This window comes from Humulus lupulus, chromosome 6 (genome assembly GCF_963169125.1).
Source record: "Humulus lupulus chromosome 6, drHumLupu1.1, whole genome shotgun sequence".
Classification (NCBI taxonomy): domain Eukaryota; kingdom Viridiplantae; phylum Streptophyta; class Magnoliopsida; order Rosales; family Cannabaceae; genus Humulus; species Humulus lupulus.
This window is the reverse complement of record NC_084798.1, coordinates 24,646,704-24,718,792: the sequence shown is the minus strand read 5'-3', so window position 1 is coordinate 24,718,792 and position 72,089 is coordinate 24,646,704. Positions and strand designations below refer to the sequence as shown.

General features: G+C 36.2%; 2 protein-coding genes, 1 long non-coding RNA gene and 1 pseudogene across 3 annotated transcripts; all 4 read right to left on the bottom strand.

The window, feature by feature from the left end:
• Window positions 1-46,018: 46,018 nt before the first annotated feature.
• Window positions 46,019-47,913, bottom strand: LOC133784866 (uncharacterized). Its single transcript, XM_062224138.1, has 3 exons — window positions 47,629-47,913; window positions 46,821-46,918; window positions 46,019-46,094 (listed from the first exon to the last, which is right to left on the bottom strand). Exons 1-3 carry the CDS (start codon window positions 47,911-47,913, stop codon window positions 46,091-46,093), a joined length of 387 nt encoding a protein of 128 aa, XP_062080122.1. The 3' UTR covers window positions 46,019-46,090.
• Window positions 47,914-50,129: 2,216 nt separating this feature from the next.
• LOC133783903 (uncharacterized) lies at window positions 50,130-51,060 on the bottom strand. Its single transcript, XR_009871007.1, has 2 exons — window positions 50,834-51,060; window positions 50,130-50,568 (listed from the first exon to the last, which is right to left on the bottom strand). It is a non-coding gene; the product is annotated as an uncharacterized LOC133783903 (long non-coding RNA).
• Window positions 51,061-55,965: 4,905 nt separating this feature from the next.
• LOC133784865 (probable CoA ligase CCL11) lies at window positions 55,966-57,567 on the bottom strand. The gene has a single exon (XM_062224137.1). It carries the CDS (start codon window positions 57,565-57,567, stop codon window positions 55,966-55,968), a length of 1,602 nt encoding a protein of 533 aa, XP_062080121.1.
• Window positions 57,568-63,267: 5,700 nt separating this feature from the next.
• LOC133784864 (probable non-intrinsic ABC protein 5) lies at window positions 63,268-64,663 on the bottom strand (annotated as a pseudogene).
• Between the last annotated feature and the right edge of the window lie 7,426 nt (window positions 64,664-72,089).

Here is a 72,089-nt window from a genome sequence, read left to right as displayed (position 1 = left end):
CTTCATGGAGAGTCGAGGTCGATCGTGTCAGATTGTGACCCTACTTTTACCTCTAAGTTATGGGGAAGTTTACAGAAGGCCATGGGAACACAGTTGAAGTTCAATACTGCGTATCATCATCAAACAGATGGGCAATCTAAGAGGACGATCCAGATATTGGAAGACATGCTGCGAGCATGTGTGCTGGACTTTGGTGGATCTTGGAGTAAGTATCTACCTTTCATAGAATTTTCCTACAACAACAGTTATCAGTCTACCATTGGAGTTGCACCTTATGAGATGCTGTATGGTAAGAAGTGTAGATCTCCCATTCATTGGGATGAGACAGGTGAAAGGAGATACTTGGGTCCTGAGGCAGTTCAGAGGACCAGTGAGGCCATTGAGAAGATTAAAGCTCGGATGCTCGCTTCTTAGAGTAGGCAAAAGAGCTATGTAGATCCCAAACGCAGGAACGTGGAGTTCCAGGTGGGAGACTATGTCTTCCTTAGAGTCTCGCCATGGAAAGGGGTGAGAAGGTTTGGGAAGAAGGGCAAGTTGAGCCCTAGATTTGTAGGTCCATTTGAGGTCTTATAGAGGATTGGTCAGGTGGCTTACAAGTTGGCCTTACCTCTCGCATTTTCCGACGTGCATAACATGTTTCATGTTTCAACTCTTCGAAGGTATGTATCTAATGTGACTCAAGTTTTGAGCTATGAAGATCTAGAATTTGAGGCAGATCTCTCCTATGAGGAACAGCCAATCCAGATACTTGACAGAAAAGACAAGGTCCTCATGAATAAGATGATACCTTTGGTTGAGGTATTGTGGAGGAACAGCAAGGTCGAGGAAGCGACCTGGGAGCTGGAGTCAGATATGGAGAGTCAATATCCTGAGCTGTTCAGGTAAATTTCGAGGATGAAATTTTTGTAAGGGGGGGATAGTTGTAATGCCTTGAAATCCCTAATGCGATTTAATGGCTGGATTAATAGGCCAGGAGGGCCATAATTGTTTTATTATGCTATTAAATGATTATGTGCATGTTTATGTGAATTACATTATAATATGATGTTAAATGCATGCATATGGGTCCACATTTGATTATAAGGGCATTTTGGTAATTTGGCCCGTTGAGGGTATATTTGTATATTTTGTTGCATGTCGATGATCTATTGTTGAGGCCACATTTTAATGTGGAGTTCTTCGAGCCATTCGGCATGAGACGATCTTTGAGTGAAAATTAGCAGTTTAGTCATAACGGGATTAAGTTCGGGGCTTGGGGAGAGTCTCGGGGTAATTTGGTGATTAGACCGTTGCCGGGAATTAAAGGGTAACAGGATATGAATTATTGGTAATTGAGAATATCGAGAATAACGGGAATTGGAAAGTGTTAATTATGATTAACGAAACAGGCGCGAAAGGACGGTTTTGTCCTTGGGAGCCCTTAGAAACCTTTATTTGACCTAAGGGTATTTTAGTCTTTTCACCCCTAGGAATGGTTTAAGCCATCGAAGGCTGTAGAAACTTGAAGAAAACAGAGCATAGAAAACTTACTCCCGTACCAATTTTCTTCTATTTTTCTCTTTGGATTTTTGAGCTTAATTTGAGGGTTCAAGCTTGGGAAGTAAGTCTTGAGGGCTTGGGATTGTGTTCCTCCATTGAAGAGCATCATAATCTGAGCTTGAGGTAAGATTCTAGCCAATAAATCTCTGGTTTGCTCTGTTTTTGTTTTGGTTTTCAGCTGGGATTTCTATGTAGGTTAAATGGGTTTGATTGCTGATTTTTGCTAGGATTCTTGGGGTTGTGATGCCTAAGACATGTGGGGGAGGTTTTAGCTTCATTTGGCACTTGATTTTATGTTTGGAAGCATTGTAATCAAGTTGGGAATGGAGGAGTCGAAGGGGAGAAGTTCAGGGGCACTTCAGGCTGGGTGTAGCGCTATAGCGCCCACAAGGGGGCGCTGCAGTGCTACCCAGGAATTCTTGGGCGGTTTTGGTTCTGGAAAAAGCACTGGGGCGCTAGTGGGTAGCGCTGGGGCACTGCCCTGTTTCATCATAATCCCTTTTTGTGTGTTTTTAAGGATTTTTGGCTCGGGGTTTCAATCGTTATGGCTCGGGATCGAATCTACTCACCGTGTGGGTACACTTCGGGGTCCCGAGAGTGGGGTTTGGGTCAAGATCCTGTTATTGTTGATTTTCATTAATGGAGGTTATAGTTGGTTATGATTAGGTAACCACAAAGGAATCAAAAGGTCGATTGTTCTCAAGGGTCGTTCTTATACTAATTCTCGCTCGAACCAGAGGTAATGAGGCATGTTGATTGTTAAATGTGGACGTTGATTGCATATTAAATGCTTGGAAAATCTTCTTTACTTGTGCATGTCACTGACTATTCAGGATCGACACTGGCCGCGTGTTACTGACCTAAGAGTCAGAAACGACATAAGCGTCATGAAGGCAGAGCCGATAAAAGATTAGATCTAATCGATATCAGCATTGAATGACTCATATGGGGTATTAATGCTGGACCGACTATAAGGTCGAAGACAACTAAAGCACTTGACTAGTTACTGAGAGCCAGGGTCAAAGGCCTAGGTGCTGTTTTGTCACATAGCTGAGGGAACGGAATCCCACGTTGATGACTCCATGGTCACTCGGTAGGTTTATGCTGGTGACTATTTCACCAGATACCTATCTCGTTTAAACTAGCGAAATGATCACTTATCGGTAAAGGGAACAGATCCCACCTTAGTGACTTTTACAACTGTCACTCCTCTATTTTGGACTAAAAGTCCTGGTTGATTATTATGATCATCGTTTGATATTATATTCATGCAGTATTGAGTTTTCTTGCTGGGCTTTGGCTCATGGGTGCTATGTGGTGCAGGTAAAGGGAAAGAAAAGCTCACCCAGCCTTGAGTGGAGAGCTTAGGTGGTGATGTGTACATATGCGGCCGCTTGACCACCACGGCCAAGGAGTTATCAGGGGAACTAGGGGGTTTACCCTATTTTTCCCGCTTAGATCGGCAGGTTGTAAATTTTATACTGCAATGACCATTTTGTATCGTAAACAATTTGTAAACGTTTTTATGGGCCCATGATCAGTTTTATGTTTAAAATAAAATTTATCATTTCCTTTTGATTGGTTTTCCACCTTAACCTATTAATAACACCTAGAAGCATGTTTTTAACCAAAGAACTCGATTAGTGAGTTAAATTCACGGTTCAATGTTCACCGTAACTGTCTTGGGATAACCAAGGCGTTACAGTGACCGTTATGACATGTTGAATGCTTGGTTAACTGTTTTATGAATCATTTGATTGTTATTATTAATTATGCTTTGCTATATGCACTAGCGAGCCCTAAAAAAGGTTTTAGGACTCGCAGGGCGCGAGTCCTCTATTTGAGAGCCTTAAAACTGAGTGAGTTCTAAAAAAACCTCCGCGAGTCCTAAAAGATCCTGTTGAGTGCCTTTAAGTAAAGTTTTTAAGACTCTCATTGGGTCCCCTTAAAAGTTATATTTTTAATTTTTAAAAAATTTATTTATTGTTATTTTAAATTAAAAATTATGATTTAAATGAAACATTTATATACAAATTAATCTAAAAAATTATAGATTAAAATAACAAAACTTATACAATGTATTTACAAATCTAATCAAACAAATTTTGGAACAAATATAACACTACTACTTGACTCAAAAATCATATGGCCTTGTCTATAAACATAATCATCTTGACCTTAAAAAATATATAACTAGATTTACAAAGTAAATAATTAATCACTCAAACAAGAATCATTTACTCTAATAAAAATTACAAATAAAATAAAACACTAAATTCATTGTCAAAGAACATATCTTTCTTCTTCTTGTCATTGTACTCACCCTCGTCACTGTCTTTCCAAAGTAAGGATTGGCTACCATGAATTTCTTTCTAAAATCATCCCCGAAACATGAAAAACCACATTATCACCAAAAATGAAAAATTATAACTAGATTTTTATTATTGTGTAGATAAATAAGTTTACTCACAATTGTTACACAACTCTTTAGCTATCAATGTCTCAGTCCAAGTGTAACAACATATTCATTGCATTTTAGTATTCCTTATCCTTTCTAGTGAAAAAACAAAAACGGTGATCAAACCTACACACCTCCAAAGTTTTTATATAAAACCAGAACATTGATATGAAATTCTATATAAATCTAATATCAGATATTAGATACTAATATTAATACAAAAAACTAAATTAGTAATTAATAGAAGTTTGTGTAGATAGTCAAGTTAGCTTAACACATGTATTTATGGTAAAAATGCTATTATAATAATGCATAAATATAAAGAGGTGATACATAATGTTGCCATCCACATAGAACGTAGAAAAAACAAAAAGTATTAAGGCATTAATGCTTCTTAAATGGATAATCTTTCCGTATCAGTTTCTTTAAATAAAATTGTCTTTTTTATTTATCAGCAAAAAAAAAAATTTGTTAGATTGAAAAGCCATCTAAATTTACTTACCTTTTTTATGTCCACACACCATTATATTATATTAATTAAACCTAGTAAAAGAACATCCCATTGATTCAATACCTTGCATGCAATTGAGATAATCGAAATCACATGATTGGCCAGCTGAATATGTTTAAGCAACTAGTATCCAAATTAATGAATTTTAACAATTACAACCTACCTGTGGTAATCTATTTGAACTCAAGAAAGCTTTCTGAAGCAAAAAATTTGAGCTCAAGAGTTTTATCCTAAAGAGCCTTTTCAAAAACAAAAAAGACAAGAAATAAAAGAGTAATAAGTTTATTAATATGCAAACGTATATAAATAAAATAATAAAAAATTCTAAACACCCTGTGAGCTCTTAAAACCATGTCATCATCTACTCTGACCGAAACTTTTGAAATGATAATACTAGCAATAAAAGTAATTTGTAAGAATTTACAAACGAGACCCCAATATATATCTTACATATTATATAAATGGTTATGAAACATAAAACATAATTTCGTATGTTTAACAGAAATTACTATGTTTTAACAGAATTTGTTCAAAAAAAAGTAAACTCTAATAATATCTGTCAATTAGTCATCCAATTATAACAATTGCTTCTTCAACAATAATTGCATCTTTACATAACCAAACAATGCAACATTTCAAGAGTACACAACCTTTCACATTTACAAGAGAAAGTACAAATAAAGAAAAATTATCTCACCATTCTAAACAAGATTCGTTAGAATCTCATATTAATTTCAATTGAACAAATAATATTACAAATATTCCATTTAAATTCATCAATTCACAAAAACTAACCCACTCCTTCTGTAAAAAAAAATTCTTGTAAATTTGTTATAGAAATCGGGTCTCATCTGTAAGGAATTCAAGAAACAGTACAAAAGTTAGTTTAATTGCATTTACTATGATTATAGCATTTAAATTTCACTTTGGTATATAACAACATTTCAAATTAGTTTTCTTCGTGTAAACCAAACCCAAAAAAAAACCACATTAAAGATTAGTTATTCAAGAAAAAGCACACACCACCTTCACCATCTGCAAACACCCAAACAGAAAAAGTGACAAACAAAAACTTATAAACCAAAATAGCGAAACCCAGACAAAAAAAAAATACATAAAAACCTCGAAACAAAAAAACGGCAGTGCTACAACCACCATCATCATCTTCAAAACTAACCACAAAGAGACAAATACAAAAAAAGAAATACTCACAAATCCATGGAGAGAAGTGCATGTGGCCGTGACAACAGACCTGAGCCCCAACTCAAACCCTAAAAACAAAGAAATCTCAACAACCAAAAAAATGAAAACTACTCAACTAAAGAAAACACTAAAACATCAAAAATTAGGGGAAAAAAATTCAGAATAAGAATACACTGACAAAACCAAAACAAAAAGAAAGGAAAAGATAAACAAATGCCCAAATCATACAAAGCTTAATATTATTAGGAGATGGTATTAACATAAGTGTCAATTAATACAAATTTACCTTGAAGAGAATGGCAGCACCACCCACGCCAGAGAACTTCACCAGCTCAAGAGCCTTTGCCATCGCCTTCGCCATTGTCGTTGCCAGCAGGAGCCTTCATCGTCCACGGTGGAGGCCCGAAAAATCCTCCAAACTCATAGCGGCGACGGAACTCCGGGCATCCAGTCACGACAGAGGCCGGCGAGTGGGGAGGTGAGCTTCACGGGTTGTGGGTTTCGGGGGCCAAGGAAGCTCGTGGTGGGGTGCGTGTCATTGGGTGGTGGCCAGAGATGGCTCATCTGGTCTGGCCGACTGAGATGCGAGAGAAGAAAAGAAAGAGTGGTATCGGGCTCGGAAGAAGAAAGAGGAGAGAGAAGGGGATTCTAGAGATTCATTTAGGGATTTAGTATTTTTATCTCCCTTTTCTTATTTAATTAAATAAAATTTGATTTAATGTCAACTATTGCATATTTTTTTCAAATATTTTCAACATGGATTTTAAAAAATAAAAACATCAATATTAATAGTGAAATTTTAAAATTCTTTTACAATATTTAACCAATAAATAAATTAACTCTTTTTAATTAATTTTATCATAAATATGTTAAATAAATAAAATTTAAGTATATTATTCATTATATCATAATGAATTTAAATTTTGATATAGAAATTATTATGAATAAAAAGTTAATATAATATTAAAAATTTAGTAACAAAAGAAAATCTAAGAGGTGTATATTAAAAAAACAAAATAAAACTTTCAGGACACGCATCAATTTTTAGGGCTCGCGGAGAATTCTTTTAGGTCTCGCAACGCGAGCCCGAAAATATCCAAGAGGTGTTATTAAAAAAAAAAAGCAAACTTTTACGACACGCATTAGTTTTTAGGACTCGCTCCGCGAGCCCTAAAAATATTCTTTAAGGACTCGCACGACTCCTTAAAAGTCCAGGAGTTGTTTCTAGGACTCGCATCTAGGTGAGTGCTCTAAAAGAGTGTTTTTGTAGTAGTGATGGTTTTCTTGCTGGGCCTTGGCTCACGAGTGCTATGTGGTGTAGGTAAAGGCAAAGGTAAAGGTAAGATGGATCAACTAAGAGTTGGAAAGCTCTGGGGGCGGGGGTGTACATTGTCAGTAGCTCGTCCCCCACGGCCGAGGGATGTGTACAGGGAAAGAAAACCTAAAATGTGTATTTTGCAATTAGAGTGTCGTTTGCTTGAATTTGACTTTTGGAAGTTTGTAAATTTGTCCTTTAACCCTGATTTTGGGATCCCATGCACTAAATATTTATTTTAATGAAAATTATTCATTTATGACAAAAATCTTTTAACCCTAACTTATTTATGACTTTAGGATCACAATTTTTATTCAAATGACTTGATTAGCAAGTCTTGCACAACTTTAAACATACAGTGTAACGGTCTTGGTTATCCAGGGCGTTACAAGTATATATAGGCAATTAGCTAGGAAATAAAATATATTTTAGTTACCCATTTTATTTTAATTATTTAATAATTATAATTAATTAAATATTTTTCAAAATTAAACAATTATAATTTTTACATTTATTTAATTCATTTTATTAATATTAATACCAATTTATCAATATTAACAAAACTGCCCAAATTGGCTACAATACTCTCTTTTTGAGACTTTGCAATAAAAGCCTCAAATTTTCTTCTATTTCTTTCCTCACAAAATATCAATAAATAATTTAATATTATTTATTTCCATTGAACTAGTCAATATGATATTCTTATAATTAATAATTAAATTAATTATTCAAGACAACTAGGTTCATTTTGATAAGAGATGACATGGGGACCATGGATCCATGAACTCAAGCTCTAATAAGTTACCGTGAGTTTATTTATTACAAATAATCTCACTACCTTATTAATTTCTCATGACTCCTAATTGTACCCTTGAATTCATAGAATGCTTTACACCAAATGTAAATACGTTATCCATTGTTATAACCATAACTGTCATTCAATCCCCTATAGATGATCTACTAATGAGACAGGTGCAAATTACCATTTTACTCATTATTGGTATTTTATCCTTAACTCCCACTAGGTTCCTTGTAAATGATATTTCCATAAACTTAATTATAGAAGTGAGTACTCTATCATTTAACACTTGAACCAAGCTATAAGGAAATCATCATTTCACCAGTCTCGGCTAGTACCTCAGTAGTTGAGTTGACAGGAGCTCCAGCCCGGGTATTTCAACGTGGCCTTGAGGGAGCAGGTTGTTCTACTGGTGGCAGAGGTTGCTCCGTTCTTTGTGTGGCAGCATTTTTGCGAGGTCTCCCATGAGGCATGCGTGGTGGAACATGAACATCTCGCGGAGGTGGAGCTTGGGCCTCAGGCAGAGGCAGGGACTGAGCCGCCTACGCCTCAGTAGCCAATCTGGCCAGCTCCTCGTTATGTTTATTGGCCTAAGCCAACTGCTTTCACAGTTGACGATTTTCAAGCTCCACAATGGGGACGTATCACTCAGGGTTGTAGTACATGTCCTCGTCATCCCTGGGGCCGGTGGTCCTCGAGAGTCAGAGGATCCACTCCTCTCATCTGGGTCTGAATTCATCATCGGTTGTTTCCCAGGGCACCGGGGATAGTCAACTTCCTCTAGGATTTCCTCCTCATGAATATTGGGATCATTCGCGGCCATAGTTGATTCAGGGAGGCTTCTTCGACTGAATAGACTCACGTACGTACTGCTTAATACTCTCAATGAAAGCACCAGATTGTTGACGCCGTTTTTCTCAACTTAAATCATAGAGCAATTAAACAACGTATACTATGAAGCGAATGAATAATGAAGATATACAAGAGGGTTTTTATGTAGTTCAACAGTTAACTCTGCCTAGTCCACGAGTCTATGTTATTAAGGCTTAAAGATTTCTGGAAATTCTTCAGAGATGAATTACCCAGAAATTGTTCTCTAGCCAAAAGAAAATTGATCCTCTACAAGTGGTCATTCCTCCTCTATTTATAGGGGAGGTAATAGAGTTCATTCCCACATATTTCGGGAAGATATTCTGTATATCGATTTTAATAATGGCATTAAATGCAATATCTCCTACATATGTGGAAACGTCCCATAGGAATCGTGAATGGATAACAGACTAAATAATATCCCTTAAATGTTGGGATTATACAACAATAAATATGTTCATACACAACAGGCTGTCCTAGATGACTCATCGGGTCTTCGAGATCAACGATCGACCCTGTGGCTATCAAGACTTATGATACTGCTACGAGCTTGCCACCCTACTTCGGGACATGCTTGGAATAGATTTTCACTATCGAAGTTATCACACTCGAGCCTGCACTTCCCAAGCTCGGACTGTTTAATCCGAAGACAATCGATAACAGATGTATCCCGACGTCATGTCATTTCGAACTCAGAAAGAATCTCGAGGTTACACATCTTCGAGATCGTCATTTTGCTTCGGAGATCTTATAGCTAGGCCATACAATGCATTTCATACATTTCGAGCTCACACTTGACGAGTCCAATTTTCGAGGTCATAACCTCTGGTCTCGAAATCTGGGTGTAACAGTTTTCCCCCTCAAAAGTATCAGTTCGAATCCTATGAGAAGGAAACGTTTGAACTGCTCCTATTGGAAACTGTACCATTAAAAACACTCGAGTGTGGACATGTGTCGAACGAGTATTGATCACTCAAAGTACTTGAGTACCTTGGAAACTTGCCCACGTCTATCCGCCTGCCATTCTTTATGGTAATATCAACTCACAGGTCCCTGGTCGTTTGATCTGATACGGAATCTGGCCAATGGCCCAGATTAATCCGACCTTTTACACTTCCATGGGCTTATAAATAGGACTCTATTCATCGTCCCCATTTTATCTTCACGTTCAAGCCTTTGCAGAGAGAAAAGAAGAAAAAACCAGGGAATATTGCCCAGTTCTTGCATGTTCTCCAAGCCACAAAAACAGAGCAACGTTCACCTCTTTGACTCCGTGAGATCGTTCTTGCAGCCACTTATTCAATCATCGATCTCTCTTTTTCCGTCAATCGCATTGTGTAAGTTTTTGTTCATAACTTTGTATGCCCGTATATTTTTCATCCATGTGTTATATTGCTGCACTATTAGTTCCCTTGCTAGTTTTGCACATTAGAATGTTTCAGTACATACTAGTCTTAAGGTTTGATATCATGAGTTCCAAACTCTGTTCATGCGTAGAAGCCTCAGATATGGTTCCTTTATTGAATCTTTTGAATTTTGAATGGCATATCTTATACATAAAGATCTCGGGTATAAAATTAGGGTTTTGTAAAATGCACATTTCCCAAAAATTCCACTCTTTGGGTAACCACCAACCTTTTCCCTGAAATATCAAGATCTTCAAAAATAAATCCACCTTCCTTTCTTTCGGTGGAATACACGCTCCGAGACTGGCCTTGTCCTTTGGATTGAGTTTGCCTTATAGCCTTGATCATTCAAGCTTAGGTCATCCCATTTTTTCATTATTTCTTGTTCGCTTGGCCCTCTCCCTTTTGCTCTCTTGATAGATGCTGCAGAACTCGGGAAAGTGGTGGGGGTCAAAGCTCGCGATTCCTTATTCACCAGTAACTCCGAGCCCGAAGTCCCCTTTTACTCGAAACCAGTGCTTGATTCGAGAGAACCAACTGAGGTGTGAGCAAGACGACATTCGAGATTAGTTTCAACGTCAGATAGACGAGATTGAAGAAGGAAAAAGGAAAAGACTAAGGGTCTCCATCTACCCAGATCTAGATCCCGAGCCTAGACCAATTCCCCTCGACTCTATGCTCAAAGTGACAGTTGCCTCTAGGCCAGGTGATCCCCAATTCTTAATGATGGGGGAACCTTCTACCTCACAACCAGCCTCCATCCCCACTTTGAAGAGGGGATTTTTTGAGGGCGACCATTATTGGAGCTCAATCTCTTCATTAGGGCAAATCTCTGACATTCTGGCCCTCCACAATATCAGACTGTCGGGCTCGCTGAGGTGTCGAGCTTTGGGCTCCCATGAGCGAAGTTGCCACGCCCCGAGAGATGGGAATCCTGTTAGCAAGCTAAGATATGTAGCTTGGAGCCAAGAACATATGAAGGCAGGGGTTGTATTTCCCTTGTAGTCTTTTTTCAAAAAATTTACGGACTTCATTGGGCTCGCCCCTTTCTAGCTCAACACCAACTCGTACAAGGTTTTTTTCGCCCTGAGGTCACTTTACCATGAGCTAAAGTGGGAAGGACCTTCGCCAAAAGAGATCCTGTATCTCTTTTGTCTGAAAAGCAATCCCTCCCGAGCTCGGGGAGGGGATGGCTTCTATTACCTCTCGAGCTATCCCATGGAGAAGAAGATCTTCGAAGATCTTCCCAACCATCCTCCATATTTCAAGAAGGCTTTCTTATGGATAGATGGTCTAGCTCCCTCCAGATACTATTCGTTCAGATGAAGTCGTAAGTCCCCAACTAATTTCTTCTTTTTGCACTCGAGTATTGTTTGAGCTCGCGCTTAGTCACAATATGTTCAATTTTTCAGCTAACTATCGTCGTCCCACTCCCACTAAGGAGATGAAAGAGCACAAGGAGGCTCTGCTCCAACTCCCCTATGGCAGGAGGTCCCTCTTCTATCTCCTGCATGAAGAAAACCTCCAAGCCTGCGGCCTCCTGGAGAAGGATCAATCCACATTCGACTGGTCCAGCAAGAAATATGCCGAGTGGGAGCTTATGCCTCTTCCAACCGACAACCTCCCTCTAAGGCGAAATGTTAAGCCTCCATCTCCAGTTTGACGATGTAGGAGCCCACAATCGGGGAACAAGGCCAATGATGAAGCCTCGAGCTCGAGCTTGAGTGACAGAGGTACAGTCATCCTTAGCTCGGATATGTGGTCTCCTTCACTACTTAAGCATAAACCCGATAGGTTAGTATTGTGCAAGGACGATAGGGACCATTTTTATGTTTGGTCCTGGGTAGATGAGAGAGTACATAGGTTTGATAGCTAGCTTAGGAAGTATGACATCATGTATAGTCTGAACGAGGTATGGAACGGAATAGCTGTTCAATACGAGACAAAGGACTATAGAGACCTTTCGAGGTTGACTTCCACTTATAGGGAAGGTACTCTCCCCGCCTCCTCTGAAGATGGGGGAATTATGTGGTCACTGAGCACGAGCTCGGGGGAGAGTTCCAGTTAGGTTTCTCTCTACTTATCTTTTTATTCTTTGCCTATCTGCATCATGCTAACTTTTTGACTTGGAATATCTCATAATGCGATGTGAATGTACAGATGATATGGATTCCGACCTCGACTCTGTGCTCACTAGTGGCGAGGGAGCCCAAAGGAGTAAGCGCCCGAGGGGGTTGCGGAAATCAGATCGACCTGCCAAGGTCCTTAAGAGGACCAAGAAGATACCTCCCCCACCAGCTCTAGTTGTTCCGAGCCCAACTGTGGATCTTACTCCTCAGGTCAAGGCATCCTCTACGGTCGTTCCTCCTATGCCTCCTTCGACTTTGGTACACTCCGTGCTTGGTTCACCTCTGAAAAAGCCTTCGGCCTCCAAAACGCATATGTTGTCGATTTCTACTCACGTCGATGAGTATGTAATCGACAATGCAGCCGGATCCCATGGGGCTACACATGGCTCAGACATTCTGTCTCGAATGGGTCAGAGTTTTGGTAGCTTCGACGCCCCTCAATGGCAGTTCTAGAACAATGCTCAAGACTGCAACACTCTTTATGAGAAGAATATCGAGCTCACTGTTGCGGTAACCTTCCTCATGTCGTTGCTAGTTGTATTTATATTTAGTTCATCTTCTAATTTAATTTATTTGTGTGTCAGACTCTTGTTGTATCTGCTCAACTTAATTATAAGTTGAACAATGAGGTCCATTCGAGCATGTCTTATGCTTAGGAGTCGAAGGATATCCAACTCAAGCTTAGTGATGAGCTCAAGGCCACAAAGGCAAAGATGGAGGCTGAAGCTGAACAACTAAAGGCCAAGACAGCCGAGCTCGAGAAGTTGAATGCCTGGCTCGCGGAGCTTGAGAAGGTGAATGGCCGGGTTGCGAAGCTTGAGAAGATCAATGCCAAGCTTGAGGAGGAGAAGGCTTCCACTTTTGAGATTATGAAGGGCGAAAAGGCTCGCCTCCTTGTAGATTTTAAGGAGAAGAAGGATTGGGCGGTCAACCTGGCCATGTATAGGATCTGGGCCAGTAATGCCGATGTCAATACCAACTTCTTAAACTCTTTCGAGGCAGAATTAGTGGCCAAGTGGCAATCTCGGCTTGATGAGGAGGAGGCTTCTCGGGAGGAGGCAGAGAGAGCCAAGGAGGATGCCGAGAAGGCTAAGGAGGATGCTCGTCCCTCCTAAGTCTGTTCCTGGGGCTACGTCCCTTCAAATATTTTGTAATAGTTTTTTATTTTCTGCTTTTCATGCCCCTGGGGCTAAGACAATTTATAGCTCGTGAAAGAGCTATTTTCTTATGATATTTATGATACCGTATTTGACTTTACTTTAATATATTTTCTTTACGTTTCATAGGTCGAAATATTTCACGCAATTTATATTAAAGTGTCCTTATGTCTTTTTATCCATACAAACACATGGTGGACTTTTAGGTTCGAGCTTCAACGCATTCATGCATAGTTTGCACGATATATCCGTATCCGATCTCGTTATTTTTCAAGGTCGAAATTTACTTTTACCATGCACCCGAAAGTACTTCTATGGCGTGTAACGTAAGTGGTTTAGTTATATCTTGCTTTTTTAGTTACTTTTCCTCGTCCTTGGGTAGCTCCCCAAGGTTATGAGGTCGAAACTACCCTTTCGCAGGATATTCCAGCCTCGATCTCGACTTAGTTTGAAGTCGATCGTGTTCCAACTTACTATCGATTAGTTTTAGCTGGTTCTTTCCAAACCTATTCAGGTCGTGTTTGGTTTGTAATCCATACACTTATATTCCCGTATTTGGTTACATCCAAACATTTTATTTTTAATAATTTGGTTATATCCAACACATTTTAGCTCGCGTATTTGGTTGTATCCAAACACTTGTATTTTTAATAATTTGGTTGTCTCCAAACTATCTTATCTCGCACATTTGGTTATATCCAAATACTTTATTTTTAATAATTTGGTTGTCTCCAAATTATCTTATCTCGCGTATTTGGTTAAATCCAAACACTTGTATGCTTTTGATATATGCTATTTCATTTTTTCAAGCTGATGGTATATGTACCACTAATGCCCCCTTAATATCCTATGAGTGTGACCGTAGGTTATTAAATTAAAAGAGTTTGCAAAAAATACAGCATATTGAAACGAAATCAAACTTTATTTGAATAATTTATTGATAGGAACATAGTACAGATAAACAAGTATGGTTACAGGTGACATCATTCCTACACTACTGATAGTAAGGTCATATATGTTCGTCATTCCATGCTCATGGTACCAAACTCCCATTCAATCTAGCCAACTTGTAGACGCCAGGTCAGATGATTGATTCGATCTGAAAAGGTCCTTCCCAGTTAGGCCCGAGCACGCCAGCAGTTGGATCTCGTGTTGCCAAGAACACATGCCTCATAACCAAATCTCCCACATTGAATTTTCTATCTTGAACTCTTTTATTGAAATACCAGGTAGCTCGCTGTTGGTATGCAGCATTTTTTAGCTGTGCCTCATCCCTTCTTTCTTCAATCAGGTCCAGACTTACTTCGAGATGGGATTGGTTTGAGGCTTGGTAATAATAGTGGGCACGAACTATGGGTATTTTGACCTCAATTGGGAGCATATCCTTGCAAAGAGAAAAAGGGGTATGCCCCGTTGAAGTACGAGTTGTGGTTCGATATGCCCACAAAACTTGGGGCAATTCTTCGAGCCATTTCTCTTTTGCTTCTTCCAACTTTTTCTTCAGAGAACTCTTTAGGGTTTTATTTACAGCTTCGACCTGGCCATTCGATTGGGGATGGGCCACAGAGGGGAAGCTCTTTATTATCCCATTTTTCTTGCAAAAGTCAGTAAACAGGTCGCTATCGAATTGAGTGTCGTTATCGGACACAATCTTCCTTGGCATCCCATATTGGCATATGATGTTCTTTACCACAAAGTCCAAGACTTTTTTCGAGGTAATTGTCGCTAGAGGCTCGGCCTTGGTCCACTTCGTAAAGTAATCTACTGCGACTACTATGTATTTGACTCCGCCTTTGCCAGTTGGCAGCGAGCCTATAAGGTCTATTCCCCAAACTGCAAATGGCCATGGGAGGTTATCATAGTTAGCTCGGAAGGTGGAGCTCAAGGGATTGTGGCGAATCGTTGACACTTGTCGCATTTCTTGACGTAATCAAACGAATCTGCTTTGATGGTAGGCCAGAAGTATCCTTGGCGTATAATTTTCTTGGATAGGCTATGCCCCCCCAGTGTGGTCTCCACAGAATCCTTCATGAATTTCTTCCATGATCTTCTTAGCCTCGGGTGGAGTCACACATCTGAGTAATGGCATAGAGTATCCTCTTCTATATAGCCTTCCCTCCATAACGGTATACCTAGGGATCTGATACATAAACTTTCAAGCCTTGGTCCGCTCTTATGGGAGAATGTCAGTCTCAAGGTACTCAATTATCGGGGTCATCTGGATCGGCTCAGAGTTTATCATGCATACATCTTCCTATTCAGGCTTGGTTGTATTGGGTGTCGATAAATGTTCGATTGATACGAAATTCAGTTCATCAACCTCGGTGGACGTGGCGAGCCTAGCTGAAGCGTCTGCTTTCGAATTTTGCTCTCGGGGAGCCTGTTCTATCGTATAAAGTTCGAATTGCTCGCGGCTTCTTTCGCTTGTTCTAAATATGAGGCCATTCTCATCCCGCAAGCCTGGTATTCTCCTAAGATTTGTTTGACCACCAACTGGGAGTCACTATAGCAATGTACCTCCTTAGCCTTGAGTTCCTTGCCTATTCGAAGTCCTGCCAGTAGAGCTTCGTATTCAGCCTCGTTGTTTGACGCTTCAAAGTCAAATCTCAAAGCGAAGTGAAATCGACTCTCTGCTGGGGTGATCAGTATTATTCCTTCCCCCAACCCATTTTCATTGGAAGACCCGTCGACATAAAGTTTCCACAGGTCGCGGGCTGGGGTTATAACTTCATCGTTGGCCACTCCAGTGCATTCCACTATGAAGTCTGCCAGGGCCTGTCCTCTTATTATTTGTCCTCGGATGGTAGGTAATCTCGAATTTTTCGAGTTCGACGGCCCAAGGCTTCTGGCTTGGACAAGATCTGTCTTAATGGTTGATCAGTCAACACATGAATGGGATGCGCCTGGAAATAGGGTCGGAGCTTTCGAGATGAGTGAATTAGGCTGAGTGTCAGCTTCTATATTAAGGGGTATCTCAATTCTGCCCCCAGTAACCTTATGCTGACATAGTATATAGGCTTTTGCACCTTCTGTTCTTCTCGGACGAGCACGACGCTAATGGCGTGCGCGGTCGTACCAAGATATAGGTACAAAACTCCCCCCATGATGGGTTTCGACAAGATGGGGGTTTCCGCGAGGTGCTTCTTGAGCTCCTGAAAAGAAAACTTGCATTCTTCTGTCCACTCGAATTTTTTGCCTCCCCTCAAAAGGTTGAAAAATGGAAGACAACGATCTGTAGATTTCGAGATAAACCTACTTAGTGCCACCATCCGCCCAGTCAAACTTTAGACATCCTTATGCTTTCGAGGTGAGGGCATATCAATTAAAGCCTGGATCTTGTCCGGATTAGCTTCTATTCCCCGGGCGTTTACAATGAAGCCTAGGAATTTTCCTGACGATACTCCAAAAGAGCACTTCAGGGAGTTGAGTTTCATGTCATATCTCCGTAACATGGCAAAGCATTCTTCAAGGTCGTCCACATGGTTACTGTTCTGTTTAGATTTAACCAACATATCATCAACATAAACTTCCATTTTATTACCTATCTGCTCGGAGAACATCATGTTTACGAGTCGTTGGTAAGTGGCTCCAGCATTCTTCAGTCCGAATGGAAAGAAATTGTAGCAGTACAGTCCTTTGTCTGTCACAAAACTCGTATGCTCTTGGTCTGGGGCATGTATGGCAATCTGGTTATATCCAGAATAAGCATCCATGAATGGCATAAGTCCATGCACAGCTGTGGCATCTACGAGCTGTTCGATTCGAGATAGGGGAAGCAATCCTTTGGACAGGCCTTATTGAGGTTGGAGTAATCAATACAGGTCTGCCATGTCCTATTAGGTTTCGGGACTAGTACCGGGTTGGAAACCCAATTAGGGTAGAAGGAATCTCAAATGAATCGGTTTGCCTTCAACCTGTCAACGTCTTCTTTTAGGGCCTTCTTCCTATCGTCATCCAGGAGTCTTCATTTTTGCTGCTTTGGGGGAAAACTTTTGTCTATATTTAGAGCGTGGCTTACCACATTCGAATTTACTCCTACCATATCCAAGTGTGACCATGCAAAAACATCCCTGTTCTTTTTCAAAAAGCAAATTAATTGTTATTTTGTTTCTTCTTGAAGGTTTTTCCCTACCTTCACTGTCTTCGGGGGGTTTACTTCTTCGAGCCTGACCTCTTCGAGCTCTTCTAATAGCTCGATGTCAATTCTTTCCTCTATTCTCGGATCAATTTCTTCGTCTATCTCGAAGACTATTCTGTCCTTATTCTGAATTATGACAAGTGTTTGTGCGCTTATCTGTTTCTTTCCTCTAATGGAAATGATATAGCATTCCCTCCCTGCTAGCTGGTCTCCCTTCAGTGTCCCGATGCCACTAGAAGTCGGGAACTTGATGGCCAAATGCCTCACAGACGAAACTGCCCCCAACCCTACTAGGGCGGGTCTCCTGAGCAGCACGTTGTAGGCCGATGGTAGATCCACTACTACGAATTCCATCATCTTGGTTGTTTAGACTGGGAAGTCTCCCAAGGTCACAGGGAGTTCAATGGATCCCATACAGGCAATCCCTTCTCCTGAAAATCCATACAATGTCGTTGCATAAGCCTTTAGGTCACGAAGCGTGAGTCCCATATTTTCTAAGGTGGCCTTATAGAGGATATTCACTGAGTTCCCGTTATCAACCAGGACTCGGTGAACCTCTTATTCACTAGCTGAAGAGTGATGATCAGCGGGTCGTTGTGAGGAAACTACACATGAGATGCGTCCTCCTCAGTAAAAGTTATAGGTTGAGATTCAACCCTCTGGTATTTTGGAGCCCTGGGTTCTGTTTCGTAAGGGGATCTGTCACTAGTTTTCAGCTCATTCACGTATCTTTTTTGGGCGTTCCTGCCCGATCCTACATGATGAGGTCCCCCCCCCCCCCCCAGATGGTTACAGCATCTTCTCCATCAATCGGAGGGGGTCTCTCATCTTCCCTGGCTCGGGAGTTATTGTTTTGGGCAGGTGGTGGTGCAGCTGCCCTCTGACTAGTAGAAGCCTGATTGGGATTTTGGTTTCTTACATATTGTCTGAAATATCCTCTCGAGATCAGGCCTTCTATCTCGTCTTTTAGTTGCCTGGATTCATCGGTTATATGACCAATATCCCTATGGAATCTACAGTATTTACTAGAATCTCTCTTTGCTTTCTGGTTCCTCATGGGGTCTGGACACCTGAAAGGGTCTTGGTTTTCATTTGTCAGGTAGATATTTTCCCGAGACTCATCCAGCTCGGTATACACCTTGTGCACGGAGAAACATCTTTCCCATTTCTTCTTCTTTCCCCCTTCCGCCTCGGGGTTACTCCCTTCAGTCTTCTTTCTTTTGGAAGGATTGTCTGCAGAGGGCTTTGAGGCCTATGGGTCCGCCGAGGTCGAGGCAGAGTTTATGTTTGTCATTGTAGTTATGGGATGGGAGGCCATATTCAGTGCTGACCTTGCCTCCTCTACATTGACAAACCTCTGAGCTCGTCGATTGAACTCGGTTAAGGACCTCACAGGCTTTCTCTGCATGTCTTCCCAGAGAGGGCTTCTAGGAATTACCCCAGCTCGGACAGGCATCAGATGACCGCTGTCATCTACGTCCCGAGCTCGGGCGACTTCCAAATTGAACCTTGTGAGGTAACTTTTCAATGTTTCGTTCGGCTGTTGTCGGACATTGGTCAAGGCAGACGCCTCGGGCCTTATTCCGATCATGGCTCTGAATTGCCTCTTGAAATCTCTAGATAATTGATCCCAAGAAGTAATTGAATGCCTCTTATATTTTTCGAACCAGTTTTTTGCTCGTCTTGTGAGTGAAGCTGGAAACAGCATGCATATGAGCTCGTAGCCCACATTACTCGCTCTCATAATGGTATTAAACGTACTTAAGTGATTGTATGGATCGGAATTCCCATCAAATGGTGGGACATGAGGAATCTAAAATCCTTGAGGAAATGGGGTGCTGGAAATATGGGGGGCGAAGGGTTCGAGTTCCTCGTCAAACTCTTCGTCCTGATCCCGACCTCGTTCATTTTGTAAGAGCCTGAATGTTCTTTCCAATTGATCACCACTCCCGAGGTTACACATCTTTGAGGTCGTCATTTTAACACTTCGAGGTCGTCGCCCATTTAGGTGATTCATTTTTACTCTTCGCGCCTACACATCCCGAGGTTACACATCTTCGAGGTCGTCATTTTTCTTTAGAAATCTTATAGGTGGGCCATACAATGCATTTCATACATTTCGAGCTCATACTTGACAAGTCCAGTTTTCGAGGTCATAACCTCTGGTCTCGAAATCTGAGTGTAACAAAATAATATTAAAGTATGATTAAAAAATCAAAATTTAAACTTAAATCTATGCTTAATAAAAACAAAACACAAAATTAAATCCAAATTAAACTAAAACTTCATTTTTTTTCTTCATGTTCTTCATCATTTATCTAACCCTGATTTCATGAACAACACAAATTCTTCACATTTCCCGCTAAAATTTTCCAAGATTTTATTCATCCATCATCATAAATCATAAAAAACCCAAACTTACCATTGTTCTTCGCAAATAAACTCATCATAAACAAAAATCAACTCAAATTATTCAAAATAATATCACAACTCAGATTTTCCCTTTGCAGCAAAGCACAACAGCTTGTGAAGCCAGCCCATCCCTGTCACAAAGCCCCTTCGTTGACCTCTTGCATCGTTGAAGCCATCGTTAATGTTGTCGAAGCTCGGATTTGTTGAAGCATCTCTAATCTTGCAGCCGCCTCCTTTTAGCCAAGCATCCTACATCGTCCTCAATGACGACGAAGATCAAAGCTCGCCAAAGATCAGTTCTGAGCCAACCTAGGTGGAAGCCACTCCCGAATACTCAAGCTCGTCATCAACAACGTTCTAGTCTCGCCTCAAAGCTCAGATCTAGCACATTCGTTCATGTGTTTCTACTGTCGTTCTCCTGGCATTGCGTCTGGTTGTGAAGCTTCAGATCTCAGATCCACGATCTTCTTCCTCCTGTCAAAGGCCTCCATCTGCAAGCCCCAAACTGTAGTAGATCGGTGTCATAAGCTTTGATCTGATGTCTCCTCTCCCCCTCTGAACCAAATCTGAAGATAAGAAGATTAAGAAGGAGAAGAAGAACATGAGGATGACCGATATAGAAACATTTTTATTTTATTTTATTTTTCTAATTTTGTTTTAGGAAAAGTTTTTAATAATATTAAGTTTGTTAGTTTAACTTAAGTATTTAATTTTTACTTTTATGCTTAATGATTTTTCAATTAAATGTTAATTTTTAGAAAACTATTTATGTTAATTTTTTCTTATTTAAAATAGTATTTATTTTTATTTTAAAATATATATTTCATTATTTATTTATTTCATTAATTAATAAAATATGAGGGCATTTTGGTCATATTTAAAAAAAGTTTGACCAAAATCTGATCGCTGGTACTCTTTTATTCCATTTTGTACAATGTAAGGTTTGAATTATCATTCAACAAAATAAAGGCTCTAATCGGTAATTTTTGCACAATATAGGGTCCAAAATAGTATTTACCAATTTTATTAATATAAATTCAAATATTATAAAATATCACTATCATAGTAATATTTAATACAAGATTACTTATTTTATAATTATATTAATATAAATTCAAATTCAAATGATTATTCTTATAATAATAATAATATATAATTCCAGATTAGATTATTAATAATTATAGTAATATAAATTCAAATATTATTATAATAATATATTGTGTGTAATCCTAATTTTTATAAAATTTCAGTAGAATAAATATTTAGTAATTATATTAATACAAATTTAAATATTATAAAATATCATTATAATAATAATCTTAATTTTTATTAAATTTTTTATCATTTATATTTAAAAAAAAACATAATTTTCTTATTACTTGATTTAACTTATATAAATATATATATTCATACTAAATAATAATAAAAGATTATAAATATATTATATATAGGTGTCATGTGTACAAATTGGATGATTGTATAATTAACTACATAAGAAATTAGATTAATATATATCTTTTATCAAGAATAAACAAAAACTTCACCAATCATTAAGGTATAATTTGATTGATATAATAATGTTTTGGTTTAATTTTTTATAAAATATTTATGTCATTTTTTATCTTAAGACCCAAGTCCCCAACCACCCATGTAAGGGTTGTATAATATAGCCTGCCTATCTTCACTCCCCGCATGCATGCATATCAAATGAAAAAAATTAGTAGCAGAATAAGTGTTAGCATTTTCTTTTCTTAATTTTTTTTGAAAAATTCAACGTTAGTTGCTTAGTACATCCAATTGTTGCATAATCCTTTCCTCCCAATAGTTGGCTACCACGAAAGAAAAAACTAATGAAATACAATTAACAATATGATAATAGACATTAACTAATAACTATATGAATTTATCCCATATTATATATTGTATATTATTATAGTAGATTGTATTGTATAATATTTTTTTATATAATTTTATATTTAATATATATAAATATAATAGATACAAGTAACGTGCTTAGTTTTATTTATAAAATATATTAATTATTTTTATTAAATTTGTATTATTGTCATATAAATTTCATATAAATAAACAATATTATAAATAAAAAAAATGACATAAGCGTATTAAATGAAAAATTAAGCTAAAACACAGTTTATGATTTTAAATATATATATATATATGTAATATGATAATTCTTGTAAGCATAAATTATAATTTTTTTAATAAAAATTAAGATTATGTATTATATATTATTATAATGATATTTTATAATATTTAAATTTATATTAATATAAGTATTAAATATTTATTCTTGTATTAAACATTATTATAATTATAATTTATAATATTTGTGTTGACGCCGCTTTTCGTCAACAGATAAAAGAAGAGAGCACGCAAACAATTAAAGACAATGGCTAAAATAAACAAACGAATCAGACACGCGGTTTTTACGTGGTTCAGCAGTTAAATCTGCCTAGTCCACGAGTCTCTGTTATTAATCTCAAGATTATCTCTGAACAATTCTTTAGCATGAATTCTCCAGAGTTTTCTCTCAAGAATCAGAAATTCGATCCTTTACAATGGTACATGCCTTCTCTATTTATAGAGAAGGATGCAGAATACTATCCCACATATTTTGGGTAGTTACTCTTTTGTGAATAAAATAAATGGCTTTAAATGCCTATAATCATATATAAAAGGAAACGTCCCTGAAGACCAGGAAACGCATAACTGACCAAATAATATCCCACGATTCTTGGGGATTTACATTAATAAATGAGGATCATATCCCATATCTACAACACTTGTAGATATTCAAGGTAGTCATTGCGTATCTCCAAGGCTTCACGTCAATGTGCGAGCCGCTGACACTTCCCGAGCTTACATTTCTTTCGAGATGGCATATCGAGCTCGAGATCCCTGCTCCGAAGTTGCTTCTGAAGATGAGGGGCTCACAGAGCTATCCTTCGAGATCGAGATCATTTCGAGGTCACCATATTCGAGATCTGTACCATACTTTGCAGGCTCCGATTTACAATCGTAGAGCATACCCTTAACCCTCACGAGACCATTTAATGCGAACTCAGCTTTCGAGGTCATATTTGCTACGGCTCGAAATCTGGGTATAACATTTTGCCCCCTCAAAAGTATTTGTTCGAATCCTAAGAGAAGGAGACTTTTGAACTACTCTTTTCGGGAACCATACTGTCACTCTCTTAAAAACGGACACGTGCCAGATGGGTATTGCTCACTTTAGGTACTTGAGTACCTTGGGAACATGCCCACGATCGTTCGTCTGACAGCTTTTCGGCGCTATCTCATCGTCGACTCCCCTCCATTCGATCTGATGAGGATTTCAATCAACGTTCCTGATTAATTCAGTTTTCCCACCTATTTATGCAAGACTCCCTCTTCGTCTTCTTCACATTTTCTCATTACAGACCAGAAAAAAGAAACACTCCCTAAACCTCTTACCACAGTTCATGCTCATTGCATGTTTTCCAGGCCGAAGAAACAAAAGAATCCTGGTTTGTACGACTCAGTGAGTTCTTTCCTGCAACCTCTTCTCCACTCGACGATTTCGCTGCACTCCCCATTACTGTGTAAGTACGCCATTTTTGTTGTTCCTTTTATATTGTGCTGGCTGTGTATGTTAGTTCACGTTATTAGCATGATGCGATAGGAGGGTTTGAACCGATAGGTTTTTAGGCTTTCTGGATTTTCACTCTGGAAGTTCGTCTCTGGTTTATATTCGGATTCAATCGTTTGAATGTGGTTTCAACTTTCTGGGTTTTGAAGATTTTAGGCTATGATTCTTGTACACCAAGTTTTCGGGTAAAAACCCTTATTCTTGACAATTACACGAAACCCGAAAAAGCCCTTTCCTGGCTAACCGCCATCTTTCTTTCCCTTGAACTTCGGGATTTTCAAAAAATCATCCACGTTCTTTTTCTTCCCTGTGGAACACGCGCTCGGGTCTTAATATTTAGTTTCTTGCCCTTAGTTATCCGAGCTTATCTTATCGAGTTCGTGATCCTTGCATGCATGGCCCTCACCATTTTTTCTTTCTCGTTAGATGTCACAGAATCTGGAAAGACGGTGGGGGTCATTACGAGCAATCCCTTACGAGCCCAAATCTCCGAGCCCGGAATCGGTCTTTGTCCGGAACCAGCGTCGGATTAAAGAGTACGAGATCGCACGCGAGCAAGAAGACATCCGAGCCCATTATCGCCGCCAGATTGACGAGGTCATCGAAAAGAAGAGAAGGGTCCTTCGGGAAGCCATCTATCCGGAGCCGAACCCCGGACCTAGGCCAGTTCCCCTTGACCCCGCGTTAAAAGTCACGGTAGCATACTATCCGGGGGAACTTCAGTTTTCCTTAATGGCGGAGCCATCGTCTTCGCAGCCTAGGAGGGAGATGTTTGAAGCCGAGTTCTACCAGAGCTCGGTTACCACCTCCGACCAGATAACTGACATCCTCGCCCTTCATGGTCTTAGCTCATTGGACACACTGAACTGCCGAGCTCCGACAAGACATGAACGGAGCTGCTTCGCTCCTGGGGGCCGTGATTCCAGTGTGAAGTACGCGGCCTGGAGCCAGGAACACCTAAAGGCAGGAGCTTTGCTGCCTCTGAAGTCCTTTTTCAGAGATTTCACCGATTTCGTTGGGTTGGCTCCATTCCAACTCAACACCAACTCATACAGGGTGCTGTCTGCCCTGAGGTCCTTATTCCACGAGCTGGGGTGGATAGGACCTTCACCCCAAGAGATTTTATACCTCTTTTGTTTGAAGAGTAATCCCTCCCGAGCTCGGGGAGGAGATGGTTTTTACTACCTTTCGAGCTATCCCAAAGAGACAAAAATCTTTGAAGACCTTCCGAACCATCCCCCTGACTTCAAAAGGGCTTTCTTCTGGACAGACGGTCTGTTCCCGTCTCGACATCGTTCGTTTAGGCGAATTCGTAAGTATTCTCGTTATTTTCTATTTTTGAGCTCGAATCTTTAGTCCTTGTATCCATGTTTAGTTGAAGTGTATCTCGCCTTTCAGCTAACTTTCAGCGTCCCACCCCCGACGAGACAATGAAGGAGCACAGAGGGAGCCTGCTCCGACTCCCTTATGGCAGGAGGTCTCTTTCATTTCTGTTACATGAGGACAAGCTTCGAGCTTGTGGCTTGTTGGGACAGGGCCAGTCAACCTCTAACTGGTCCAGTAAAAAATACGAACGCTGGGAGGAAGTGCCTCTGCCTACAGGCATCCTTCCTCCGAGGAGGAAAAGGAAAGCACCTCTCCCAATTCGCTCGAGAAGTCCGCGGTCAGGGAACGAGGCAAATGATGAAGCCTCGGGTTCGGACTCCGATGGAGGTAAAACCCTTCCTATTTCGCGAATGTGGTCTCCCACTTTATTAAAACACAGGCCCAATAGACTAGTCTCGTGCCCACAGGATAGATATCACTTCTATATATGGAGTTGGATAGATGACTGTGTCCATAGGTTTGATAGTGGGCTCGGGAAATACGACACTATGTATACCACAGACGAGATGTGGAATGGGATAGCTGTGCAGTATGGGACCAATGACTATAGGGACCTTTCGAGGTTATCACCAACTTATAGGGAAGGCCCTCCCCCCGCCTCTTCTGAAGACGGGGGAATTTCATGGTCCCCAAGCTCGATCTCGGGGGAAAGTTCCAGTTAGGTTTCTTCTTTCACCACTCTATATAGTGTTGGAGTAACTTGTATTTCTTTCACTGACTCACTGTGATGACTTGTGCAGGCAACATGGACTCCGACCTCGACGCCCTCATCGACAATGCGGGTGCCAAGAGGAGCAAGCGCCCCAGGGCAAGGGGACTGACAACCAGTCAGCCTGGGAAAAGCTCCAAGAGATCCAGGAAAACGCCTCCTCCTCCCCCGCCGGCTTCGAGCTCTGCTGCTGCGTCGACTGGTCAGACTAACGTCCCCACGACGATACCACCCTCGCAGGCCGTCGTCCCTGGGGTGGCGCCGGCCTCGCAGACTGATATCGCTGCCGTGGTTGAATCCCAACCTCCTGTGGCGGGTCAAATGCCTTCTACCCAGCTCGTCAAAAGACCTTCTGCTTCCCGAGCCCGGAAGCTAACTATTTCCACCCATATGGATTCGTATGTGGTGGATAATGCTACCGGTCCTCACGGGTCTACGCTGATCTCAGATGTAATGTCCCGGATTGGCCAGAGCTACGGCAATTTTGAGGCTCCTCAATGGCAGTGTCTAACTGGCACTCGGGACCGCACTGTCCTGTACGAGAAGAGTATCGAGCACACTGCCGCGGTAAGTATCCTATATATTCCTTTAGCTTACATTCATGCTGTCTCGAGGTTAATGATGGTTTCTTCCTTTTTTCAGGCTCTTGCTTTCACTGCCCAGCTTAATTACGAGCTGAACAACGAGGTCCATACGAGCAGGACCCTCGCCCAAGAGGAGAGGGACCTCCACCTTAAAGCGAATGACGACCTGAAGGCAGTGAATACTAAGCTCGAGGCAGTGGTTAAGGAGCGTGAGGAAATGGCCAAGGAGCTCGGAAAGCTGAAAAACGAACTCGAGGAGCAGAAGAAAGACAACATCCAGCTTCGGGAGACCAATAAGAAGCTCGAGGAAGACAAGGCCGTCACCCTCGACCTCATGGAGGATATCAAAACCCGCCTTACTGCTGAGTTCAAAGAAAAGAAGGAAACGGCGGTCGATTCAGCCATGTACCGGATGTGGGCCTATAACGAAGAACTGGACACCAGTTTTTTGGGTCCCCTCGAGGCGTCCTTCCTCGAACGATGGAATGCCCGGCTCGAGAAGGAAGAGGCTGACCAGCTCGAGAAGGATAAAGCTACTCCGAGTACTATTTCGGAGGGAGCTCAGGAGGATAGTCATGCTATTCGTCCTGAGGGGTCCGGTGCCACTGATGCTGAGAAGGCCAAGGAGACTCCTCTTCTTTGAATCTGACCTCGGGGAGATCGGTTTTCGGGGCTGCGTCCCATTATTTCTGTAATTATTTCAACTTGTGCCCACGGGGGTGATACAATTTCCTTTATTATTCTTTTATATACTTACATTTCTTGGTTCGAAATATTTTGCATATTTTTATAATTGATGGACCGGTTATGTTTATTTATGCATACAAACATAGTTTGGATTTAGGCTCGAAATTCGATGCATTCATGCATAGTTTATTCGATTTATCCGTTTCCAACCTCGTTATTTATCAAGGTCGGACATTACTGTAACCATGAACTGAAAAGTACTTATATGGCATGTAATATGAATGATTTGGTTAATCTTTTTAGTCACTTTTCCTCATCCTTAGTATCTTAGCTCCGAGGTTATGAGTTCGAAACTATTTTAAGATGTTCCAGCCTCGATCTCGACATATTTTGTGACGGGTTTAGGCTCCCATTCATCATTGATCGATAATTTGGCTGGTTTGTTCCAAACCTGTTATGCTTGCACATCTGGTTAATTCCAAACGTTTTTTGTTTTTGGTAGCTCGGTAACGTCCGAACTATCTAAGCCCGCGTACTTGGTTATTTCCAAATACTTAATGTTTTTTATAATTCGGTTAAGTCCGAACTATCTAAGCTCGCTCGGTTAAGTCCGAACTATCTAAACTCGCGTATTTGGTTATATCCAAATACTTTTTTGTTTTTGATAACTCGGTTAAGTCCGAACTATCTTAGCTCGCGTATTTGGTTGTATCCAAATACTTTTTGTATTGTATTTTTTTTTTTAAAGCTAGAGGTATGTATACCAATATTGCCCCCTTAATATCCTATGAGTGTGACCATAGGTTATTAAATTAAGAGAGATTGCAAAAATAAAAATAAGTTACATGTGAAACAAAGTAGACCCTTTATTTGAAATTCAAAAACAAACTAAGTACAGAAAATCATGGTTACGGGCGACACTTCCTACACTATTGATAATATGGTCTAAGGTGTTCGCCATTCCATGCTCGTGGTATGAGGTTCCCATCTAATCTCGCAAGTTTGTATACGCCAGGGCGGATGACTGATTCTATCTAGTATGGTCCTTCCCAGTTTGGCCCGAGTACTCCTGCTGCTGGATCTCGGGTTGCTAAGAATACTCGTCTCAAAATCAGGTCTCCTACTCCGAACTTTCGACTTCGGACCCTTTTATTGAAATATCTTGTTGTTCGTTGCTGGTAAGCAGCATTTCTCAGCTGAGCCTCCTCCCTTTTTTCTTCGATCAAGTTTAGGGTTTCTTCGAGCTGAGTATGATTGGAACTTTGGTCGTAAATCTGAGTTCGAATTGTCGGAATTTCGACCTCAATGGGCAACATTGCCTCGCAGCCGTATGCTAGAGAAAACGGGGTATGCCCAGTTGATGTCCGAGCTGTAGTTCTATATCCCCAAAGGACTTGGGGTAATTCCTCAGGCCATCGTCCCTTTGCTTCTTCCAACTTTTTCTTCAAGGAACTCTTGAGAGTTTTATTAACGGCTTCGACCTGACCGTTCGCCTGAGGGTGAGCCACTGACGAAAAGCTCTTTATTATACCGTTCTTATTACAAAAGTTGGAAAATAAGTCGCAATCAAACTGGGTTCCGTTGTCAGACACAATCTTTCTTGGCACTCCATATCGGCATACGATGTTTTTTACCACGAAATCCAGGATCTTCTTCGAAGTTATGGTCGCCAATGGTTCAGCCTCCGTCCATTTTGTGAAGTAATCAACCGCGACCACAGCATACTTTACTCCTCCTTTGCCAGTTGGGAGTGAGCCTATGAGGTCGATGCCCCATACCGCAAAAGGCCATGGGGACGTCAACATGGTTAGTTCGGACGGTGGAGCTCGGGGTATCGTGGCGAATCTCTGGCACTTGTCGCATTTTTTCATGAACTCGAAAGAATCCGTCTTAATGGTTGGCCAGAAATATCCTTGGCGTATAATTTTCTTGGATAGGCTGTGCCCCCCGGTATGATCTCCGCAAAACCCTTCATGAACTTCTCTAATAATCTTCTTTGCCTCGGGGGGAGTCACGCATCTGAGCAATGGCATGGAATACCCTCTTCTGTATAGCCTTCCATCCAGGATGGTGTAACGAGGAAGTTGATACATTAGTTTCCGAGCCTGACTTCGATCTTTGGGAAGAATTCCATTTTCGAGGTATTCAACGATCGGGCTCATCCAGGTCGGTTCTGTCTCGATCATGCACACATCTTCCTTGTCTGACTCAGTAATGATGGGTGCTGACAGATGTTCTATGGGTACAACATTCAGCTCCTCATTTTCAGTGGAAGTGGCGAGCCGAGCTAAGGCATCTGCATTTGAGTTTTGTTCTCGGGGAACTTGTTCGATTGCATAAAACTCAAAAAACTCCAATGCGTACTTTGCCTTCTCCAGATAAGCTGCCATTTTTGTGCCACGAGCCTGATATTCTCCCAAAATTTGATTAACTACGAGCTGGGAGTCGCTGTAGCAATGTATAGCTCTGGCCTTGAGTTCCTTTGCTATTCGTAGTCCCGCCAGTAAAGCCTCGTACTCAGCTTCATTATTAGATGCTTTAAAGCCGAATCTTAATGCAGAGTGAAATTTGCTCCCTGCAGGGGTGATCAGAATAACTCCTGCCCCCGCTCCATTCTCATTTGACGACCCGTCGACGTAAAGTTTCCACAGCTCGTGGGCCGTGGTTGTTACTTCGTCGTCGGCTGTACCGGTGCACTCTACTATAAAATCTGCCAACGCTTGTGCCTTAATGGTTGTTCTCGGATGGTAGGTGATCTCGAATTGTCCGAGCTCAACAGCCCACTTAAGGAGTCGACCAGATGCCTCTGGTTTGGACAAGACTTGCCTTAATGGTTGATCTGTTAGTACATGGATAGGATGTGCCTGAAAGTAAGGGCGGAGCTTTCGAGATGAGTGGATCAGACTGAGGGCGAGTTTCTCCATCAGTGGATACCTTGACTCTGCCCCCAGTAATCTTTTACTGATGTAGTAGACGGGTTTCTGTATTCTCTCTTCCTCTCGGACGAGCACCGCGCTTATCGCGTGTTCAGTTGTTGAGAGATATAAGAACAGTACTTCTCCCGTCTCAGGTTTCGATAGAATAGGTGGTTCGGCTAAGTGCCTTTTTAGCTCTTGAAAGGCTAGCTCGCACTCGTCTGTCCATTCGAACTTTTTACTTCCTTTCAATAAGTTAAAGAACGGGAGACCGCGGTCCGTTGACTTTGAAATGAACCTGCCCAGAGCTGCCATCCTGCCAGTCAAGCTTTGAACATCTTTATGCTTCCGAGGTGACGGCATATCAATCAGGGCCTTTATTTTATCGGGATTAGCCTCGATTCCACGAGAGTTGACAATGAAACCCAGAAATTTCCGTGAAGACACCCCAAAAGTGCACTTCTGAGGATTCAACTTCATGTTGTACTTTCTGAGCACGCTAAAGCACTCTTCGAGGTCATCAACATGGTTCTTGTTAAGTTGAGACTTTACGAGCATGTCGTCAACATAAACTTCCATGTTGTTCCCTATTTGTTCTGAGAACATCTTGTTTACGAGCCGCTGGTACGTTGCTCCGGCATTCTTGAGTCCGAATGGCATGACATTGTAGCAGTAGAGCCCTTTATCCGTAATGAAGCTTGTATGCTCTTGGTCGGGGGCATGCATGGGAATCTGATTATATCCAGAATAGGCATCCATGAATGACATCAGACCATGCCCCGCCGTGGCATCCACGAGCTGATCAATTCTCGGTAGGGGAAAACAGTCTTTCGGGCAGGCCTTGTTGAGGTCTGAGTAGTCAATGCACGTCCTCCATGTCCCATTGGGTTTCGGGACCAACACTGGATTGGCCACCCAATCAGGGTAAAAAGCGTCCCTTATAAAATTATTTGCTTTCAGCCTGTCCACCTCCTCCTTTAGTGCTTTCTTTCTGTCTTCATCCAGCTGCCTTCGCTTTTGCTGCTTCGGGGGAAAGCTTTTGTCTATATTCAATGCGTGGCTCGCTACATTAGGGCTTATTCCCACCATGTCAGAGTGGGACCACGCGAAGACATCCTGGTTTTTCTTCAGAAAGAAAATTAATTGCTATTTTGATTCGTCTAGGAGGTGTTTCCCGACCTTCACCTTTTTCGAGGGATCAGATTCATCGAGCTGAACCTCTTCGAGCTCCTCCAAAGGTTGGAGGTCAACCTTCTCTTCAATCCTTGGATCGATCTCCTCATCAATTTCTAAAACTGTCCCATCTTTATACTGTATGACAACAAGTGCTTGCGCGCTTGTTTGTTTCTTTCCCCTTAAGGAAATGCTGTAGCATTCCCTTCCTGCCAATTGATCTCCTTTCAATGTTCCGACCCCGCTTGGAGTTGGGAACTTAAGGGCTAGATGCCTTACAGATGAAACTGCCCCCAGCCCGACCAGGGCGGGTCTCCCGAGCAATACATTGTAGGCAGATGGTAACTCTACTACCACGAACTCCATCATCTTGGTCACCGAGACTGGATAATCTCCCAAGGTCACAGGGAGTTCAATGGACCCCATACAGGCGGTTCCTTCTCCAGAAAAGCCGTACAAAGTGGTTGCACAAGCCCTCAGGTCGCGAAGGGAGAGTCCCATTTTTTCTAGGGTTGCTTTATAAAGAATGTTAACTGAGCTCCCATTGTCTATGAGAACTCGGCGCACTCTTTTGTTGGCAAGCTGTAGGGTGATGACGAGTGGATCATGATGAGGGAACTGGACGTGAGAGGCATCCTCCTCGGTGAAGGTTATAGGCTGAGTCTCAACCCTTTGGCTTTTTGGTGCCCTTGGTTCGGGTTCATATGGAGACCCGTCCCCTATTTTCAGCTCATTCACATATCGTTTTTGAGCATTTCTGCCCCCTCCTGCGAGATGAGGACCTCCTGAGATGGTTATTACATCCTCTCCATCTATCGGTGGAGGCCTATCCTCATCCCGAGATCGGGAGTTATTATTCTGTGTCGCCGGAAGTGCGGCTACTCTCTGGCTGGCAGTAGTCTGTCCAGTATTCTGGTTTTTGACATACTGCCGGAAATAACCTCTCGAGATCAATCCTTCGATCTCGTCCTTCAGCTGTCGGCACTCATCAGTTGTGTGGCCGGTGTCTCTATGAAATCGACAATACTTGCTGGAGTCCCTCTTGGACTTTTGATTCCTCATAGGATCCGGTCGCCTGAAGGGGACCTGGTTTTCGTTAGCCAGGTATATGCTTTCCCGGGACTCGTTGAGCTCGGTATGCACTTTATATACGGAGAAATATCTTTCTCCTTTTTTCTTCTTTCCTCCATCAGCCTCGGGATTATTTCCCTCGCTTTTTTTTCTCTTGGAAGGATTCTCCGAAGCAGGCTGTGTAACTAGAGGGTCAACCGAGGTTGAGGCGGAGTTAATGTTTATCGTTGTAGTTTCGGTCTGCGAGGTCGCTTTGAGTGTTGACCTCGCTTCCTCTACATTAACAAATTTCTGCGCCCGTCTGTTAAACTCGGTTATCGACCTCACCGGTTTCCCTTGTATGTCATCCCAAAGTGCACTCCCGGGTAAAACACCAGCTCGGATGGCCATCAAGTGCCCGCTGTCATCCACGTCACGAGCTCGGGCGACCTCTAGATTAAATCTTGTCAGGTAGCTCTTTAGTGTTTCGCCTGGTTGTTGTCGGACGTTAGTCAAAGTGGATGCTTCGGGTCTGACTCCCACCATAGCCCGGAACTGTTTCTTGAAGTCTCTAGACAATTGATCCCACGAAGTTATAGAATGTCTCTTGTACTTCTCGAACCAACTCTTGGCAGGCCCGGCCAATGATGTTGGAAACAACATACATCTGAGCTCGTAACCTACGTTACTAGCTCTCATAATAGTGTTGAATGTACTCAGATGGCTGCATGGGTCGGTTTTTCCCTCAAACGCTGGGACATGAGGAATCCGGAACCCTTGGGGGAACTGAGTGCTAGAAATATTGGGAGCAAACGGCTCGAGCTCCTCATCAGAGTCCTCATATCGACCGTTTCCTCGCTCATTCTTCAAAAGCCTAAAGGCTTTTTCGAGCTGATCGATCCTTTCTTGTACTGGGTCCTTAGGCGGTGTTTGGAATTGATAGTCATTAATCACGATCCCAGGCTCGCGTCTCCGTGAGGGATCTCTACGCCCATTCAGATGATTCCTAAGATCCGGGTTTGTCTGATCTCCCTTTCCCCTGCTCTGATTCAGGTGATTGCGCAGGTCGGGATGGCTCTTGTGATTCCCAGTATTTTTACGACCCCGGTCGTGTTTATTGACAGACCTTGTTTCTCCGGACTCATCGCTAGTGAAACTCATCGATCGGTCATTTCGTGGTGGATCCTTTCTACGTCGCCTCGTCACCGCAGTACGAGATCGGGACGTCTGACTTCTCTCGGATGGCGCGCCTTTCCGCCCCTGGAACTTCTCCCCGTTTCCTTGTCTCTCCCCTGTACGCCCTTGATCCTGATCTCGACCAGGTTGAGCGTTCCTGCGGGGAGGTGAAGGATATCTTACGGGAGACGGAGGAAACCGTATAGGTGACGGTGGTTGCCGTCCTTGCCTCGGCCTGGAAGGTCCAGAATTTGCCCGAGATGGGCCGGTTGCGTTTGGTGCGCTACCAGGAACCTGAGTCCGAGCCTCGACAGGAGCTTGGTTGTTCTCAGTTCCTGTAGGCACTTCCACGGGTGGATTAGGCGGGACCCGAGCTCGGGTACTCCTCTGAGGCCTAGAAGGAGCAGATGGCTCTGTTGGTGCTGGAGGCTGAGCTGGCCTCCTTGTGTTAGCATTTTTTCGTGGACGTCCACGGGGCTTCCGGGGAGGAACGTGCACGTCCCTTGGAGGAGGGGCTCGGTCTTCGCGCGGAGGTGGGGGCTGAGCCACCTGCGCCTCCGCGGCTATCCTAGTCAACTCCTCGTTACGTTTGTTGGCATCTGCCAGCAGTTGTTTCAGCTGCCGATTCTCCAATTCTACAATAGGGACATAACGCTCAGGGTTATAGTACATGTCCTCATCCCTTGGTTGTGGAGGTGGTCCCCGGGAATCAGAGGACCCACTCCTTTCATCAGCGTCCGGGTTCTCCATTGGCTGTTTTCCAGGACGCCTTGGGTAAGTTTCTTCAGGAGTGTTCTGATTGTTTGTAGCCATGAATCTCTCAGGGATGGATGCTTGAGGCTCTCAATGAAAGCACCAAACTGTTGACGCCGCTTTTCGTCAACAGATAAAAGAAGAGAGCACGCAAACAATTAAAGACAATGGCTAAAATAAACAAACGAATCAGACACGCGGTTTTTACGTGGTTCAGCAGTTAAATCTGCCTAGTCCACGAGTCTCTGTTATTAATCTCAAGATTATCTCTGAACAATTCTTTAGCATGAATTCTCCAGAGTTTTCTCTCAAGAATCAGAAATTCGATCCTTTACAATGGTGCATGCCTTCTCTATTTATAGAGAAGGATGCAGAATACTATCCCACATATTTTGGGTAGTTACTCTTTTGTGAATAAAATAAATGGCTTTAAATGCCTATAATCAGATATAAAAGGAAACGTCCCTGAAGACCAGGAAACGCATAACTGACCAAATAATATCCCACGATTCTTGGGGATTTACATTAATAAATGAGGATCATATCCCATATCTACAACACTTGTAGATATTCAAGGTAGTCATTGCGTATCTCCAAGGCTTCACGTCAATGTGCGAGCCGCTGACACTTCCCGAGCGTACATTTCTTTCGAGATGGCATATCGAGCTCGAGATCCCTGCTCCGAAGTTGCTTCTGAAGATGAGGGGCTCACAGAGCTATCCTTCGAGATCGAGATCGAGATCATTTCGAGGTCACCATATTCGAGATCTGTACCATACTTTGCAGGCTCCGATTTACAATCGTAGAGCATACCCTTAACCCTCACGAGACCATTTAATGCGAACTCAGCTTTCGAGGTCATATTTGCTACGGCTCGAAATCTGGGTATAACAATTTGAATTCATATATTAATATAATTAGTAAAAAAAATTAGGACTATATATTATTATCATAATAATATTTTATAACATTTAATTTAAATTTATATTAATATAATTATTTAATATCTAGTCTTGTAATATATATTATTATAATAATGGTATTTTATAATATTTGAGTTTGAATTTAAATTTATGTTAATATAATTAATAAATATCTATTTTTAATCAGTTTTAAAGATATATTTCGTTAAATATTTAGAATATTTCGTTAAAGTTAACAAAACAAACCATTAAAACTAAGAATTTCATTTATCTACACATTTTTTATATATACTAGATACAAATAATGTATAATGCACGTTTGCTTAGTATTATTTATAGAATTTATTAATTATTTTTATTAAATTTATATCATTGTTTTATAAATTTCAAATAAATAAACAATATTATGAAAGAATGACATAAACACATTAAATGAAAAATTAAACTAAAACATGGTTTATGATTTTTTTTTAAAATATATATATGCTACACTCAAATTTCAATAATAGAAATTATGGTGTCAAAATGTAGGCTCATAAAATGTGAGCTCGAAATAAGCGAGTATGCCACGTCATCAGCATATGTGCGAACTGAGTTTGAAAGTTTCGCTTGGTAACAAGGTGACGACGATGGAATTGGTGAGCTCGAAGCTACATGCAGTCTCGAAGGTGTTTTGAGGTTACAAGTCTCTCGAAGCCACAACTGATCAACTGCAAGAGTTTCAACACTTGTATAAATTTCCTAATTTGTTCTTATTGGCAACTGAGCACCAGTTGATAACTCTATAAAATAGAGTTATTTTACCACTTTTTATGTGCTAATTGTTGCTTAATCCTTGAGTTTTTAATTGATTTATCAACTTTTTAAGTGATTTTGAATTTATTAGGTTAATTTTGATTTTTATATATTTTTGTGTGTTTTTATAGTATATTATTGAAAAAATGTTATAGTTTAATTATTTAAAAATAATATTGTTAAGTTAGGAGTAAAAAGATGTAATTTTGAGTTTAAATGTTTAAGTAAATTAAATTTTAATTAATATTTTCATTGAACTTTTATTGTATAATTTATTATTGAAAATATTTGATTTTAATTTAATTTATGTTTGTTTTATAGGGAAGTGGTTGTATTTTATTTGCTCTTGAGGAGAAAGAAAAATAAAGAAGAAATGTGGCATTTTCAAGAGTTAAAGCTGAAAGAAATGAGGACATTTTGGTATTTCTGAAAAGCTTTAGGCCCAAGCTCCAATTCGGCCCAGCATGCCCCTCCAACTCCTTCAGCCACGCCAGCTGCCTCCACGTCACGTCTCCCATTTGCCTCTCCCTGAAGCAAGCATATATGCATCAGCCGAATCACTCCAAAGCTCACCAACGCTTGGCACTCACCTGAAGCAATTAATCCCAGGCCCAAATTCCTCCACAGCCAAGGCCCAATGCCAATTTTCTCCCAATCCATTCGGGCCCAATCACACAGCCCACAACAGCTGCCAATTTGCACTCCATGCCAGCCTAGACCAAGCTGCCAATAGCTACCAAAAGGCCAAAAACCACATTTTTATTCCCAATATTTTTCACTCAAATATCAATTCACTTTTCCCTATTTTTCTCATCTAAATAAACATTCCTAATTCATTTTTTTTACCCTAGCTTTTCACTAATATTTTACCCAACCAAACATTTCATCTTTCCAATACTCTTACACTTACTCTATTTATCCTATCGCTTCCCAACACAATTAAATTAATCAATTTATTTATTTTAATTTGATTAATTTAATCTCCATATTTTGCCTATAAATAGAGTCTTGTAAGACCATTTGGGGAGCTCTTCTTCTTCATCTTTTTTTCAACATCTTCTACACATTTTCTCTCTTCTTTTCACTAGTTTCTCTCTACAATTTTCATCTTTTGAAGAGCATGTCAAGTATGTTATTTTGTAATTTTTATCTAGTTATGAGCTTCTAATCTTTTTCAAAGGTTATTAAGATGATGATGAAGCAAAATGTAACAAGATAGTATTTTTTATTGTATGTTGATTTCCCATTTGTGTAACATTGTTTATGGATTTTTCTATCAAAGATATGCATTTTTCATCTATTATTGAGTGTTAAAGCATATTACACTTAGTTCTTCATTATGCAAAAATATGATATTCTTTTATTAAATATTTTTCATTAAATTGTTCACGTCTAATTCTTAGAGCATAAGTATCATATTTTGCCTAAACATAATCTCTTTGATTTTTTGTAGTTTCATTAGGTTGTAACACAACTAATGCTTAGAAATTATATCTTTTATAAGTGAAGAAAAATCCTACCTTTTTGAAAGTAACTTGTGCTTGAATAGAAAATGTATCTTGAAAAACATATAGTGTGATTTATTTCAACTATATCTAAACTTGGGAATCAATATACTTATAAATACTATTGAACTTGCATTTTGTGGATTCTAACATCTTAATAATCTTATTTTACATATATCATTTGAAAACCAATTTTCTATTTGATCTTAAATCTTTTTATTACTTGTCTTTTATTTTTCTAAAAAATCTCATCAAATATTTGGAACTAGGTTAGAATATTATTGCTTTGTTTGAAATAGTTTCTTTTGATGTTAGTCAACTCCCATGGGTTCGACCTCGTACTTACATGAACATTATATTCCGAAACGATTCGTGCACTTGCGAGTTTAAATATTAAAACACCCTCTTTTGGGATCAACAGCAGTCGGGAAGGTTCAAGCTTGTGCATTGCAAGCTCGAAGGGGATGATCTCGATAAAGTTACTGGCTAAGGAGGATATCCAGAATGAAGAGCTTGTGATGTTGGTCGATCTCGAAGGCGTGTAACTTATGCGTTCGAGGTTGGTAATTTAGTTTGAACATGATTACTGTTTGAAAATCCCTATTACTTGGAGATTTGTTGTAATTTGATAATTAATCTCGATTATTATGGGATATTTTTATAATTAATGCATTTATTTTTATTTATTTCAAATTTAAATTGTAACATCCCAAAATAAAATGGAAAATATTTAGTAAACCATACTATAAATAGACTGAAGAATTTCATTTGTAAAGAGAGAGACAATTGGATATTGACAATACTACAAAAAAATTGCTTTCAAAAAGCTTTGAGAGAATTCTACCACTCAATAATATTGAATCATGGACTAGGCAGATTTTAACTACTAAACCACGTAAAATCTCGTGTGTTTTTTTATTAATTTTCTTAAATCAGTGTTTAGTGCTCTTCTCATCTAAGTTGATGGAAAATGATGTCAACATTATATTTATATAATATGGTAATCTTTTTAAACATAAATAATAACTTTTTTAATAAAAATTAAGATTATGTATTATATATTATTATTATAGTGATATTTTATAATATTTAAATTTATATTACACAACAACAAAAATCACTATTACCGGCGGAGGATCCCGCCGGTAATACATGGTGTATCCGCCGGTATTTGTTATTACCGGCGGAGATCCGCCGGTAAAATCCCGCCATTAATAATCGGTCGGTATTATCACCATTACCGACCGAGTGACACCACCCGCCGGTATTGCATTATTACCGGCGGATTAATAGAGGCGGGAGTCCGCCGGTAATGTGCAACGCTGACCCCGTTTTGACCAGTTTATTACCAGCGGGTTCCGCCGGTATTAATCCGCCGGTATTAAAATACTAATATTAAAATAAAACAATTAATTTTATTTTATTTCTTAATAAATATACATATAATACTTATTTAAAAATAATAATATTTAACATATATTATAATTAATAACACAATTAATATTCATCAAACAAAACTAACATTGTAATTAATCATAAAATTAACATAAGAAAATACAAATTGTCTCATTTTAATTACATATAAAGTAATTATAACATAAACATAATAAAATTTCAATTGTCTTAATATAATTAAAAAACATAATCTAATTATTATTGTTTTGATCAGGCCAACTTGGTGTAAAATATTCATTAAGATCAATATCTTGATCACTAGTACTAGGGCGCGACAACGGTGGTGAAGCAAACTGTGGTGCTTGTGTAGAGTGATGCTGCGAAGATGATCTGAATTGTCGAGCATGTGGTCGCGGCGAGGGAGACTGATGCAAAAAACTCTCAAACTGACCATACTTCTGCTGCTGCGACGGACTCACAAATTGACCATACATCTGCTGTGGATGCTGCTGCTGCGATGAATCCCCGAAGTCATGACGCCTAGGATGTGACGTCTGAGATCCGGTAGCGACGTCAGGGTAATATAAAGGAGGGGACTGGGAGGAACGTCCGTACGTGTTTGGATAATTCTGTTGAGGTGGATACACATGTTGTTGTTGTTGTTGTTGTTGTTGTTGTGGCATCGACCAAGGAGGTGGACTTTGAGAAGATATACCACCTTCAGGTTGTGATGGTAAATATCGTTGGAGAAGGCTTTCAAACCGCGACTCAGTTTCTGTACTGGTATGCTGAGGATTACCAGATGGACCTTGTTGAGATTTCAACATCCGGATCTCTTCACGCATTGACTTAATTATTTCTGCCATATTAGCAATGTCTTCCCGAGGTTGGGCCTGTGACTGACTTTGACTTGTGGAGCTAGAAGCTGATTTTTTCCCTTTTCCTTTGCTGTAACCTACTCCTCTTTGAAAGTCAGACCTCTCCCCAAGTACTTTACTCATAATCTCGTACTAATCGATCGACGAGGATTCAGCAGCACATCCAGTTTCAGATCCCTCCGTCGGTCCTTGAGACTGGCTTTGAAGTCGTGCCCTCTCAAGCTCTTCCGTCATTTTTTCCTATTCATAAAAAGTGTTAGAAACACATCAGTAACATAGTTTAATGAAAATAATAACACAAAAGTATAAACTTACAAAAGTTTCTCGAGCTGTGTCGTTGACAAAAACTTTTGTCGATTTTCTCAAATGGCTATCTTTCCAAGTATCAATAACATGTTCATCAGGGTTCGCCTATACAAATTTAGAGATAGGAAGTTAGAATGTAAAATTTTGTTAAATTAAATTAATATTTTTACTTACAAATTGGTGACGCTTAGCCACCATCGATTTTGTGCCTTGCGTCGATGTATACTTCATTTCTTTTCTGTTTTTCTTGTTTTGGTTGGATCACGCGATAAATTTTGGGCTAAAAAACAACTGAACAATATCTTTCCAACTCTCCTTGGAGCAATGGTCAGGTGGGGCAACTAAAACACTCTGCAAATCTTCCGGATTAGAGTAATATTTTTTGAAGTGAGTATGTCTGATGTTCTTTCTCTCAGAATATCTTTTGCGTATCTCTGTGTAGATAGTTTTCATAACTCTCTCGGGTTCTGGATGACCATCAACATTATAAAAATACTACATTAAAAATAACAAGTTAGTCTAGTTTGTAAATGATTTTAATAAAAAAATTATACCACAAGACTTGTTCTAAATTTGTACCTTCATCCTTTGTACGACTTGTTCCTTAAATTGTTGAGGTACATCAGCGAAATCCAAGTAATGTCCTGGCAACAACAAAGTGACTTAGAGGCCTATCTCGCGGACAAAAGCTTGGTCCTCCAAGCCAATAGGATCAAGCTGAAGATCTAGTGGTTTCCCGGCATTTCGCCGTCGAATTTCAAGTGGCTTCGAATTAGCCAGGCCACGACCCTTTCTTCTCGGCACTTCAGCTATCCACATTTTCAAGAATAACCAAAATGTGAAATATTAATATTATCTTTAAACATTCGTTGAGCTTGAATTTCAAGCTATGAGCAAAATTTGAAAATTATTATTAACCTGACTCGCAAGAAGACAGTACTCTACTAGGATCTGGCGGGTCTAGACCTCCACCATCTCCGCCATGAGAGGTGGCTATATCTGCTGACATTGTACTTAGGAACAAAAATGATTAGTTAGTATTAAATTGTTAGTTAGTATCAAATATCACCAATGGAAATGAACATCATGATTACAAGTCTCATATATTATATTTTAAACAATTGTCATTATTACAAAAATATCAAAACTAAGTAGAATAATCACTATCACTTTCATCATTAATTAAATTAACATCAATCGAAGACACATGATTAACATCATCTTCACAAATATCAATTAGCAATTCATCTTCTTCATCGACTTCTTCTTCGCCTAAGTCGTCATTTATGAAATTTTCATCTAATTGATCAGCAGGTGAATTTTGTATAGTGCCAATATATGTTGCAGGTTCATGAGATTCCATAACCAACTGACCGAGATCCGCGGTCAACACAAAATTTGATGAGTTTATGTCATGTACAACATCAACATCTGCATCAGCTTCATCGTCTTGATGTCCCAAATTTGACGGTGATTGACATCCTCAACAATTTTCCAGTGTTGGCCTCTAAGTAGACCAAGTGAATCATTATATCAAAAAAAGCCGGAGGAAAGATCAACTCCATCTTGCACAATATCAGAACAAGGTCTTTTTGTGCTTCCTCCATATCTGTAACATTTATAGTCCTCGATCATAGTTGCCTGAAAAAACTACATAGTTCAGAAATGGTGGTCGATATATCTTTTGGGAGAAACTTGCGAACACCCACAGACAATAATCGTTGCATTATAACATGAAAATCGTGGGATTTCAACCCAATGATATTTGTTTCATTCTCTATTACTTTTTTCTTCAAATTTGAACAAAAGCCATCTGGAAATTTCACTTCTTTAATAAATTGACAAAATTGTTGTCTCTGAGCAGGAGTTAACACGTAAGAAGCATGCGGCTTCATCAACTTTCCACTCTCATCTTCATAAATCCACAATGATTCCCTTACTCCCATCTTCTTCAAATCATATCTTGCATTAGTGGTGTCCTTAGACTTATCATTGTCCAAGATTGTGCCGAGGAGACTATCACACACATTTTTTTCGACATGCATGACATCAATGTTATGTTTTAAAATGTTTGTACTCCAATAATCAAGCTCGTAGAAGATGCTTTTTTTCCTCCAATTTCTATCTTCCGCAACTCTTCTACGTTTGACACCTCCAAACTGCAAGTGTTTTCCAGGAACTTGGGGTGGAAGGTTGTTCACTTGTTCTAATATTTCCTCACAAGTAAATCGTTTCGGAGGACGTCTTCTCTCAATTTGTCCATCGAACTCAGTGTTCCTTCTCATTCGATGTGTACTGGGCAAGAATCTTCTGTGACCAACATACGATGTCTTACCGATCACTCAAATGGAAGATGTGTCTTCATTACATGTAGGACAAGCTTTGTATCCCTGACCACTCCATCCAGACAAACTACTTCGAGCTGGAAAATCATTGACTGTCCATAAAAGGGCTGCGCGCAGCTTGAACATAGTGTTGGTCGTACTATCTCTCGTAACAACTTCGTTAGCCCACAACTCCTTCAACTCATCCACCAATGGTCTTAGAAATACATCTATGTCCTTACCCGGTGATTTTGGACCAGGAATAAGGATGGTCAGCATCAAATTGTTGTCTTTCATACATAACCAAGGTGGAAGATTATAGTTCGCCAACACCACAGGCCACATGCTGTATACCAGGTTCATGTTGCCAAATGGATTAAATCCATCAGCAGCTAAGCCTAAACGAACATTCCTAGGATCACTTGCAAATCCAGGATGATTGACGTCAAAGTTCTTCCACGCCGTCCCATCCACCGGGTGTCGCATCACTCCATCATCTTTCAATTTCCCAGTGTGGTGCCATAGCATGTCCTTCGCTATAAGCCTTGAGCTGTATAGTCTTTTCAACCGGGGTGTCAATGGAAAGTAACGCATCACCTTGTGCGGCACCTTTTTTCCTTTAGTTTTTTCAAAAGTCACCCATCGACTAGTTCCACAAACTGGACATTCCTCTTTGTTTGCATGCTCTTTGTAAAATAAACAGCAATCATATTGGCACACATGAATCGACTTGTTTCCCAACCCTAATTTGTTCAATCTCTTTTTAGCCTCGTAGTACGTTGATGGAATTTTATTTTCCTTCGAAAAGGAAATCTTTAACAACTTCAATAATTCATCCAATATGTTGTTAGGAATCTTCCCTCTAACTTTCAAATGTAATAGCTTAGCTAAGAAGTTAAGGGAAGAAATCCAATCACAACCAGGATACAACTCAGCTTCAATCTCCTCAAATAACTCGTCGTAATATTGACTTGCGCCACTATTGTCTACTTGCTCAGTTGTCGGTAAGAGGAAGTCCTCCACTATGGGAATCATCTCGTCAACTTCATCATCATCAACTACTTCATCAACAACATCTAGTTCCGCTTCCCCATGATAAATCCACCTCTCATAACCTTGATAAAACCCCCAATCGAATACATGTGCTTCGACAACAGGTAAAATTTCAAGCCTATTATTTATGCATCTGACACACGGACACCTAATTCTTCCATCAGAATCCTTATATTCCGAGGCCATCCTCAAAAAAGATTGTAGACCATTCCAATATTCTTGACAAGCACGATTTCTCAATGTTGTCCAAGTCTTGTCAATCGCCATCTAGAGTGTTACAAGAGTCTGTGAGTTTTAGTAATGTGAAAAGGAATGGATAACAAAAAAATTGTTATCATTTTTTAAATCTTATGCAATATTATAATATTTTATGTTATTTTATGATGTTTTATTAGAAAATGTTATTCAAATTAAAAAAAACAATTCATTCATTATTTTATTGTTAATACTTTAAACTTATCATTTCTGTGTCGATATCCCTATAATCGATGGTTGTGGTCAACAACCATCAATCACAAGCATACCGGGACAGAAAAAATAAATTATTATAAGATAGTAATTTTTAATAATTTTTTTTTCTGTAACATTAATTATTAAATTAATAATATTAACTATTTAATTAATCATTATTAATTTTTAAGATTTGTATTAAATTAGATTAAATTATTCAATTAGATAATGTTATTTAATAAAAAATAAATTATTATAAGATATGTAGTAATTTTTAATTAATCATTATTAATTGTAAAAACTTTTATTAAATAAAATTTTCAATTTCTATATTCAAATAATTTAATAATAGTTAATATTATTAATTATGTAACATTAGTTATTAAATTAAATAATTAATAATATTAACTATTTAATTAATCATTATTAATTTTTAAGATTTGTATTAAATTAGATTAAATTATTCAATTAGATAATGTTATTTAATAAAAAATAAATTATTATAAGATATGTAGTAATTTTTAATTAATCATTATTAATTGTAAAAACTTTTATTAAATAAAATTTTCAATTTCTATATTCAAATAATTTAATAATAGTTAATATTATTAATTATGTAACATTAATTATTAAATTAAATAATTAATAATATTAACTATTTAATTAATCATTATTAATTTTTAAGATTTGTATTAAATTAGATTAAATTATTCAATTAGATAATGTTATTTAATAAAAAATAAATTATTATAAGATATGTAGTAATTTTTAATTAATCATTATTAATTGTAATAACTTTTATTAAATAAAATTTTCAATTTCTATATTCAAATAATTTAATAATAGTTAATATTATGAATTATGTAACATTAATTATTAAATTAAATAATTAATAATATTAACTATTTAATTAATCATTATTAATTTTTAAGATTTGTATTAAATTAGATTAAATTATTCAATTAGATAATGTTATTTAATAAAAAATAAATTATTATAAGATATGTAGTAATTTTTAATTAATCATTATTAATTGTAAAAGCTTTTATTAAATAAAATTTTCAATTTCTATATTCAAATAATTTAATAATAGTTAATATTATTAATTATGTAACATTAATTATTAAATTAAATAATTAATAATATTAACTATTTAATTAATCATTATTAACTTTTAAGATTTGTATTAAATTAAATTAAATTATTCAATTAGATAATGTTATTTAATAAAAAATAAATTATTATAAGATATGTAGTAATTTTTAATTAATCATTATTAATTGTAAAAACTTTTATTAAATAAAATTTTCAATTTCTATATTCAAATAATTTAATAATAGTTAATATTAGATAATAATATTTAATAAATAAATTAAAATAATTTCTTATAATAATTTATTATTTATTTAATTAATCATTATTAATTTTAAAGACTTATTAAATTAAATTATTTAATTAAATAATATTGAATCAAAATTTTATTATTTAATTAATTAAAAAATTAAAAAATAAATTTTTATAAGATATGTAGTAATTTTTAATTAATCATTATTAATTGTAAAAAAATTTATTACTATAACATTTTCAATTTCTATATTAAAATAATTTAATAATATTTAATATTATTAATTAGATAACATTAACTATTAAATTAAATAATTAATAATATTAACTATTTAATTAACATCAATAATTTATTATTTAAAGAAAATTTTATATACCACCTTTCTCAAAATTGTGTGTTGTTAACTTCGAGAATTTTAGTTTTATTTTTTGTTCATATCAATTTTGAGTTATTTCCTACAAAATTTTAAATTATTTGTACATTATTAAAAAAGAGTTTTATTATATAAGTTAGGCTATCTCAAATGGTTGAGTGTCTTAGAATATTATCAAGCTTATATATGTAGATCTAAAAGACTAAAACATCATTATCAAGTTTCTCTTTCATTCATAATAATTAACCATTAATATATTCATGTCATAATCAAGCTTAGCAGAATAAACAGCGGCAAAGCAGGAACTGTAAATTGTATAAAAAACATATTATCAATGCTTTTTTTTTTATAAAAATCTCAGTCAAATACTATAAAATAATTTATTTTATAAAAAACAGAGTAAATAAACAAACAGAATAAACAAAAAGAGTAAATAGACAAACAGACAAAAAGCTATTTATCCAAACAGAGTAAACAAAGATACATACTTGAGAAAAACCCCAAAAAACCTTCAAACTTCAAACTTCAAACCCCAATACTGTAAATGATCCAAGTCTGAAATAAAAATACATACACACAATCAATTTTGATAAATCCATAAATAAAATTGATAAATCAACCAAGGTATGAAAAAGAAAAATGAAAGAGTCACCTGGTTGTATAAAGCAACAAAGAATTACTCTTGTGGTTCTGCTAAGTGCCAGGAAAGATTGTATTGAGCAAACTAACTGGAAAAGTTTGGATTAGCATGGTTAGTCTCTTATTATTTGAGTGTATGTCACTTGATATTTGTTTAGACATTTGACTTCTAAATTTGGATAGTGTCTATCCTTATTCTGATATATAAGTTTTACATGAACAAGAATTTCAGATCTTTTTTTAATATGTATTTATCTTATTGTTACAAGGTATAAAGGAATTGTATCAGCTATCTAAAGTCCGAATTGTTGAAAATAGCAAAAGCGTAGAAACAAATTGCACTAATTCGTCAGCATAATTAAAAAAAATCACATTAACAGTTGTCCTATGCTTTTGCAGTATTTTTTTGTTTAAAAAGGAAAATGATTTCTTTACACAAATTGCCTTTATGAATTTTAGTAATTAAGAGGTGTCAAAATTAATCCAGCTTAGTGAGTCGACATAGGTTAGCATTACACGCACACAAACGCCAGTCAACTATAGTCACACGCACACAAAATCAAGTCAAATATAGTCACACATACACACAAAAGCCAGCAGATACAAGAGTTAGACAAATAATAGTCTTTTTATCTTTTGATCTTCCTAGAAGATACAAGAGTTCATTGAAATGCAACAACATGAGGTAAATTCATACAATTTAAATATGCATTCAGGTGAGTGAGATGAAAATGTGTATAGTACTAAAAATAAGGAAAGCCAAAAACGTAAAGAGTGTATCACTTAAGTAGAGGTAGGCAGGTAGCCAAACTTACTGTGTGTCTTCTATAGAACTGAAGGCCTCATGGTTGAATTTCATAGTAGGAATTGCAGCAACCAAAACAGGTTCAAGGCCACTAGCCTGGTGCTCTGGCTGCCAGCAAACAATGAAAGCTTAAAATCCATATCTCCAAATTGAACCACTAACAGATTGAAAGAAAAAAAAACGCAAAAACGTCAAGATTAATACAAGAAATAGAAAATGCAACTTTGCATTTTTCTCACAAAGCCTCCCACAACATTAGGGTATAAATTTAGAACCCAAGAAGTCAACCAATGTCCATATCTATCTATATTTAGTTAACCACTGAAACCGAGCAAGCAATTACAACAAGGGGGTTTATATTTGTCCGAAATTTTCATTAGATATTTCAGCTGTCTTCCAACTTCAGCAATGTTTAACCATTTTCAGCTAAAAGTAAATTTTATTTTCAAAGTTTCGTTTCTTCACCATTTCAATCCCTAGTACAAGAATAAGAGAGGGAAATTGTTTCCATCAATTTCAAAGCTTGACTCTGAATAATAAAAAACTCATACAAAACAATAATAATTATATCAGCATCATATTTTCCCAGGGAAAAAATAAGCCTGGATGAAATCAAATCTCTCATCTCTGAAGAAGCTACAGAGATGCAAATTGATATCTGGATCACCCCCATATATAAAACAAACACATACAATATACTAGATATATATATATATGTTTATACAGAAGTAAGTGTCTCTAACGAGATTAATACATGGATAAAACCACTAAAACCCAATAATATAGTTGAAAATATCAGGAGACAGAATCAAACATACTTGTTCAAGATCAATCCTGGATTCAATCTCGAACATAGGCCGGGATTCGTTCCTCCGTAGTCTTCCACAAATAATTCTTGTGCAAACAAAGACAATAAATGTTGCGCTCATACCAAACCCAATAACAGTAGTAATCAAATGGGGGAATGGTGCGTCTAGGAGGATGAGGGAGAGAAAACGGGGTGTGGGAGACAAATGGGGCGGGCGAATATGTATATTAGTATTACCGGCGGGTCTCCGCCGGTAATACAACATCACCGGCGGGTCCGCCGGTAATACATACATCGCCGGCGGGTCCGCCGGTATTACCCCGCCGGTAATACAACATCGGCGGCGGTCCGCCGGTATTAACCCGCCGGTATTATACTATTACCGGCGGGACATGCCGGTATTACCATCACCCGCCGGTAAAACCCGCTGGTATATCCATTATCCCGCCGGTATTAAATTTGAAAATCAGTCACCGGGCATTTGTAATAGCGGCGGATATTCCGCCTCTAATAATGCAGAAGTCCGCCGCTAATAAAAATTTAGTTTTTTATTTTGATTTCCTTATTATTAGCGGCGGACCCAGTACTCCGCCCTAATATACTACACATTACCGGCGGAGTTAGTCCGCCGGTAATATTTCCGCTTCTAAAAACTATTTTTCTTGTAGTGTTAATATAAGTATTAAATATATAGTTTTGTTCTAAATATTATTATAATAAGATTTGAATTCATATTAAAAAATCATAAAAAATTAGAATTATATATTATTATCGTAATAATATTTTATAATATTTAAATTTATATTAATATAATTATTAAATATCTATTTTTGTATTATGTATTATTATAATAATGATTTTTTATAGCATTTGAATTTATATTAATATAATTATTATATATGTAGTCTTATATTATTATAATAATGATATTATATAACATTTGAATTTATATAAATATAATTAATAAATATTTATTTTTAGTTAGTTTTAAATGTATATTCTGTTAAAAATTGAGAATATTCTATTAAAATTAACAAAACAAACCGTTAAAACTAAGAATTTTCGTTATCTACACACTTTTTATATATAAGAGATATACATCATTTAATTAAAATTTATTACTACATATAATATTATATAACAATATGTTATACAACACTACTCAAAATAATACTATACAATATGCGGAGCATCAAATGCGAAAAAAAATCAGCTGTTTTTAATTTCCTATCACCTCCTTGTCCCACCATTTATTTTAAAAATTCTCTCTTCCCAACCATATTAACACTATCTCTCCAATTAATATTTCACCACTCTAATTAATATTATCATTCTCTCACCATGAATAATGTCAATCAAAATAATATTTTTATTTTAAATTATTCTATGTTAAAAAGATTAAGTCCTTCTCTATTAAAAAAATTAAAATAATGAGAAACATAAATTTTGATGATTCTTTGAGTAGAGATTTATAGGTACTTAATTGTTTATCAAATATAATAATGTTTCATTCACTTAAAACGCTAAATACTGTATTTTTTAACAAATCTGGGCATGATTTTTAGGTTTTTTTTCGATGTTTTGGATCTAAAACTTTAAAATGTGCAGAAAATCGACTTTGCTTGATGATGCTCAATGTCAGCTCAATGGAGCCTTCAAAAACATGATTTTTCATGAAAAAATTATTTTGCCCGATGATGACTCGATGGTGCTTAATGCAATTCTTGTAGTAGACATAATTTTTCATTCGAATGTCCGTTTGATGTAAATTTTTTTATTTATTTTGGATATTGTTTCAAGCTCTATACATTTTACATCTATATATGCATAATTTTTTGAAGTGTAACACTTAAAAAAATACAAATATACAAACATCCGTTATGTTTAACTAACTATATGGCATAAATTATTTCAATAACAGAATTGAAACTGACTGACTGTATAACTTTAACACATTCGCTAGCTGCTCTCCTTGTTCGCTCTTCGTTTGTGGAAGGATTTATTTTCAATATATGCATATTTAAATCGCTTCACCATTAAATTTATAGAAACAGTAGTGCAAAAAAAATATAAAATAATATTTCTAATATATCACTACAAAAATCAGGGCCTATACCGAGAACAAATGTCCTCGGTATAAGCCGAAATGTCCTCGGTATATCTTCTACCGAGACAATGTCGTCGGTATAAAGTTGTCGGTACAGCCGCGTCGGTAAAACAAAACTTCTACCGACGACATTAAAAATGTTCTCGGTATAAGTTTTACCGAGGATAGTGTCCTCGGTAGAAAGTGACAAATGTCCTCGGTACAACAAACCCCAATTTCTCATCGTACTGGTATATACCAACATCTTGGTGGTATATACCGAGGACATTGTCCTCGGTATAGACTTGTCCCCAATTTTTTTTTATATTTGTTATTCCCTTATTTATTTATTTATTTATTTATTTATTTTGAATTAAATATAAGAATATAGAATAAAATTAAAACACTTATATTAAAAATATAAATAAAAACATAAGAGTGTATTCGTTGAATTAAAATAAAGACTTGTCTTAAACATGATAATGTAATAGTCAATTGTAATAAAATTCATACATAAGTCCTACTGAGTCGGTGCTCCAACATCAGGATCATCGGGTGGTGGTGGTGGGGCAGATTGAGATCCCGGGGTGATACAATGAGTCCGGACATGCTCCTCTAACTGTCGAAGATGCTCTCTCATCTCAGACAACTCTTCATCTCTAGTTTGTGAAGGACGAAAATCAAATGGAGTTCGGTCCCTTATGTTAAGGATACGTCCATATCCTTTCTGGTGGCCCCGTCGTTTTCCGAAGACATTTGTACCAAAGATATGTCTTCATCTTCAGGCGCACTCGAAACTGGTGTGGAACTCTCAGTATCAGTTGCCTGTGTCTGCTGTGTGTCGCGGTATGCACGCAATTCCTCCTGTGATACAATGTATAATGTAATTAAAATTTTGAAACAATTAAAAATTTGAAAAATGTTTAAAAAAACTTAACGTACCCAAGTATTTTTTGCTGTCTCTGTCACCCACCCTGTGCCTGATTTATGGTGAGTATCCATCCAGCTATCCGGGATGGACTCAAGTTGCCCAGTCTCTAAATTGCGCTGTCACGTACATATATTTTTATAAAATTAAAAATTAAACGTAAATAAGAAAAATAAATTAAAAAATAATTAATTAACTAACCTTTTTATAGCGTAAGGCTGGGATTGACTGAGAACCTCCATAGCTAAGCTCTTTCAGTTTCTTTCTATTTTCCTTGTTGACCACAGAACGTTTCTGCAAAAAGTTATCGTTAGTAATATATTTAATTAAGATAGTTAAGTTTAGCAAGAAATTAATACCGTAATTTCTGGGCGACGGAAAAAATCAATTGCTTTTTGCCACTGCGTATCCGTGCAACCACCATAACGATTTTGTGGCCCATTAATCATTAAGTGCTCTTTAATATCGTACTTCCAGTCAGAATGCTTTTTAGCACACGAAGTATCAATGCCTCTCAAGATCCCAGGCATATGCCCTTCTCCATATCTAGTACGCCCAATATCAAACAAATCATCCTAATTTACAAACATTTATTAGTAAATATCATATATAACATAAAATGAGAATTAACATAAAAATACATAAACTACTTACTTCCAAATGTGCAAGTATTCTTTCTTTCGAGGCATTTGGTACTTTTGACCATTGAGGACAGTCCGGATCTGTGTACTGTGGAACAAGTAATCCGAGCTCTCTTGAGAAATTTGAGCTGTACTCTCCGATCTCTTTATATGTTCTCCCCCGCACATCCCACTCGAGAGGGAGAGGACGCCCCAACTATTCCCTCTTTTCCCGCGTGTTCAATCCCTTATGGCGTCCACGTTTACTTGGAGGCGCTATTGTATGCAAATTCAATATTTTAAAATTAATATGGATTAATTGTTAAATTTTAAGGAGTATATCAATGTGTAAAATATTACCTCGTTCACAATCAGCTGGGATATCTGCCGGTCCACGTGGAGGATCGCATCCTCCACCATCACCCCCGTGAGATTGAGCAATAACATCAGCCATATCTGTCAAATTAATCGATATTAAAATTACATTTATCAGTTAAAAATGACAATATAAAATTATTTATTGTTAAAAATAATTACTTCAACATATTATAAAATAACCACTTAATTATCACTATAATAATCTTCACTATCATCATCGGTTTCTATGTGTTCATCTTCCTCTTCATCATCTTCATATTCAGCATCCTCCTCCTCCTCCTCCTCCTCCTCCTCCTCCACTTCCTCTTCCTCCTCCTCCTCTTCTTCTTCCATTTCCTCCTCCTTCTCCTCCTCAATTGCAACATTATCTATCTCAACAAATTGTAATGGAGCCCCCGTACGTTCAAAGCTGATTTGTGGCAACGGTCCAAGATCAACGAATAATTGGAAATTAGAGGAACTAGTGTCGTGCATAACATCTACTTCTACATCCTCCGCTTGTTCTTCAACTAGTGGGATGTCCCACACATTTCTGTGATGCACTTCTTGGACGACTTTCCAATGAGATTTATTTTTAAGGTCTTCAATGTAGAAAACTTGGTTAGCCTGAGTTTCTAAGATAAATTTATCATCTTTGAAGGCCTCCGAACTGGTTTTGATACTCGTTATGTTTTGCTCAAACTTTAATCCTGAAGACCGATTAGTGTCAAACATCAATCGTCTGAAATTCAACGTTGACACACCTCCTACACGGACATTTCACCAATCCCCTTGAGTCAACGCACTGCCGGGCTCTCTGGAGAAAATCCATCACACCAGCCTCATACTCATCGGATAATCGATCTGTCAAATTAATCCAACTCTTGTCGATCGACATTGCATGAATGTAGCACTGCACGGAACACTAATCATCAAACTTACAATCAATTTGTGTGTGTCCTAATTCAGAGAGAGGCAAATGTAAGAGTCTTCAATGACTCACCCTCTCTAAACGGGTCTAAGGCTTCTTGTGATGAACACTAAAAAAATATAATATTATCACTATGTGATAATAACACTATTATATCTTTGGTAATAATTTCTTATTACCAAAGAAAAAAGCAAATATAATTAAATATGTTTTTTTAATGTCTTATGCTTTTTGAAGTTAATTATGTTGTTTTATGATATCTAACTATAATATATTTCAGTGTAAATATTATTAAACTTATTTAAATTTGACATATTAATTTAGTATTTATTAAATTACATATTTTACTTATGCTTTATTGAATAGTTTGATTAATTTAAACAAAATTTCTAAAATTTGTTTAAAATTTATTTAACTACTTTAGGATTAATTTTTATTTTTATTAAAATTTAGTTGCATAATGTTAATGTTAATTTTTTTTATTCTTAATTTTAAAATATATTATTTATATAAAAAAAAAATTATTCAAAAATTGAAAAAAAATATTAAAAAAAATACAGAAAAATTAAAAACAACTAACAAATAATATTAAAAACATATTTTTTTAATTTTAATTTTAATAATGATTAAAACTAACAAATATTAAATTTAATTTTTTTAATTTTAATTTTAATTTTAATTTTAATTTTAATAATGGTTTTCTAATAATATATTTGTTAATTTTATTTAATCAGAACTAACACATATTATTTTTTTACATATTAATTTAGTATTTATTAAATTACATATTTTACTTATGCTTTATTGAATAGTTTGATTAATTTAAAAAAAAATTCTAAGATTTGTTTAAAATTTATTTAACTACTTTAGGATTTAATTATTACTTAAATTATTTAATTAATGTTTATTTTTATTAAAATTTAGTTGCATAATGTTAATGTTAATTTTTTTAATCTTAATTTTAAAATATATTATTTTACTTATCAATTCACTATTTATTAAATTAGAAATTTTATTGAGTACTTCTACTAATATTCACAATATCTCTAAATTTTACAATTCTAAAAAAATATTAAATATGTTTACTAATATGTTTAATACACATAAAATTCACCAAAACAACATAGAATTTAATTTAAAAAAAATACTAATCAATCATATAACAATTTTCCAATTCCTAATATCATTTTTACTAATACATATTTTGAAAACCTAAAAATAAATACATTCTATCTAATATAATAATTTCATATTTTTATTAAAATTAATATTATATTATTTATATAAAAAAACATAAATTATTCAAAAATTGAAAAAAAAATTAAAAAAATACAGAAAAATTAAAAAAAACTTACCAATGCCTTCAATATCTTGCTAGCAATCTCTTTAGTCCAACAAAAACCGAATACCCAACCTTCAAACAAAAATTACAAAATATCATTATACAATTTCATAAATATATATATATATATAAAATGAATAAATCGTTAGAATTACTTTAAGATTTATTACTTATTTAAATAAAATTTCAGGATTAATGTTTATTTTTATTAAAATTTGGTTGCATAATATTATTGCTAATTTGATTTAATCATGATTAAAAATATATTATACAACTTATCAATTCACTATTTCTTAAATTATAAATTTTATTGAGTATTTTTAATTCTAAAAAAAATTGGGCAGCATAACGGCTGTATTTTCATATATCCCAAAATTTAAAAACCTGCAAATAATACATAAAAAAATATCCAGTCGCAGAACATACACAAAATAATACAAATACATTGTAAATGACTATATAATTTATAATTATTACTCTAAATTTTATTAATTATTCAATTTTCTATTTAAAATATCATAATTCTACTAAAAATTAACAACAAAAACAAAGCATCAATATTCATCAACACTAAGAATAAAAAAATTAACAACAACAACAAAATTCAAATTAAATAAACAAAACTCACTCTAATAATCAAAATTTATTAACCAAATCTAATAATCTAAAACTAAAATTATTTAACTCAATCTAAAAAAAAAACAATCAAATATTAAATTTTCATATAAACATATATTTATAACTAAAAGTCAAATTATATACCTAAAAAATAAATTATTAAATTAATAAATTTTCATACTAATAAATTAATTATTTATTATAGGATTAAACTAACTAAATCTTAAAACTATATATGTATTTTACAAAAATACTACACAATATATTATTTCCTCTAAATTGGATATCACTAAATTTTTAACTAATTTTCATCACAAATTATTATTTTTACCTATTTTAATTACATAATCAGAAATTATATATATAATATAACAAATAACAATATATTAACAATATTAAACAAATTATAAATAAAACCCTAAATATATTTATGCAAAAAATATAAATAAAACCAAAAAATTACAAAGAAAATGTGAAATACCTCTAAAACCGCTGGTATACAATGCAAAACCTGAAAAAATACCACGAAAAACTCATTATAAAAAATCAAAACTGAAAAAAAATTTAACAATTTATACAAAAAAAAAAAACTGAAATATTTGTAAATCATTACCTCAATAAGCCTTATAGCCACATAAATCACCTTTGGAAGGGAAAATTTGACCAAAAACAAAGTTTGTGGGGGCCGAAATCCAGCAAAACAGAAATGGGGGGCGGAGAAAACGGGGTTTGAAGGTTTTCCGTTTCAGAGAAATGAGCTCTCTGTTTGGGGAAGATGAAGATTATAAAGACCCTATACCGATAACATGTTCTCGGTATAGGGTCCTCGGTACACACACTAAAATGAAATAACCGCGTAAAAAAGGCGGGAGTCTGAATTAACTATACCGAGTACACGTCCTCGGTAAAGACCTCGGTAAAGACCCTATACCGAGAATATGTTCTCGGTATAGGGTCATCGGTACACATACTAGAATGAAAAGAACCGCGTGAAGGAGGCAGGTGTGTAAAAGATCTATACCGAGAACTTGTATTCGGTACTATGTTCTCGGTATAGGACGTTTTTTTTGTAGTGTATTACTTTCAATGTATATTTTTAATTATGGCTTGAGCTTTTTTCTTCATTATTGAGATTTCTGCAAATGTTTTATTTTTATTTTGTAAGAAGATCTCTCCGTTAGTTGTATTATATTTATTTAGAAAATGACGTGGCACAATTGTAATCACTCGGTTACTTATTTGTACCATATATATGTATTAAAAAATAGAGGTGGCACGATTTCCTTTCTGGAATGACATGCACATTATTTACTTTTGATTGCATGAACATTTTTGGCAATATAAGATTTAAGAAGGTCCATATTAGGGAAATACTATTAGACGTACAAAACCTATCATAAATATAGATATTAATAGCATTCAGCAACCTAGATCCTAAGCAAAGCCACTGGCCCAGGCGGAGATCTCATGGTTTTGGCAATATCTTGGGAAGTTCATCTCTGAAGACCACAACTTTGGGCACCATATAATGAGGCAGCTTCTCTCTACAATACTCCACTATCTCCTTCTTATTCGGTCTCACCCTCGTCTCTTTCTTCAATGCTATAAAAGCACACGGTGTTTCGCCCCAGAAATCATCGGGCCAAGCTACCACCGCTGCCTCGTCCACCGCCGGGTGGTCGTAAAGAATCGACTCTACCTCCACGCTGCTCACGTTCTCTCCTCCACTTATGATCACGTCCTTGGACCTGTCCTTGATCTCCAAATACCCGTCGGGGTGCATAACTCCCACATCTCCCGTGTAAAACCATCCGTCGTCTCTTACAGCTTTCGCCGTGGCCATTGCGTCATTCAGGTATCCCAACATGACGCAGCCACCTCTCAGCACTACCTCTCCCATTGTTAAACCATCTCTCTTCACGCTCACACCTGAATTTGGATCGATGACATCAATTTCAGTCATCGCCGGTGCCACCCCTTGCCGCGCCTTAAGGCGAGCCCGCTCGGTTGCTGGCAGCTGATTCCACTTCTTTTTCCAAGCGCAAAACACGGAGACTCCACCAACTTCAGTCAACCCGTACGCGTGACTGACTATGAAACCGAGCACCTCAGTTCTTTCGACTACCGCAGCAGGAGGCGGAGCCCCGGCAGTTAGGATTTGAACTGGGTTCTTCAGAGTTTCAACGTTTGGACTGTTTGATAACATGTTGAGCACCACCGGCGCTCCACACATGTGAGTCACACCGTGCCATCGGATGAGGTCAAAGATGATGGGGCCGTCGAATTTTCGGAGGCATATGTTTGTGGCCCCGACTGCTGCTGTCCCCCACGTGTAACACCAACCGTTAGCGTGAAACATAGGCAGTGCCCACAAGAAGACCGGCTGTTTGGGCACACTCCATTCGAGAAGTGAGTCATGTGTGACCATGAAAATAGCTCTGTGGCAGTGAACAACTCCCTTTGGAGCCGAAGTCGTTCCAGAGGTATAGTTTAGCACCATGGGATCCCATTCGTTTGCGGGCTTTAACCACTGAAATTCAGGATCTCCAATCTCTACTAAATCCTCATACTCACAATGAAAGCTATCGATGAGGTTTAAAGACGTAGATGACGAAGAAGGGACCTCGTACCGATCACGGATTAGAACGAGGCGGGGAATTGGAGTGTTTAGTGGGAACCTGGAGACGGCATCGAGGATTAGATCAACGGAGTGTTGGTCAACGAAGACGAGCTTGGATTCGGAATGAAGGAGCATGACGGAGACGATGCGAGCGTCAAGGCGGGTGTTGATGGTGTTGAGAACGGCGCCGGCCATGGGGACTGCGAAGTGGAGCTCGTACATGGCCGGAACGTTGGGAGATATGACGGATACGACTTCACCTCGCTTGACTCCGAGCCATGTTGCGATGGAGGAAGCCACACGGAGACAACGGGTGTTCGTCTCTGACCACGTATAAGTGGTGCGGTTGTATACTACAGAAGGGCAGTCGCCGTAGACGATAGCTGCTCTTTCGAGGTAACCGAGCGGAGGGGATGAGTTTGCCGGGTTTGGCTTTAGCTTCTCCATTGCGAGTTGATGAAGTATTGTAGCGCTTTAGACTTTTATAGAAGAGAAATGGTAAGGGAACTAGTGTTGCCCATCACTACTACGAGTGAGCTTTCATATATTTTAATTTAATAATTATTATCGAGTATTCCTAACTAATACGTTGTGTTGTGTTGGATACCTTAAGTCGAATTTGTTTAAATGTAGTAAAACTCGATGGACATTGTTTGGTGTATTATCACTACAAGAAAATGACTTTTAGCTACTAAGTGTTTAGATCATCTCAAATGAGAGTTGCAAATATTATGTTATATTTAGCTCAAATATAACAAAATGTGATATATTTGGCATAACTTTTAGTACGAGTGTTGACATCCAATGGTTGGTTAGCGGTATCTCATAATATTTATTAAATTCAAATATGTGAGACTCAATATTAAATTGCACAAATAGTGGTACGTCACCTACTTGTGGTGTTAGGCACCAATAGTATCCCTTGGCAATTCTCATTTTAATACTATGCTCCAATACACAATTTTGAAATTTGGTGAAAAAAATAATCTTTCATTCATTTGATATTTCATTGAAAATATAAAAAATGTAATAATTTTCATTTAGAGCACTCACATTGGATGAGCTAAAATGTGTTATTCTTTATAATATAGAAAAAAAAAATAGTTAAGTAGTCTTCCATTGGATGATGTAAAGTTATCTTTTTTTACCTTAATGAATAGTATTTCTTTATATGTAGTGAAATACTATTCATCAAGCTATAAATATTTTATTATTTTTTTATAAACTTTTGTATATATATGAGTGTGATACTATTATGTTTAATTATTTTATTTCTTAAAATAAATAAAATATTTTTAAAAATATAATATATAAAGAATGTAAAGAAGCAGATGTATGGTATAATGTAAAAGTTTTGAGGTAAATTATAAAAATGTATGTTTTTGTGATATATTTTATACTACATTTTCTTTATAATATTTAGTTAAAACTCATAAAAACATCTTTCATCAGCTCCTTTATACATATATTTATAATAGCTATGCACAAACTCCAATTAATCCATATCTACATTTACATAATATTTACATATCCTTTATATAATATTTTAATATTTTTTTTATAACTTTTCTCTCTCTATTTAGTGTATATTTATTAGTTTTTTTTCTTTTTCAATTATTTTATTTTACTTTAAGTAATAAAATATGTTTAAAGATATAATATTTAAATGATGTAAAGAAATATATAGAGAAGCTGATATATGGTATAATGTAAAACTTAGAGGTAAAATAGAAAAATATGTGTTTTGATGAGGTATTTTAAAGGATGGAGTAGAGCACCCAATGTGAGTGCTCTTATATTTCATTATTACAGTTAAAAATAATAATAAAATAATAAGGTAAAAATTATATCATTTAATAATGATATATAAAAATAATACTAAAATAATAAAAATAACAAAAAAGTAAATAAAAAGTGTATCATTTATGGTGATATAAAATATATATCATGTTATATTGTATGCTAAATTTGGCACAACTTTTAGCATGTGTCAAATTTGTCACAACTTTTAGCACACTATTGGAACAATTTTTTTTAGAGTGTGCTATATTTTAGCACTACATCACTAATTTGACACTCTATTAGAGATGCTCTTAGATAATAAATATTATTGGTAGGAATTGATTATATTTAAAATTATTTAATTACAAAATTAAAATAAAGTAATATCAAATAGTTCAACAACGTACCTAAATTATTTGATCTAATCAATATTATTCGATGTTGATTTTCTTTTGGTTATTAAACAACATTTATTTTATCCGTCTCTTACTCAATTTTAAATTTATTAAATATAAATTTGAAATTTGTGCTTATAACTAACTTAATAACTAATAAGAAATTAATAAACCATGTTTCATCATTTTGGGGAGTTGGAATGGATTCATTTCATGCTTTGAGAATTTGAGAAAATTAAATACATACATAATTAATAAGGTTAGATATGTTCTACTTTACATGATTTTTTTTATAATTTTATTTTTACAAAAATAAATTTCCAATTTTAGTTTTAGATTGCGTTGAAAAGCTTATGGAGAGGGCTACGAATTCATGCCTAGTGAAGAAATTCAATTTCATATGTTTTCTAAGTGAAAATCGGGCTACAAGATAAGGAATTAATGTTTAAGATACGAGATTTGAACTTCAATAATATATTTTTGAATGCTAATTGGATGGGAGTCATTATAAAAAAAAAAAAGAAGAAGATAGAGGGTAGAGGTATAACAAATAGATTTCAACATCTCAATTAATAAATTTCTCAAGATATTAAAAAAAAAATGGGAAATTAATGATTTTATAATATTAGACAACTTAATGTAAAGTTGTTGGCGTTTTAGCTGGGAAATGAGTATTTGATTATAATAGTTGAAATAGAAAATGTTAATGGGCTGTTTGATATTAGGTTTGAGTTTGTCGGGTGGAATTAGAGAGGATTTAGATTAAGGAAATGTGAAACTCAAGTGTTTAAATTAAGGAATTAAAATTACCATAAAATCAAGCTAAAAAATGAGACTTACTTAAATCTCCACGTCATTAAAAATAAATTTACTAAATATGGGTTAGATTTGAGATTCACATTCTCATTCCCACCAAATCAAACATCCATACCAAACACCCCTTAATAGTAATGGAATTACGACATTTCAACCTAGGAAACTGAAATGTTGGTAGAAGATAAATTTTTGACATGATAAGGATTGGAATGTAAAATTCTAATTATAAAGTTAGAACTATATGTTAGAATTTCTAATACACTCAAATAACATGAACAAATAATAATCTCCAACACATAATCCAAAAATCATGTCATTATAAATGCATATATGAGAAATCCTAAATCATAATTCTATAGATCCTTTGCTAAATTAAAGAAGAATATTCACACAAGAGCGGAAGCACTAACCTGAGGCCATTGTTGGAGATTGCACAGAGAGTTTAAATCTTCCTATATAATATGTATCTCTATGAGAGAAGAGTCTCTCTTTTCTTTTCTGTTAATGGGGTAACAGACATAATAGAATGATACATATATATAGGGGACCACAACCCTAATTTATAATTAGTGATTTCCAATTTTGCCCATTACAAAATTAAAAATTCACTTTCCTGTTTCTACACATTAAATCCATGACACTTTAATACCCTATGATATTTATAACATAATTGGTCACTTAATTTTATATCACACTTTATAATAGCATTATACCTTATACATATGTGCCCATAAAATATTCTTTTAATCCAACACTATATATATATATATGATAAAAATGCTTGAAATGATATTTTGGTACAAAATCAAAGACTTAATTTGATTGGGTATGTGCCATAGTTTTATTGATGATTATGGAAACTTAATCATTCATTAATGATTGTATTGTGTGATATATGTTGATACAATTGGTGAGGGTCTGGTTATTTCTTAGCTAAAAAATTTAGAAATTTCGAAGAGTCCGATCGAAAAACCCCAATAAAGTGTGGAAAAAATTATGTTTTGAATTAAAATGTGTTAATTTATAAGAATACAAGTAAAATTATAGAATAAAAAAATTTCACATAGAGACACTACAAGAAAAAATGCTTTTAATAACACCGAAAATGTGTTATCAAAACATACCATAACACTTTTTGATGTGTTAAGACCGACTATGTTATCGTAGGTCAGGGTACTTTACATAACACTTTATCATTGTTATGCAGATGTGTTATTATACTGTCAATGATAACACAATTTCTGTGTTATTTTAATAAATAGATAAGTGTTTAATTATGTTATTTATAGTCGATTATATAACACATTTCAATACTTATAAATTTGTGTTATACTACACTTTAGTATAACACATTTTTTGTGTTATACTACACTTTAGTATAACACATGTGTTATATTAGCTCAGAGAAACATAATCTTTTTTTACTTACACAAAACTAGGAAAACAATGAAAGTTGAAGCCAAATAAGGTAACATAAATAGATTTTTATTAATTACTCAAATGTAATTACAATATTTAGTCTACTAGTCTAGGCTTAAGAAATCATATTACAACATAATTTATGCCCAATTCAGATTCCTTTATCACTAAATACAAAACAAGAAATGTATACAAAAATTAGTGAAATACATTCTTCCATTCTAAAGGCCTTCACTACAAATGTTGTCAAGAATTGCTCCAAAGAAATCATCTCAATATACCTGCCATTGTAAAAAAAAGTCATTTTATTATTAAGAACATAAGACTTAAGCTAGTTTCCAAGTTTAAATTAAATTTGTAACAACTCCAAAACTTGACGAAACAGCAAGGTATAGCAAGATGTACTACCATGCAAAACAATGACTGAAGCAACAAAACATGCAACTTAAAACAAGGCTTGTGAAATGTATCAAGATAACAAATATATCATTCTCAATGATCAAAAAGTATGTGAGGAAGAACTGATTCCAGACTTAAAACAAGAATTGATAACAAACATGCAACTTACTAATATTAAAAAATAAGTTTACAACATAATCAATGGGTTGAAGAGATATTTAATATTCATACATTACATATAAATAGGTGATACTGCAAATTTTTTAAAAAAAATACTTATCTCAAGTGCATCTGCAAGAAAAAGGAAATAAAAGCTTAAACTTGAAAATAAATTTCATAAATTTAAAATTTATAATGCCAAGGATAGTTTTATTTTTATAGATATTGGGGCTTTTGCTGAATATAATGTCACCATTTAATAGGCTTTTGAAGCATTTGGTTTTAAATAGGGTTTGGAAGTCCATTTCATTATATAAATTTGGAAAGTTTTTAACTTATTAGAAATTCATTTTCTCTTTTCATTCCATGGGAAATTATTATTTATTCTTCTCCATGTAAAAAAATTGCGAAGTAAGAAATAAATAAATTTGAATGACAAAAGATTAGAGAATATCACTATCCATACATGAATCGTACAAATATATAGGCAGGTCTCCTAAAAGACCTTGAAGATAGCAAGCATGCACTAACTAGGCATTCTTTCATAGCGATCAAACAACAGAATTAGTACTTACCAGTGATTTCTAAGTCGATCCAAACAAGAGGCATCTTATACTCTGTTGAAGGGGTATTATGTTTGGTTTTTTCCTCCATTGCTTTGCTATCATGGTTACTTGCTTTGTTATCTCCCATGCCTGCACCAAGAAGTCTGTAATAATTAGTAAGAACAATTTGGCAAACAATAGCAAACAGGCACATTTCCTATCAATGATTGTACATAAGGCATCAATCAAACTCAACTAAATACCAATAAATCATTCCAAAAATAAATAAAAACAAAGAGGACAATGAAATTGGTGGATCCCACGAGTGGAGCCCAATTCTTCTGTACAAGTGCATCATAAATCAAAACAGGACAAAGAAATAACAACACCAGTCAAATGAAGAAAGGGTCCAATACAAAAAAATCACTTGCTTTGTGAAGGTTTTCTTAAAACACGGATCCTAAGCACATTTAAGTCTAATATCTTATCTTCCATCCAGCCCTAGAGAAATATGCAATGGTATACAGATACTTTCTGCTAGAGAGATTTATGAATTGAAGTAGGTATTGATGAATTTTACAGAATATATAAACACAATAAGAGATGGTAACAAAGTTAACTTACGAGCCAAGCAGCTTCTTCCATCTAGGGCAATAGTGTAATGTTAGAGAAGTACTACGGACAAGAGAAAGCGAATGCAGAAACTTGCTTCGAAATCTTAAGATCCACTACACTTTGGTCTGTAGAAACCTGAAAAAGAAAGAAAAAAACAATAAACAAAGATTTTTAAGCACTACAGTAATCTAAGATAGAGGAAAACAATATAAATAGAGAAACAAACACTCCTTAAAATAAAACCTATGCACTTACTCTGTTAAAAATTCTTCCACTGGGAGTAGCATCAAAGAACAACATAGGAGCGCGAAAAAGGCATTCATGCATTTTATTAAAGAGTAAAGTAGCTGTCTTATGAGAGGCTGTGACTAGAAGCATAGATCTCACAAGGATACAAAAGAACTTCCAATGGCCAAAATAACATATACGACTATAAGCGTGGTGCTCACAAGAGGTTTTTCATCTTCTAAAACAAGACTAGCCAATGCTATCCAGTAGTTGCTTCTGATTTGAAGGCCATGAAATAAAACTTGTGCAAGCAGTATAAGAGGCACAAGAGCTCCTCCATATGCTGTTGTAAAGTATTTCCAATAGACTGAAAAACACACTCTTCCCTTCTCTCTTTCTTCTTCTTGAACAAGCTGCATTTTTGGTTCCTCGCTTTTTGCTTCTTCTTTCTTCATTAGCCCACTTGCACTAGCTGATTTTAAACAAATTAGAGAGCAATGAATTTTCTATGATGATATGATATCACAAATAAATGCATACAACTCACTTACCAGTATAAGATCAGCTGTGGGTAAGAATTCAATTTGATGAGTGACATAAATAATTGTTTTTGAACTCAAGAGGCCTAGTATGCATTCCTGTTATCAAGAAAAAAAAAATAGATGGTTCAGAATAATAGAAAAGAATTATCTAAAATGCATAGAAGGTATTTTCTCTTTTTCTTATTCATTCAACGTAATTATTTTTTTTAACATAAATTGATTACCCTGAAGAGATGAGAACCTGTGTGAGCATCCACAGCATTGAAAGGATCATCAAACAGATAGATATCAACATCTTGATATAAGGCACGTGCAATTTGTATTCTCTGCTTTTGTCCACTGCTCAAATTAATTCCTCTCTCCCCAATGACTGTCTGATCACCAAATGAAAGGATTTCCAGGTCCTTCTTCAAGGAACATGCTTCTAAAACCCTCTCATACTTTTCCCTGTCCATCTCTTTACCAAACAAAATGTTCTCTTCTATCTTATGCGAGAGTTCTGCATGTCTAAAGCTCAAGATGAAAACTTTTTCCATTTTATTGATTTGAGAAAGGAACAAGACAAGGAAGAGAGTGTATGTATTGAATTGGAAGCTAGCAGAGCCTATAGAGAAATAATTTGAAACTATATATAAGTGGTGAAAAATAATATTCTTAAAATATGTCCTAGCCTATAAGAGATTAAACTCTTCTTGAAAATTGTCCACTCGTTTTGGACCATTAATGAAAACTACACAGAGACCCTAATCCTTAGTAGAACTTACAAATGAAAAGGTCATAACTTTATTAAAACTTGTAAAAACAAAGGTCAAACTTACATAAAATTTAAGTTAGGATATGGGATCCCATTATTTTTTGAAAAGGAAAAACATAACTTAATAATAAAAAGAGATTACATAAATAAGTGCGGAAAAATACACATAAACCATAAATAAAGACTTCATCCTCGAATCGAAACTCTCGGCTCTTTGAATCCATTCCGCCTCAATACACATTCCCAAGCATCCAAGAACCTTTCCCGCCACTATAGCTATTTACCTGCACATATAAACATAAAAGCAATGAGCCTAATGCCCAGCAAGGAAAAATCTAACATATAACCATATACATAAAAATTCATAATGCAACATAAAACATACTATAACACTTATGTCACATACATACTATAATGGCCATTATTACTTGGGGTCCTATAAACTAAACAAGTCATATGCCCATTAGATTAGTGGGGTCTTGCTAGCTAAGCAAGTCATATGCCCATAATCTATTTGGGGCTTGTTAGTTGTATAGGTCATATGCCCAAGTCTACAAGCATACTTAACATAGCATTTTTCATAACACATATTCATAAGATAACATATAAAGATCATATAACACATAAATCCTATCCTATTTTCCTTACCAAAATAACCGGGATATGAGAACTGATTTGGGACCTTGGAACACTCCTAAAAACCATTTATAATAGGGTGAGTACATTGAAGAAAAGGGATGAAAGTGATGAAGGAACTATACTATCAAAATATACTTACCAAAAACCTTGTGCTCAAGAACTTAGATTTCCTAACCAAGAATAGGAATAAGGTTAGAATGAGTAGAAGACTATGAGAACTTTAAAGAATATAATACAGAAATGGACTAGAGTTTAAGATACCTTGAGTACTTCTATGATCAATCTAAACCTTGAACCGAAATGTGAATAGAACCTTACTTCCCAAGTGTTTGGTAAGCTTATAGTGATCAAGCTTATAATTCCCAACCAAAATGTTCACACTCTCACACTAACCTAGCAACTTGCAGCCTCTGAACTTAGCTTGATAAATGAATGAAAAATGCTTGGTGCTAGGTCCTATTTATAGAGTTCTAGGAATGAAAAGATCTTCATTTAACTTGAATAAAAATAATGGCTTTTTAAGTTAAAATAATTTGAATTATCGTTCAGCAGAGGCTAAAGACTCGTTCAGAAAGGTGCTGGATTTATCAAGAGGTTAAGGATTTGAATGAGAACGTTTTTGAAAACTTTCAAAAACACACTGAAGGAGGCGATATATCACCCCCTGTAGGCGATATATCGCCTGGGCCATTATGCCCGAGGCAATCGTGCAACGTTTCGTGTTTTCCGTATCTTTGTACTGCGATAGATCGCCCCCTATAGCTGCGATATATTGGCATACGCTGAATATTTAAACATGAAATTACACATTTTTAGCTTAATTTGAATTGAGTAAACAGCCTTGACTAAGCCCTCTAACGTTTTCAAAGCTGCTGACTGACCCTAGGGTATTCAAATTTTAACCTTAATAAATTTAATCCTCAAAATACTTAATCATCATTAAACATACACATGACATGCGCTATAATCTTATTGGGTCTTATCTAAACCTTATAATATAATAGATATTACCCTCAATATCAGTCATAATACTCAAACCTTAGGTTAAAATTAATATTCCTAAACTATAGGTTAAAGTTAGAAAATCTACAGGTGTTACTATGAGTGTCCAAATAAATCCCGGTCTGAACCAAAAATCCACAGTCATAAAGATAATACTATTATTACTATTATTCTATTATCTAACTAGCTAAGTAAAGTTCTTGAACTCTACATATTTGATGATTGATATTTTGGAGAGACTATGGCTGAAAGTGGGTTTGTGTTTTGAGTAGGATAATATGTTGTGTTGATGGATATTGAGGAATGTTTTCAAAGAAATCGTATTTTGAAATAAAGATAATGTTTTGTTTATGTTTGGCCTTGATGAATGTATTACATTATTGTTGTGATGGTTTGATGATAAATATGTTAGGTGGTTACATATTTTTGGATTCAAGTGCATGAATCTCGTGTAGATCTCACCTAAATCATGTGGATAGACAATACTAGTAAAATTTGATAATGTTTCTGTGATTTTGGTAGTCATGTTATTTGGAAAATAGGAACATGCTAGGTTACTGTAAAGGCATATATGAATATTGGTTTTTTATGTTATTAATGCATGCTGTCTTTATTATTTTGTTGGGTAGCATGTATGAACTCATTGGAAATATAATAGGGTGTTGTAAGGTTTTAAATGAATATGTGTTAGTTAATTTCTTTTGAATTATTTGTATTAGAGGAGCATGTTAGGATTTGTGATTAATTGTGTTAATTAAACATGCATGATTTTGTATGAATCTTGTGAGGCATGATGAAAAAGATGAATTTTATAATGATTTATGCTTGCTGATTTTTGGTGTTTAAGTGGTTAGTATATGATGAAAATAATGTTTTGGATGTTTAAATAATTTTGCTAATGTTTTGATGTTTCAAGAAATTAAATGGAAAGCTTTAAGATGCTTTGAAATGATATTTTTGTACAATTTATTACCTACAGATTTTTTCTTTATTTTTTGAGAAAATATTGAGTTTTAAACATAAAAATGGTGATTTTGAGAATAAAGATAGTTGCTGGAATTTTTGTAAAAAATAGGTGAAGTTGTATTTTTAATAAAAGAAATTTGGTTAGTATCTTGAAATAAATTAATACCCTAAACTATGGAAATATTAAAAGTAGTATTTTTAATATAACACGAGTGTTTATTTTAATAGTTATGACTTTTCTTTATTTTTATTACGAAAAAAAAGTTGAATTTAGTTCACTTGTGAATTTTAAGTAAATTAAACTATGGCTGAAAGTTTAGTTAAATATTTATAAAAATAATCATTTGATTTTTTTCACATATGAATTTATTCTATTTTAAATTTAATCTTTTAAAATAACACAAGTAAAAATGTATTTTTCCACATCTAAAAATTATATTTTTCTCACATTAAATTTGTAAATTTGTTAATTGGATTATAATGTTATTTTCTAAATAAACATGGTAAATTATGAGAATTTTACATAATTTTTAGTTTTGGTTATTTTATGGAATTTAAAAATAAGTAATGGAGTTATTGTATTTTAAATGGTTAAATAAATTATTATATGAAATAAAATAATGTCTTGAGAGATTTAATCAACTTAGTAATTTTAAGAAGACAAATAATAGCGATCAAAGCATGCTACAATTTTATTATTTTGAAAACGATAGAAGTAAGATGCGTAGAATTATCGTTTTAAACGGCACGTTTACACAACGTTCCCACGTATGCACGTCGCATGCAAATTCACTTTTACGTAAAAAAAATATGTCTATTATGCAACTATGTAATTTTATAGCAAGATCATGCATGCAATATAGGTATAATGTGCATTACTTTTTTATGACCTTATGTGTAATTATGCATTGTTTAGATGTTGTGAGTAACTCTCACCATATGTGCATGGCCCATGCACACATGAGCTATATGAGTGGGAAAAATGGAGTTTATGTGATGCTAAGGAATGTTATTTTGATTATGGTATAGGCTCGTTGAGAATTTGTCGTTTTACTTAGCTTGGACCTGAGGTAAGGAAGTTAGATATAATTTATGTTTATTTATGTCGTGAATGGTAAGATTGTTTGTATGAAAGTGTTATGATGCTTTACACTATGAATTATGGATTGCTTTAATATGATGATATATTTGGATTGTATGAATGTTGTGTGCTATGAATGGATGTTAGCGTGATGAACGCGACACATCAAAAAGGGGTTGCTGAGGATATGAAGACGTAACTCCAAGAGCGGACGTGCCAAGGTGTAACGTCCTGGATAACCAAGACCGTTACACTGTGTGTTTAAAAAATAGTACAAGACTTGTTAATCAAGTCATTTAAACAAAGTGTGAATTCAATGTCATCAACAGATTAGGAATAAAAGATTTTGGTCACAAACAGGCTATTTTCATTAAAATGGCAGTTTACTACATGGAAACTCAAAACAGGGTTCGGATGTCTTAGTTACAACAAATTCCAAGAGTTACAAATAATTCAAGCCACTCTAATGGCAAAATATATATTTTAGGTTTCCGTCCCTGTACAATTCCTCGACCGTGGCGGCCAAGCAGCTGACAATGTACACCTCGCCCCCAGAGCTCTCCAACTCATGGTTGATTCAGCTTACCCTTGCCTTTTCCTGCACCACGTAGCACCCGTGAGCCGAGGCCCAGCAAGAAAGCATGATAACATAGCAAGATCAACATCATTTATCAAATATTTCACAATGCACAACCAGGAATTCAGCAGTTCATAACATTTATCCAGTCAGTGACATCACACAATAGATTAACAGTTTGTCATCCAAACAGCCAACAAATCATGTTCATAACACAATATTCACGATCATAATCAACAGTTCATCACATCATCAAATGATATTCAGGGTCAGCGCCCTTAGTCGCACCCTCTATTTAATACACTGTCTTCGGCTCTCTTGGGTCGCCCCCAGTGTAATACTCACTGACTCCGGCCAGCTTAACCGAGCTCAGTGATAGATAAGCTGCCTCAGCTACCAGTGGCCGAGCCGCGCCCTATGCGCAAATATTGATTCCGACACTATTAGGTCGGTTATTGCATGTCCCATGGCATAATAATACCATCTCATGACATGATATACAAGTGTAGGGAGCTGTTAGTCCCATCGTGTCCACATGGTTAAACACATTCACATAACAATGCATACAAACATAGGGAACACTTAGTCCCAACCTAGCCACATAATCAGGTGCAGCTTTCTTACCTTTGGCTTTCAGACGAGCTAGTTATAAGCGATGTTCCTTGAGCGCGATCCGATCCCCGAGCCCTAGCTTAGCACCTCAGCTGTAGAATCGTTCTAGCATCCAACCAGCTTCAAGCCCTTCAACTCCTCAGGTTCATATCCCTCAATTGACTGGCTTAATTCTGCTAGTTCTTCAAGCTTCACCAAAGTCCCTAGCCCTAAGCTCCATCCTGAGCTTGCTCTAGAATTCCAGCTCCAAAACCCACAAGGAATGGTGAAGAGATGACCCAGCCGAATGAGAGAGAGTGAGATAACTCTAAGTGTTCTGTTTTTCTTTCTTTCCTTCTTCTTTTCTTTTCCTTAAGTTTCTAGGTTTATCTACAACCTCCACTAACATCAAACAGCAGAATATAGCCTAACCTTAAGTAAGCCAAATGACCACCTTGCCCTCCCAATAATAACTAAACCTTTAAACATTCTAAGGGCATTTTAGTCATTGCTCCCGATTCCCACTAATTCCTCAAGTGTCTTAAATATTTACCACTTAATTCCCGTCATCTAGTTAGTCACCAATTATATTTCTCAATACCAAATCATCTCCAATATATTCTCCAAATTCCCAGATACATCCCCAGGCTCACACCGAGCCGGGTATAAATCCGCGCTGTGACTTTCCCGCTAAACCGCTTGTTAGGATCGCCTCAAGCCACAAGCTGCAGACATACCCACATAATAATGTGGTCTCAACATTAACCTACCAGTATACACATAAGTATGCAATTACGCTCTCAGTGAGCCAAATTACCAAAATACCCTCACAGCAGAGTATATAACCCCATGCATGCCTTTATCATCATATAATAATATGACCCACATAATCATGCATATAATCATATAATAGCACAATAAATCAATTATGGCCCTCCCGGCCTCTCAATCAAGGTCCTAAACCTTATTAGGGAATTTGGGTCGTTACACAAGGTTATTCAAGGACCAAGGATCCTGTTTACCTCAAAGGGTGGCATGGACAAGTTAGCGAGCCATGTTCACAAGGAAAATTTTTATGATGATGTTATGATGTTTATGTTATGATGATGTTATGATGTGATGATGATGTTAATGTTGACGTGATTATGCTTATGTTTATGATATTGATGCCATTATGACGATGATGCTATGATGTATAAAGATGGATGAATGTGTTTGTGATCTGTTGTATCTTACTTGTTTGTTGTTTGTACTTCCTTACTGGGCTTTTAGCTCACCCCCTTACATTCCCTTCCAGGTAGCAAATAGGTTTCTCTATGGCATGCGTGGTGATGTGGGAAGTTCTATCGTCTTGGTGTTTATGGCGTGGGGGCATCCTATGGACGAGAAATGATCAGTTTAAAACGCCATTTTCTTTTAATAACGTTATGTTTAATGGGACTTTTTAAATTTACGAGTGGGACTTGAACTTTTGGTTGTTTAAGAACTTTGCATGAAAAACTAATATTTTTCTTTTTAAAATATTGCGCCCAACTTGCATGTTTTTAGCAAGACCCCACTGAAATCTTTATAATAAGTGGCTTTCTCTTATAAACCAATGAATATGTGAATGTTTTACAAAGCACTAGACTAGGATGTTTTACATGTGGTAATCTTGCTGGTAAGTGATAGTTTAGTTTCAGAAGAACCTTTTTCTTTTTGCAAAGCCAATTTGATTTTATCTAGAGTGTTTTCATTAAAAGGAGAGAATAAAATAGATTCTTAGAAATAGTGGAACATTGTTTGACATGTTTGTTTAGCAGCCCTGTTCTGCATTTTTTCTTTTCAAATTTAGATACCATTTAATTCTTAAATTATTGTTCTTGTGGTAGTTGACGATTAGATTTTAGTCTTATCGTCTCTTGGTTGGGATTTATTGTTTGTTATTATTTTTTCTCTTTTTAATATTAGAATTAATGTTGGTGGAAATGGTAGTAAAAGTTTGCCTTCTTTTTTTCTCTCATTAATTCTTCCTTGTTTATTTGAGTTGGGTTCACAATCATATCTAACACCCATAGATGACTCTCCACCTACAATTTAATTGTTGAAACCACTTCATGAGAAAGAGAGATGTGAATATATATTAATTTTGCAGATCAAGATTTGACTCTTTTTTTTCATTATATCATCAATGCATATATATCATCAAATTTTTTAGATATGTCTTCTACAGTTATGCAACATCACGAAGGTGATGGTGGGGTAGATCCTCCTCTAGATCCAACGCAGATACAGGCTGATTGTGAGAGAGGTAACACATGCAATTATTTTTTTTGGATGAATATATTGAATTAATTTATTTATGTGTATATATTAATTAAATGTATTTGAGAAATAATAGTGACGACTAAAACGAAAAGGTGTGGCATCAACAAAGGGTTTTCAACTCGAGAAGCTAGAGTTGCATTAGGTAGACCATT

Bases quoted from the DNA above. Each gene is read 5' to 3' on its own strand.
- LOC133784866 (XM_062224138.1), bottom strand. From the start codon at position 47,913: ATGTATGTATTACCGGCGGACCCGCCGGTGATGTTGTATTACCGGCGG. The intron at 46,919-47,628 runs GTATGTTTGATT...GTTTGCTGGCAG, and splicing joins CCAGGATTGATCTTGAACAA to CCAGAGCACCAGGCTAGTGG.
- LOC133784865 (XM_062224137.1), bottom strand. From the start codon at position 57,567: ATGGAGAAGCTAAAGCCAAACCCGGCAAACTCATCCCCTCCGCTCGGT.